General features: G+C 40.0%; 1 long non-coding RNA gene across 1 annotated transcript; it reads left to right on the top strand.

Annotated features, from left to right (window-relative positions):
• Positions 1–26,127: 26,127 nt before the first annotated feature.
• Positions 26,128–37,753, top strand: LOC132652256 (uncharacterized). The gene is made up of 4 exons (XR_009589726.1): positions 26,128–26,276; positions 26,928–27,004; positions 36,294–36,394; positions 37,554–37,753. It is a non-coding gene; the product is annotated as an uncharacterized LOC132652256 (long non-coding RNA).
• Positions 37,754–72,089: the final 34,336 nt, after the last annotated feature.

Genomic DNA, 72,089 nt, shown 5'->3' on the forward strand with positions numbered 1-72,089 from the left:
CAACAATGGTGTCATTTTAAATCGTACCATTGTGCCTAACACAGCTGATCATGTAGAATAGCAAAGGTAAAAACCTCTGGCTGATAAAACCTTCAGCTATTGATTCTTTGAATAGTTTTATTTGATTCTAATCTACTCAGCAATTAAAAACAAGGAAAACCATGAAATTTGCAGGCAAATAGTGGGATCTAGAAAAGATCATCCTGAGTGAGGTATCCCAGAGCAGAAAGACACACACGGTATATACTCACTTATAAGTGGATATTAGACATATAATATAGGATAAACATAATAAAATCTGTACACCTAAAGAAGCTAAGCAAGAAGGAGGACCCTGGGTAAGATGACCAATCCTCATTCAGAAAGACAAACAGGATGGACATTGGAAGAAGGAGAAAACAAGAAACAACAGGAGCCTACCATAGAGGGCCTCTGAAAGACTCTACCCAGCAGTATATCAAAGCAGATGCTGAGACTCATAACCAAACTTTGAGCAGAATTCAGGGAATCTTGGGAAAGAAGGGGGAGATTGACCTAGAGAGGACAGGAGCTCCACAAGGAAAGCAACTGAACCAAAAAATCTGGGCACAGGGTTTATTTGTGAGACTGATATGCCAACCAAGGACCATTTATGGATATAACCTAGAACCCCTGCTCAGATGTAGCACATGGCAACTCAGTATCCAAGTGGGTTCCCTAGTAAGGGAATAGGGTCTGTCTCTGACATGAACTCAGTGGCCTGCCCTATGATCACCTCCCCCAAAAGGGGGAACACCCTTGCCAGGCCACAGAGGAGGACAATGCAGCCACTCCTGATGAAACCTGCTATGCTAGGGTCAAAGGGAAGGGGAGGAGGACCACCCCTATCAGAGGATTTGAAGAGGGGCATGGGAGGAGATGAGGGAGGGAGGGTGAGATTGAGAGGGAATGAAGGAGGGTGCTACAGCTGGGATACAAATAATAAACTGTAATTAATAAAAAAATTAAATTAAAAAGGAGAAAAAAGCTTCAGCTAAATTATTACAAAATGAAATTATTATAATGGCCTCCAATATGTGAAAAGAAGCCCAAATAATACATACACAAGCACTTGCATGCCTGCACACTCATGTATGTGTAGATAGATTCAGTGACAGGAGCCAGGAGAGGGGGGAAGCAAATGACCAGGTCCTGCAGAGGAGATAAGGAGTCGGAGAAGGAGGAATGAGTCAGGCGTGATGGTTGGGGGAATCTTGCAGCCTGACTGACTGGCAGTCAGAGTGTTTCTTTATTTATACAAAACTCAATAGGCAGGGATAGATTCATGTTGTTCTAAAACATAGATCATATCACTTTTGCCCCTGGACACATGTTTTAACTTCCTCTTGGTTATAAGTTTATTCATCATTGATAAACCCTGATAGAACAGGGTTATCTTTTATAAACCCTTGTGTAGGGCAGAGATCATTTCAGCCAATCTAACTTTGTTGCTGTATTTTTTCTTCTAGGGTATACCATATGTGGCCCCAATTTTATATATCATGTAATAACTTGAACATACAGTAGGAAGAAGCTTTTAACCTGATTTGGTGCCCCCTCACCTAATCCACCAATCTTGTTTATCGAATTTATTATTTTGAATTTATTCGTTCTAATTATCTTGTTCCTGAGCAAGTACAGGAGCAGATGATCCAAGAGTATCTTGGAGGCAGGACATCATAAGGACATCTCTGGTGTCCAGGGCATAAGGAAATGCTTCAAGTAAGGCCAGATAAGAATATCTCCCTAAAAATAGGAGAGTTAATATGCTCAGGACTTTCACGGGGAAGCTTAGAAGCAATACTTCTGGGAGAAGGCTTAAACAATTCATAAGAAATTCCCCTTCAATTAAATATCCCCAAGTCATGGAGTGCGCAAATATTAAAGCACCCCAAGCATGCAACATGTGGAGATAAAGACCAAAAGTGAAAGATGGCAGGGCAGCCATTGCATCATGTGACTCACCTTTGTGGATCTTTGTCAAACAGCTGTGTTGACTTTATGACTTTTGCTGTTCCCATTAGATATGGCTGTGCCAGATTGGGTCATCGATATCAAAATGATGCTGTATGACAACTAAAAGGAATCATGCAACATTTCCAGATATGGAATATGTTGACTTTACTTGTCTTTCATTTGTTTGAGAGGCAAGATGTTGCACAGTCAGGTGCTTGGTGTAGCTGTGGAGTGGACATTAGAATCAGGGCCCTTACTCTCAGTGTGATGATTTCTGTTGGGTCTAATTTGGGATGTCTTACCATTGTCAGCATTGTCTCAAGGACACTGGAATTATGATTCTCTTATAAAAACTTCAGCTGAGAAGCTCAGAGGAGGTTTGGCTATTAAAGGCTAAGACCACGATAAAAGAAATGAAATGAGGACAAAAGACCAGCTAGACTGGGGAGACAGAGACAAAGGCATATAAAAGAAAATAAAGCATAATGAGGGCTCTTATGGTGTGGCTGATAAATGTGCTCCAAGATGTAGCTGTTGGAGGCTGTTCAGCAGTCTCCAGAGACCTTTGGAAAGTGACTGGCTCAAGGGAGCTCTGACTTCATCAGTGGATTAGTTTATGGATGAATTCACAGATCAACATGTCACGGGAAGCTGTCAGAATCTTTGAAAGACAGGGCCTAGGTGGAAGAAATAGATGGTGAGGTTGCATCTCTGAAGGGGATTTTAGGATACCTTCCCTTCCATCTCTGTTTCCTTCCTGACGACCACAATGTGAGCAGTTTCCATGGTGACATCTTTCTAGAGCTATGAATGTTATGCTCTGTCGTGAGCCTACAGCAGTGATGGCCACTGGATAAAACCCCAGAACCTCTGAGTCAAAAGCGTTGATTCTCAGGACTCAACAACACAAAGCTTGCTAACTCAAGCATAAGTTCTACAATGTACTCTGGTATATGCTAGGAATCCTGCTGTCTGACACTTAACAATCACTTGAATTCATTCATGTAGCTTTCATCCCCAATTTTCCAAGGAAGAAACTTATGGCAAAAGAAATTAGGTTACTTGTCTGGCTATGGAGGACAGAGCAAGTTAGATAGCCTTTCCCTGTGGCCTGTTCCAGCGTAAGCCATTGTTTGTCCTTTTCTCCCCTGGGAACAGTATTTGTATCTAGATTTTGTCTTTCATTTATGCTGAGTGTAAGACTGAAAGTTTCATGTGGTCAATGCTTTTGACAAATGATTGTTAGGACACACATGCATTACCTGGGCCAAAGGCATGGAAGAGCACATAATTTAAGATTATCGCTGTACATTAGTTTAAGCTGTAAGCATTTATGACAAGGGAAATGCAAGGCAAGTAGGGTAAATTGTTACATTGTTCACTTAACAGCAGGTTAGACTGAGGCTGAGTGCGGAGTGGGAAAGCAGAAGTCTTCAGTGACCTCAGTGTACATTGTTCACTGTGGCTGTGAGATCCTGCTGAAGTTCTGGTCTTGCAGGCTGTGAGAGATATGGTCGTAATATTGCATGGTCACACTTTCGAATAGGGGTATTTATTTTCTAAGCAAAGAGAAATATCAAAAGACAGTTTGAAAATGAGAACTGACATGCTATGTTTTAGGGCAAGATTTAAGGAGATGAAATGTAAAAAAATAAAATAAAATAAAAAAATAAAAGCTGGAATCAGACTGATGACATGGGTCAGCAGGTAAAAGTGTTTTCCCTCAAGCCCGGACACCTGAGTTCAATCCCTGGAACCCAGAAAGAAGAGAGAAACAAAGGACTCCCTCAAGTTGTCTTCTGACCACCATGAGCTCACGATGGCATGTATAACACCCCACATACACACAAAATAAATAAACAAAAAAAATAAACAAACCTATAAATAAATAAATAAACTGTTGGACTTTCATCTTGAGTCTACTCTTTTTGAAGATAGAATTAATCCATTTCAGGAGTCTTTTGGGACTCTAAAGATAACATTAAGTCTGTTAATTAACAAATAGAACTTTTTTTTCAATGTTTAAGACCATGACATGTCTACTTTTCCTTTTGTCTTTTTCAGTAAAGTTTATGGTTTATATGTCTTGATGCCTCACTTTAAAACTTATTCTTAGGAACTGAGGAGATAGGTCAGTGGGGAAAATGCTCACTATGAGAATAATAAGAGCCAAATTCAGATTCCAAGCACTCAAGCCTGGTGATGTTTGTAATCAATCCAAGTTCTATGGGTTTGCTGTGACAAAAGGTCCTAAAGACAACCCCACCCAAATGCTTACTTCAAATATTTGGTTTTGTGATTCATAAGAAACACAGTTAATGGAGTTCCAGATTTCTGACGGCATTGCTTCAATTTGCCAGCTCTTGCAACACACACATATCTTTAAGCATTAAACTAGTTCATGCAAATTCTATGACAGAAGATAGAATAACTGTATTTTAAAGCTATAATCTTATTTTTTTATGTGACTCTTGGAGATTTGCATTAAGGAGATAGGCAGAGCAAATGTCTGGCATTGATGACAGCTATGTCTATCTGTCCCCAGACATGTCTGATTTCTATGTATATTCAGCTGGAAGTGCAGAACAAGGCTGGGAAAGGTTGCTGAGAGGACTAACCCCCTGTTACTTCCGGATTCTAAGGCCGTGCAGTGTCTGTAACCTGTTAAATCATGGTTACTGGCTAACAGATTACAGTTTACCTAACTGGTTTGTGGGTAGATTTAACCTCACTTAAGCATACCATTGACTTTTTTTCTGAAAAGTCAATGAGAACTCTAGGTTTTCAGATATACCACCATTCCTGCATTTCTGAAACAAAGCCATCTACGCTCCACAGAATTAATAATTTGATCGCCTCTGCCTGGCGAGGTAGCCTAACTAGGCCACAGAGAAAGAGAATCCAGAAGTTCTGATGAGACCTGATAGGCTAGGATCAGATAGTAGGGGAGGAGGCCCTCCCCTATCTATGGACTAAGAGAAGGATATAGGGGGAAAGAGGGAGGTAGGGTGGGACCAGGAGGAGATGATGGAGAGGGCTATAGCCAAGATACAAAATTACTAAATTGTAATAAATAATAATAATAATAAAGAAAAAATAAAAAAAATGTGAATATTATGGACAGCAAGCCAATAATTTGAATATTACAGAAAGTGAATAGTGGTTATTATATTGATGACTGTTCGCATTTGCTTTGGGTTTGTTTGTTTGCTGGTTTGTGTTAGAGCCTTGCTGTACAGCTCAGGCTGGCCTCTAACCCATCATCCTCCCGCCTCACTTTCTTGAGCGCTGAGACTGTGGAGTGCGTTAGCTCCTGTCTTACTTTGTTTTCTGTTGTTTGTACTCAGCACCGTGGCCAAAACCAGTCTGGAGAGAAAGGTGTGCTTGGCTTATCCATCCCGTTATTGTTCATCATTTGGGGCAGTTGGAGCAGAAATGAAGCAGAGGCCATGGAAGAGTGTCGCTTCCTGAATCGCTCCCCGTGGCTTGCTCAGTTTGTACCAAAGCAACCCAAGAACATCAGCCCACGGTGACACTACCCGCGATTGGAGGGACCCTCCTACATCTATCGCTGATCAGGAAAAATGCCCGGCAGGTCTGCCTACAAGCTGCATATTTGGAGGCATTTCCTAAATTGGAGTTACCAGTTTCCACACGACTTTAGCTGTGTCAGGGTGACAAAAAAAATAATAAGCACAGCGCTGCACGCCTAATTTACAAGTACTTTTTAAAAAGATATAAAGCTGCAAAATTTTTGTCTTTTATGGTTAGGCTTGGAATTAATTTTATATCTGATTTTTTTTTTAATTTTAAAACATTTTACCTGTCTCTACACAAGGCATTTTATACAAATTCTGTTTTAGAGAAGGTTAAATAAGTGCATTTAGTAAGTGTTATTAAACCAGACAAAATTACACCAGTTTTCTCGAGATTTTTTTTTTTAAATTTGTTCCAGATACAATGTTGTAAAATGATTCGAGTACTGTATTTTAACTATGGTGTGATGATTGTACATATGTCTTCCAGGGCTGACAGGGTGATAATTCAACACATGACTACAATGTGTCAGGACCAAATCAGGGTCATCAGCAGTTTGGTGCCTTTGTGTCTCTGGATAGTCTTTCTTTTAGCTCTTTGTGAAATATTTAATGGATTCTGCTAAATCATACACAGACGGCCGTGCCAGAGACTGTTAGAAGCAGTTCCTGCTCCCCACAATCCGCCCCATCAGTTCTACCCTCTACACTCTGTAGCCACCAGTGACCACCACTCTATCCGTCAGAACACTTTTAATTTCTTTGGAGGAATTTCTCATGTTTTAATAATTAATTGAGAGATTTGTATTTTGTTACAAAATGAGCTATCTTCAAAATGTATGAAAATTTACCAACATATTGATCATTATAATAGAAATTATTTTAATTGCCTCCAGACAACTTACCACATTACTCATTGCTGCCTTTATGTCAAATTATTAATTATTTATCATTTTACTCATTGCTATAGTTTTATGCATTGGGCCATCTTTTTCTTGTGAGAGTTTCTCAGGACTAGGTTCGATTCTCTTTTTCAGTTAATTGTCGCTAGATTTATAATCACTGGTACTTTTCAAATTTTCGTTAATTCATGTTAATTTCCATTCTCTCACTTTCATTACCTTTTACTCTTATATTTTCAGAAGAATTGCTAAAGGATTAGCTTTATTGCTTTAAAAATAATAATCAGAAATTTAAAGCTAGGTGTGGAATTTTAAACTTCATTTAGTCACATCATGTACATTTTTATGATTTATTCTTGCTTTTTCTTGTCTGTCTTTTCATTTGACCTCAGAATACAGCATGTTTCTAAAATAATTTCATCTTGAATGAATTAAACTTTGCATAATTGTAAGTAAACTCTGGAAGTATTTTTCATATTGTGTTGCAGAAATGCACACTTATTATTAAAACTATTGGAATGAATAGTTTACAGTTTCTCATAAAGTCAGAATATGTTTGAAGGGTACAGTGTTAGAAACAAATATGCTTACATTAATGTGCCTGCTGTTTGAACAGAACATGAAACCGCATGCAGGTTTTGAAGTGCAGCCAGCCACTGCTAAAGCCTGGCAGGACCTTGCTTTGTGAAGGGAAACTCCTCTGCATTTGGTCACCGTTTTCGAGTCTTTGGACCAATTTATGTAAATGTAATAGCTACAGTAATGAAGGGGAAAATGTTGTGTGTTGGCCCTGGCAGAAAGCAAATGTTTCAAGACAGTCACAATACTTTTATTTTAAAAAAAAAGTTCTGAAAAACTTTATGCTGTACATTTTGATCATATTCTTGTCCCTCCCCCAACTTCTCCCACATTAGTCACAGTACTCAACCTTTAAAACTTATGTGCGCTAAAATTTCTTAATAAATAATTCATTCTTCTTAATCTCTCTACATCCTAAGAGTTTATATATGTTCCCTAAAATATGAGCCTTATGTTTTCCTTTTATCAATGCAAATTAAACTCTCTCATTTTGGGGAAAGTACTTTTTACTTTTTTTCTGTCAATGGCAGTATTGCTGCCCATAGCTATCTCTGTGGTTACTTATCCTTTCTCTTTGAAATATTTATGCTATCCTGGGCTGCAAGAAGATGTTGCTGGTAAGAAGATTTAGGAATGGAATGTGGTCTTCTATCAGGAAATTTTTTATTCAACTATAATTACTACAACATAATGTGTTTGGCTATGGTTTTGTGAATGTATATTTCTCTTTTACCTTTCCTGTTCTCCATATGGAGTATCTCTGATTTCCACAAGTATTTTGAGAGTTATAATTTCTTGTAGATTACCTTCATCCCTAAAGAAGTTCCTGTACATAGTATTTATAAGGAACAAAATAATGGTGTTCACTCAGATGCTGCAGTAGAAGACAGAGAAAAACTTAATTATCACGGTGAATAAAGAACAGACAATTCTCACCTGCATCATTGCTGTGGATCAGAATTCCAGGATGTTTTCAGCCGATGTCAAGATGCATTTCCCTACTGCAGGGAACCACTATTTTAAAGTAGTGAGATCATGTTTCTTAACATTCCAACATTCTGCTTTTCCAAGAAGCTTCAGAAACTTTAAGGCTGTAACTGCTTTCGTCCTCCTTTTCTCCCTCCCCCTCCTTTATTTCCTTCCTTCCTTTTTTTTTGAACTATAATCTTCTGTTTCAGTTCATATATGCTGATGTTTGTTTTCACTTTGTGTAATTCCAGCCACCATCATAGAAGTATCTAATTCCCTACAGAACTCCAATTCTTTTGGATGGAAAATGTTTCAGAAATCAAGGTATTGCTACTGAGGTATACACCAATAGTAAGCTAAACACATGTCCACTTTTTGTGTCCACTGGAGTAAAACAAGATAGAGAAGATCAATTACTAGATACCGATTTACTGGTTTATTTGGTGATTTACTTTGAACACTGCTTGTGCTGTTTATTGCCAAGTATGATTTCATTTTGCTACCTGGAACAGAAGGACCTGCAGAAATAGCTAAAACATTATAGGTTGTTCCCTTAGTGATATGAACACAAAAGCTTACAATCCTCCTAAGCCCCACCCTGTGGTCTGTGATACATGCCTTTGAAAAACCAAAGCCCCAAGCTAATTGCCACAAGTGCTTCTCGGAAATCCAGCTTGTTTGTTTTCTGGTCTAAAATGAGAATGGAAACTACACAAGACAGAAGTCCTTCAGGAGCAGCACTGGTCCATCAGTGAAAAACACCCTCTCTCTCCTTTTTTAAATTTAAATTTTTATTCTTTACATTACATCCTGACCTCAGTTCCCCAGTTTCTTCTACTTCCCCAGTCTTTCCAGTTCCCACCCCCTTCCCTAGATCTACTCCTTCTCCATCCCCCAAAAAAAAGAAAGAAAGAAAAGAAAAGAAAAAAAGCAGTCCTCTCAGGGATATCAACTGAACATGGCATAACAAGTTACAATAGGACTAGGCACAACCCCTCATATCAAGGTTGGATGGAGCAACCCAGTAGGAGAGAAAGGATCCCAAATGCAGGCAAAGGAGTCGAGAGCACTCCCCCACTCCTGCTGTTAGGGGTCCCACAAGAACACCAAGATATGCAACTAAAACAAATATGTAGAGGACCCAGGTCAGACCCACACAGGGTCCACGTTTGTTGCTTCAGTCTCTGTAAGCCCCTATGAGCCTTGTTTAATTGATTCCGGGGTCATGGCATCAGTGTAGGATGTTTTCAAGGAAGATTCCTGCAACAACATGACCAGGTAAATCATTTAATATTCTATCTGTTGCTGGGCTGTCATCTTCCATTTCAGCAGCTATAAAAACCAGTTTGCTTGGCTATTAAATTCTAACACACGTATACAGTAGGGTTATGGTTATTCACCTACACCCTGTGGGAATCAACCATTAATCAAAGAGCAGTGCTTGTGTACATATTATTTGGTTTTTAATCTTTGAGGCTCTACTTATTTACAAAGTTACTTAAGAATGTTTCCCCTCTTCCTTCACTTAGATTGTTTCATTCACTTATAACATAACTAGATGGTTTTGTCATGATTTATAGTTCACCTCAGAATGTTCTGTTGCTCTAAACTATCTATCCATCCATCTATCTACTATCGATCTATCTATCTATCTATCCATCCATCCATCCATCCATCTATCTATCTATCTATCTATCTATCTATCTATCTATCTATCTATCTATCTCTATTTTTAAGACATAGTCTCTCCGTGTAGCTCTGTCTGTCCTCAAGTTCACTCTGTAGACCAGTCTGGTCTTGAACTCACACACTATTTCTATTCAAAGGTTTGTAGCTTCTGACAAATACATATTACAGCATCAAATGGCTTAATTTTGCTACCCTAAAATATGTACTTTAGTCAGGGATTCCATCTTTCCTCCCTTTCCATAACTGTAGTAAACCACTGGCCATTTTACTGTCACTATGTTACGTTATACAAAATATCTACATTATTCAAATAGTGTAACATATAGATAGACATTTAGAATCTTTCATTTATAAATACAGATTTAAGAATCTTCAGTCTTTTGTAGCTTGAAGATTATTTTATCTTAATTGGTGAATAATAATCCCTTATCTCTATAACTGTTAAGATTAAGGATGCTAATACCTTTGGGCCTTTCAGTCTTTAATAGTTTTGAATAAAGCCTGCAGAAGCATTCCTGTTAAGATCATGAACCTCTGCTTTAAAATTCTATTCATAAATATTTAAAGTTATTGATTACCTGATTATGTTTTTGCTCTTATGGTTAACTTTATAAGAAACTGCCAAGTTGGCTACCAAAGCAACCATAACTTTTTGTCTCCATTAGCAGAGAATGAGTTTGCAGGGAATTCAAATCAACCTTCAAGAGTCGAGTTTTACTGAGCTACCACGGGCTACATCTGAGCAGAGGTTTGTAGTTTCCCTTAGTACGGGGAACAGGGACTATTTCTGACATGAACTCAACGGCTGGCTCTTTGACCTCCCCACCTCCCAAGAGAGGAGCATCCCTGCTAGGCCACAGAGGAGGACTTTGCAGCCAGTCCTGAAGATAACTGATAAAACAGGGTCAGATGAAAGGGGAGAAGGTCCTCCCCAATCAGTGGACTTAGAAAGGGGCAGGAAGGAGATGAGGGTGGAATGAGGGAGCGGGATATAACTGGGATACAGAGTTAATAAAATGTAACTAATAATAAAAATTTAAAAAAAAGTATAAAAAAATCCAAAGCTAACAAGAGAAGGGCAGTATGATCAGAGTGGAGGGTGGAAAAGAGAAGAAAATGAGGGAAAGTTGACAAATCAGAAGCACGAAAGAGCACACAAAAAACCTGACAAAAGAAGCACAGCAACTGGAAGAGAAATACAACATAGAACCTAACAACCTCCTGTCCCAGATGATAATGTGGACGGAGCTTGGTAATGCACGCACGCGCCACCAACTGGGCGCCATGACGCCCATCTCGATGGTCCTACTGTTTACTTTGGAAGTCATTGCCCTTTTGCCTTTATTCCTAGGGGAATCTTATCTAATACAGCATCCTTAATATTTTCAATATGTTTTGAGCTGTGCTCTCTAGTTTAACTGCACACAGCTCAAGCATCTGTGTTAGCAACGCCTCCTGAGGGACAGCAGGGTGACGTAGTGAGGTCTGGGCTTTAATGCTGTGGAGGTATGCCTGTTCGTTTTACATTCGTGTGCATCTTTAAAAAAAAAAAAAAAAAAACAAAGCCTGCATGCTGGTGTATCTTTCCTGTGAATTGCAAGCAATCAAAAAGTGTTAAAAATGTTATGTTGGTGTGCAGGTAATTCAACTGGCCTGCCCTCAGGACTATAGAGTCCTGACAATGTGCTTCATCACCGCCTGCATCCTATGTCATCACCTGCACCAGGTACTCAGGATATAACCCACCTGGCACCCCGCCTGCTCTCTCTCTCTCTCTGGGGTGGTTCTGTTCTTTCTTCCCTCCCTGCTTTCCCACCATAAACTTTCTTCTTTATTCCAAATATGTTGTGGAGGATCCTTACTCAATAGTATAATAAATATTTCAACTGTAGTTTATACTTTTTAACAAATACTTCAAATGTACACATAATTATTGGAAATGAGGATGTATATGTACACTAAAATATGTATATGTACACTAAAATTACATAATTAATTATAACTAGTGTGGAATTTTAAAGAAACACTTTCAGCTAATAAACCAACCGGTAAGCTTATTTCTTAAAAAAAAAAAAAAAAAAAAAAAGTCGGGTTTTCTCTAAAATATGTGGTGGCATCTCATTTATTTTCCTTAACTGACTAATTAAGTTTTATTTGCTTTATTACAAAACTGACAAAACTATCACACAACAAAACGAACCAGAACAAAGTCTATGCCATGTTCCCTGAGCCTTAGGAATAGATATTTTGTAGATGTATTGGGACTGGGTTCCACAACTCCGCATTTTGCTTGGCTGTAGTTTTCTTGTTTTTTGGGCTCTGTTGGTTGTAGAGAGAAGTTTACTTGATGAGCAGTAAGGATTACAGTTATATGTGGGTGTGAGGACAAATGTTTAGAATCTAATTAGGGATTATGTTGGTTTTAGTAAACAGTTGTAGATTCTCTTCCAAGATCCATGGCATTGGAATGTACACTTTTGCTATTGAATGTATTTTATGTACTTACTGCCAAAACAAGCAACAAAACAAGGCTGATATACATTTTGAATAACATTTTAGCATACAAACTCAATATACAACAATCAGTAGCTTTATAAAAACACCAAAAAAAAAAGCTTGGTGAAAAAGAAATTAGGAAAACTATTCTATTCATAAGAGCAAAAAAAAAAAAAAAATAGTGCCTAGGAATAAAGCTAACAAAATCAGTGAAAGATTCCACACCAGCAACTTAATATTGCAAAAAGAATACTGAAGATGATACCATATAATAGAATTTCCATGGTCTTGAACTGGCAGAATTAACATTATAGAAACGGCTGTATTGTCACAAGTAATCTACAAATTCAATGTAATCACCACCAAGTCAAAATCTGATTGTGAGCCTAGCCTTTAAGGGCTCTTCACAGAGCTGCTGGGGGAAAAAAAAATTAAAACTGTGTATAGAAACACAAGAGACCACAAATAGATAAAACAGCTTCAAGCAGATAGAACAGTGTTGAAAGCACCATAAAATCTACTTTCAAATTATACAACAGTGTCCTAGTGACAAAGACAGCATAGTTCTATCAAACTGGAAGACTTCTATCCAAATAAAATAGAGGAGAAGAGCCGGAAACAAACTCACACAGATAAAGCCACTTAGTATTTAACACATCAAAAACATAGGAACTCTAAAAAAGTGGTTCTCAACCTTCCTAATGCTTTGACCCTTTAATACAGTTCCTTGTGTTGTGTGACCCACAAACATAAAATTGTTTTCATCGCTGCTTTGTAACTGTAATTTTGCTGCTGTTATGAATTGTAATGTAAGTATCCGATATGCAGGATATCAGATATTAACCCCTGATATGCAACCTCTGTGGAAGGGTTGTTGAACCCTCACATGGATTGTGACCCACAGTTGAGAATCACTGCTCTAAACGACTGTGGAAGGTCTTCTTACCAAAGTACCTTCGCATGCTAGCTAAGAGCTGAGTTCTGTAGCATGTCTCTCTTCTGTGGCTGAGGCAGAGGAGAGGCATTACATTCTCTAGACGTCTGTCTTATGTCCAAGTTCTTTGACCACACTTTGCATGCTCACACTCTTGTACTTACCCTTATCTGCTCTTTCAGTGTTTGCTTTTCACCCACTCAGTTCTTTTCTCCCTGAATTGTCTGTCGTGGACAGAGAACAGTGGTGTTTACCTGTTCAATGGGACAGTGAAAGGGGCTGTAGACTGAGTGGAAGAAGAGGCATAACAGCATTGGTGGCAAAAGGATGTCCATTCGCAAGCAAAGTTCACTGCTGGTGCCTCTCATGGAGGCAGTTCACTGGTACAGAATTCAGAAGCTGATGTCAGATGGCTAGTGGCACCTGTGGCTCTAATGGGCCGTAACAACTACAGTAGCAGTGACAAGTATCTGGGTCCATTCATTGTACTTTGCTAATGTGGAGAGCAAGTGCTGGGGTGTTGGAGGTATTGTCTTAGTGCAATGATAAAGCAGCCTTTATCCTTTTTCTTTCCTCTCATATTCATCTGCTCGCTCAGACCGAGTTTAGCATCTGCCATTTTATCTGCAACAATAATATTTCTTTTCTTTTCCTTTTTCTTTTCTTTTCAATACCTGAGGACTCTGTTGTATTTTCAAGTCAAGAGTAACTCAGGTCTAACCTACAGCCTCTATCAGCATCTAAAGGCAGACAAGTAAATGGACCCCTTTATATCTTCTTTATTTGCTTACTGTCAACAGCAAGAAAGTGATTCAGATGCATTTTTACATTATTACTTCAAATTGCTGTGATTTCTTTGTTGAGATACTCAATACTCTCAGAGTGGATTTCCAGTCATTATTCTCTCATTTTGAACAGCTTTAACTTTTATTATTTTCTGTCATTTCTCCTGAATTATAGCACAGTTTATTAAAACTGACCTCTGTACTCTAACTCAAGATTTCTGAATTCTATTTACTGATGGGATCTTTTTTTAAAATTTATTTTTATTAATTACACTTTATTTACTTTGTATCCTCCTGTAGTTCCCTCCCCCCTCCCCTCCCAGTCCCTCCCTTTCTCTCCTTTCTTCACTCATGCCCCTCCCCAAGTCCACTGGTAGGGGAGGTCTTCTTTTCCTTCCTTCTGATCCTAGTTTGTTAGGTCTTATCAGGAGTGGCTGCATTGTCTTCCTCAGTGGCCTGGTAAGGCTGCTCCCAGCTCTGGGGGAGGTGATCAAAGAGCAGGCCAATCAGTTCATGTCAGAAGCAGTCCCTGTTCCCATTACTATGGAACCCACTTGGAGACTGAACTGTCATGGGCTACATCTGTACAGGGGTTCTAAGTTATCTCCACGCATGCTACTTGGTTGGAGTATCAATCTTACTGATGGGATCTTAAGGTCAGGCATAGTAACTGCCTGGCTTTCCTCATATTGTCCACTTCTGTTTGTGTTTAACTTCTTAGTACATCTCTACTTTTGTAATGGTTCCACGTTACCAGCTATCAAAACCGTGGCTTATTCATAAAAATGTTTTCTCCTCAAAGTCTTTAAAATAGATGTAGTATTTATAACAGTCAGGCTCTGTGGACTTCTCCCTGCTCATAAGTGGTGATGGTAAAGGAAAATAATAACTGTGGATACTAAAGCCCTTAAGCATAGACACCCTTGCAGCGTTCCCTTTTCTGAGCAAAGCATCAGCATAGTCTGCCTACTTCATCTAATGAGGCCTTAGGAGTTACAGTCTCTGATACTACTTAACGTTGAAGAACTTGGGGGTGGGCCAACACTATCTCACTGCTGCAGGATAACATTGCCACATAGAAATAGATGTCCTCTCTTCAGCAAAACCAAAGCTGGGATTTCTGATTGACAGGCAAGGATGCGGGGTGGGAATTTTTATGTTCTTTAATCTTCAGGCAAGCACTTATTTACTTACCCTTGAGTGAAATCAATATGCTAGTCTCTTTCATAGTCTAATTCCCATTTCTTTTTATGCTCTTTTAATTAGTGAAATGTTTTCCCACAGCTCAACAATATGTTGACTGTTAAGCTTTGGTTTTATCTTTTATAACCATTGATCATCATTTCCTGAGTCTGCCTAGGTGCCCCCTTGGGAACTAAATTCCTGAAATCTAGCCAAATTCTATCATGTAATGACGAGAAGTATTTAAGTAGAAACAGCATTATTTTTTCTTTTTACAAATATGTCATAATAATGTTAAGTACAGAAGAAAAAAATTTACAGGGACCTTGAGAGACAGCTCAGTAATTAAGAGTTTTTACCATTCTCTCAAAGGACCAGAATTAGATTCCCAGCACCTCCAAGAAGCAGTTTACAATATGCTGTTACTCCAGTTCCAGGGGATACAGTGCCCTCTTCTGGCCTCCACTGGCACCACAGGTACATACACAAACTCCTACACAGAGCACCCACACATGTGCATAATTCACAAATAACAACTCTTTTCTTCTTGACAGACCAGGGCAGCTCACATATAAGCTCACAGCTGTTGTGATCCCATGCACAACACCTATGCAAGTCAAAACCATACCAAACCCCAGCATGGAGGGGGAGTTAGGCATGAGGTTCTACCCACCATGCCAGGAGTTATTGCTAGTTCTTAGCTGCTGGGAAAGGAAAGGTAGGTGCTCTATAGAAGGACAGTCCCTAAAAGGTCAACCGTGTTTCAGTAGAAGGCCACATATTTGAGACTTCTGGTCAGCACAAATTGGCCTTGATTGGAAAACAAAGCAAAAAATACAAAGTTTGATAGGAAGAAAAGGGACGGTGGATCTGGGAAGACTAGGTGGATGAGTGAATATTATCTAAAAACACTGTACAAAATTATCAAAGAACTAAAAACCACAATTTTATTTGAATAGAAAAAGTCATCTAAAAATCACACATCTTAGACAGCCATAGCCCGAGTATGTCTATAATAATTTTCTCTGGTAAATTAAATTCACAATATAGACTATTAATGAGCCATGGTGTCTGACATCTCCATATCTATCCAATGCTGAACAAGCATGTTCTCGGAAGTCTGAAACACAGTTGAAGATACATGAGCAGAAACTGAATGATCAACAGTAACTTAGAAATTATAAAGTGAGAAATAAAATGCATGTCTCTATACTTTTCCTCTAATTCACAAAGATTAGCACATAATTTAAAATGATTTTAATCAATGTTATGGACTCTGGAGGTATAATTTTCATATAAAAATGTCGCCATCTGAAGTGCAGCTTGATAAAGTGGGCAGTGCATAGGCTCACACAACCATCAGCATTATCGAACTTAGTAATACTCCAGTTATGCTCCAGAAGTTCTATAATCATCCTTGACACGCAATCAAAGCCATCCCCTGGAAACCACTGGTGTGCCTCATTCATGATAATTTGGCCTTTCATAGAATGCCATATAAATAGAATCATATGAAATATGCACTTTTGTGCCTGCCTTCTTTCATGTGGTATGCCACCTGGACTTATCCATGATTGTGTATCGCTGTTTATTCTTTAGTGATGAAAATTCCCTGCATGGAGAGCTGACATTGTGTTCTTCTGTTCAGACATTCTTGGGCCTATGTGTCCTATTCAGTTATGAGTAATGTTGCTGTTGACATTTGCACAAGATTGTTTAGAAGATGCAAGTTTTCATAGTCCTTGGGTAATGTAATTACTGGATAATGTGACACGTTTATTTTTAGCTTTTTGACTTTCCATTAGTCTCTCTCTGTGTGTAGGACACCACACCACATGTGTGGAGATCTGAGGACAGTTTGTGGGTGTCATTTTCCCTTCCTCCACGTGGGTTCTGGGGATAGAACTCAGGCTGTCAGGCTTGGTGAGGCCTGCCCTTACTTATTGAGCCATCTCTCTGGCCGTATTTTTTACTTTTCAAGTAACTTCCAACATGTTTCCTGAAGCTGCTGTATATTTTAAAATTCCATAATGGCACATGAGGCCTATTTGTTCATATTGTTATATTGCTCTCCATATTGTCAACCTCAAGAAATAGCTATTCTAAATGTAAAGGACACATTTAAAGACAAATGCTACATCCGGTGTCTCTCCAGGACTGCAAGCATCCCTGAGTGTATCAGATTTATTCAGTTTTTCAGTCAGCCAGGCATTCATTCGACATTGAGTATCTGGTCCTTAATAAACATTTTGTATCTCATTTTCAAAATTTTCCTGTTACCTAAGTGCTGGGGCCCTCACTGTCCTTCCTCTGGTTCCAGCTGTCTCTCCTACACCTTCCTCCACTCCCAGCCACCACCACTTCCTGGGCTGAGTCTGTCCACAGTATCCTTGCCTGCCCATCCCCACCAGATCTGTCCAACTACATTAGCAGCATCAGTTCATCTTGTCCAAACTGTGTAACTATATGGTTTTCTGTGCCAGCCCTTGCTCTGAATAATGACACAGAGACTTGTATTTATTTATTATAAGCTTTAGGTACAATATCTGGGCAGATTCTGAGCTATTCTCACCTGACAATACTGGCCTGGTCTATGTCCCACCCATGGCCCATTACCTGATTTTCTCTCTCTCTCTCTCTCTCTCTCTCTCTCTCTCTCTCTCTCTCTCTCGCTCTCTCTCTCTCTCTCTCTCTCTCTCTCTCTCTCTCTCTCCAGAAGTCCTGCCTTTTCCTCTCCTGCCCAGCTAGTGGCTGATGAACTCTTTATTTAACCAATCTGAAAGTGATAGAGAACAATGTTTACAGAATATTAAGTCAGGAGATGCTTCATAATAATTGCAATACCGAAGTCCAACCAGATTTCTGGGTACAGAAATCAGTATTTAAATACACAGAGTACACAACATTCTCCAACAAAACTGCTGAGGGAGAAGGACAAGTTACTATGCCACCTGAGATGTCAAAGGTCCCTGATGGGCTTCCTGGCTGGTGAATCGAAGACATTTCTAGAAAATTTGATTTAACAAATGTTTGAAGAAATCTAATTTTCTCTACCTCTTATTACATACATAGTGCTAACATGAAGTCCTTTTTCTGAACTATATGCGGAAAGGGTCACAGAAACAAAGCTATTATTATTATTATTATTATTATTATTATTATTTTGAGACAGGTTTTCTTTGTGTAGTCTTGGCTGTCCTAAACTCTCTTTGTAGACCAGGCTGACATCAATCTCAGAGGTCCACCTGCCTCTGCAACCCACGTGTTGGGATTACAGACATGTGCCATTACCACTGTCCAACTGGAACAAAGCTACTTCTAATCCCTGAAGTTATACCTAGGTTTATGGCAGTAACTTATATTTTATACCCAGTATAGCAAAATACTATTTTTCTACATTAGATGAGTTTACACACCAACACAAAAATCTCCTTGTTAACTCCTGTTAACTGTAGCTTTTCTGCAACCCAGTTTCTCTCTATCATATAAAGCTTGGATTTTAGCTATGATGCGTGAGTCAAGGGAAGAATAGTCACACTGAAGCCTCAGTTATTCTGGAATAAAGCTCTTTAAGTTGTAGCCTACCTGTACTCTTAAGGTTTTATTTCTATTTTCTTTCTTTCTTTCTTTCTTTCTTTCTTTCTTTCTTTCTTTCTTTCTTTCTTTCCTTTTCTTTCCTTTTCTTTTCTTTCTAGTTTATACTAGTGGTGGTCTGGGCAGAAAGTGTTCGCTCCCCCCTTTTTGCCACTGTAGAAAGAGCATCCTTTGTCCGTTTTTGTAAGTTGACTTTAGTAGCTACTTTTATCTCAGTATAAACACAATATTCAACAGGTCCAACTTAATGGAGGGAAGGTGTATTTTGGCTCACGAGTTTCCAGGGTTTCATCCCTCACAGTTGGGGAGGCAGGGTAGAACCACCTAGTTCATGGGTGTGGGTCATTGTGGTGTCCACCATTCACAGCATGGTGTATCAGGAAACAGAGGCAGGATAGGCTCTTAAGGGCTGAGGATAAACTTCAAATTCTTGCCCCTAAAAACCCACTGCTACGAGCTAGACCTCACCACTTGTAAGTTCTATAAGATCACAAGACAGTATCTCTCTTCGGGAAAAATACACATAACACATGAGCCTGTGGGTCATTTTTGAGGTTTAAAACATATATTAAGAAGAGCTGCACACACACACACACACACACACACACACACACACACACGCTGATGCTAACTGCTCCTTTTGTGTCTGCCTGAACCAGACTGTGGAGGTCTTGGCAGGGAATATGACTTAGGCTATATCCATATAGAAACTGAGAGTTTTCAGGAAATAATCCAGTTTTAAAGCACACTTAGTCAAGAGAAGTAAAAAGGTAAGTCACAGTAAGACTGGGCTGCATCTGACCTGAGACAACAGTAAAGAAGAATGTGAAGATTAAGAACAATGAATAATTTACTTGTCTGTGGAAGAATCCCATGTTATGTTAAAGATAATGATAGTCCATTACTCTCTGTCTTCAGTTAGGATTGTAATATGAAAGAAAATGGTCAAAAGTAAAATTAACAATAAGGGTAAGTTTTCTTTATTGAATATTTGAGTAAGCCATAGGGAAAATTATTACATTTTTTTTTTATTAAATTTCCTTTAGCACGTTCAGAGTAGAAAAACTACTGCTGGCTTGGAATGCTGAAATCAAATTAAGACAGACCCAAAAATTATTCAATACTGTTTCTAGACATGAGAGACACTGAATGGTTTGGCTAGAATTGTGGTAAGAGTCTAGCGGCTTTTTTTTTTCTTTTTCTTTTTGAGTCTAGCTGCTTTTAAGCACACAAGGCTCTGCTTTATAGGCTCACTAATGATGTCCCGTCCTCTCCCAGTAAAGCTCTAGTGTTCAATGGATTAGTACAGGACAGTTTTTGTATTAGAAGTTTTTTAACTATCAAGAATATAAGAGTGTGCTGCAGAGGCAGAATAAAGGCTTCAAGCGGAGGAAAAAAAGTTGAATTTTTCTTATCCGTGCTTACATTATTATCTGTCAAATACCTCTTGTTTGCTTTAGCTGTTGTGTTCTGTGTTTTTCATAAAAAAAGTTCTGCCCTGAGATAAATGAGTCTCCATGTAAAGCGCCCAAATGAGCAAATTGTCATGTACTTCATGTATTATTAGAAGGATAAATATTTCATACATCTCTAGCTTTTTTATAAAAAAAAAGAAAATTTTACATACAACATAAAATTATCTCTGATGAGAAATGCAAGGAAGCCTAAAAAGAGGCCATTCTAAGCGCACACCGTGAGAAACCTTACTTTCCTATCTTCAAGGTCGAAACTTTATGCCTTTTGAAGTGTTTTTATTTAGTTGTTCACAATAATTCTGCTATTGCCCTCATCACATAGATGGTTTCAGAGAAATTAGGAAAGATAATTGCTGAGTAAGAATGCCTGGAAAGAGTCTATCGCATGTATCAAACACAGAGTTTGTACTCAGGGATTTTTTTTAAAGGCAATTCAAATGCTTCTTCCATCTTCCATGCTGATAGAATCTAGCAGTCAGAAGAAGGGAAATATTCAGAAACATTAATGAGAGGCATTTGTCTTCTTAATCACATAAGTAGAAGGAATGACTCAGGCAAGGGTTAAGCTCCAATTAAATGCCCACAGTGTGAGAGGCCATGGAGAAGATTCACAACCTTTTAATTTGTTTCTTCATCCATACCCGCCTACCTTCTTTATAACCACCTAATTTTTTTTTCTGTTTCCCTTTTTCTCTCCACGCACGTTTTATCTTCTACTGTGTCATGAAATTACCAGAATCAGAATTTACATCTCTTTTCGGATGTGACTCTGACAGAGTACTTACTTACCGATGCTGAGTTGCATTCCACAGTTCTCGGTAAAGGTTTGATAAATGAATTAATTGTGCAATCTTGTTCTTGCTATTTATGTACCCAGTGGTAATAGTTCTTTGGCTTGTGAATGGGTATCAGATGAATGAAAGTGCAAAATTTAGAGTTTGGCACCTTTTAAAATTTATTCTTCCACAAATTTATGCATACAAAAAAACATATACATGTATACATATAATATGTTTTGATTATATTCACCCTACTGTCTTCTCTACATCCCCTCCCATTCTAACTAAGTCTCTTTTTCCCAACAATCCTCCAGCTATTTTCATGTCTGTGTATATGTGTGACTCACTGCATTTGATTAAAGTTGCTTGCATGACTGTGGGTGGGCTTTTTCCTACCCTTGAGTAAGGACAGCTTACCAGAGGCTATATTGAGAAACATGACTCTTCTTCCTTTCTTCCTGTTTTGAGTTCCTCTCTCACCCGTGCTAGAATGTTGGCAGACCCCATCTTTCACAGGTCTTATGTGCAATGACCACTACTGCTGTCCCTGAGCCCATAGGTACAAAATCCCTGTCTTGTCAAGAAGACTGTATTCCACAGCACTTCTTCCCATCTTCCTGCTCTTATAGTCTTCTACCCCTCTTCATCAATGTTCTTTGAGAGATACCAATTCTTAAGGCCAACCACTCAATAATCATTTATTTTCATCACTTTGACTTAGTATGAGTTTCTGAATTCACTGCAGCCCACTGCAAAATGAAGAGTCTCTCACCAAGACTGAGAGAAGCCCTGATCTACAGGCATGAATATAACTACGTAGAGGAAAGTCGGCAGGTGTATCCACAGCAGAACATCAGCAGGGTTTCCCTCAGGGCCTATGAATTCTCCAGCCTTGGGGATATGAACAGACTTACGGTTCCAGACATGCATTTTCTCCAAGGCAGTGGATTCAAACGTGGTGAGAAGGCAGTTGTTAGCAACAGTCTGTCAGTGCTTCCCAGGGGAGCACCAGGGCTGGTGTGCAGCATCTCCAACGCTAACGTAACAGAGACAAGTGACACCTCAGCCGTATTCTAGAGAAGAAACAATAATAAATAAGAATTGTAGATGAGAAAAAGATTATTGGTCTCATTGGGAGTTTTTCCCCCCTAAGTTGGAGAGAACCAGTATATCTGTATTAGCAGCAGGATGAAGTTTGTCTAGGAAAAGTAGAAAAGACATCTAGTGGACTTTGACTAACTGTCCAAGAAGGGAGCCCAAGATTATGTAAGTAATTCTAACAGTAGGACCTTGGGGAATACTTTCACTTTGGACTTCCTCACTCATCAGATGGACATGAAACAACACAAGACTCTAAACAGATTGGCATGGAAATATGAAATATCTCTCTTTGACAGAAACAAATGAAGATCATTAGCTGTTGCTTTAGCCATGTTGAGAGAGTATTAAAACAGCCAGCAGGAAGGCAAACAAACAAAACTGCCAAGCCAACAGAAAATATTGCAAGTATTTGAGGAAAAGAGGGCTCCTTTCCTAGCCCACTGCGTAATTGTTCTTGGCATAATTTTGACTCTGTGTGAGGCCCAGCAACACTGGGTGATAATGATGAGGCTGCTGGGAGTCACATATAGGTAGCTGATATGTTTTGCTCATGACATTGGTGAGAGAATGCAGGAGTTGGGAAAGAAAGAGGCAAACTGGAGAAAAAAAAACAAACATGAATATTTAAGGAGAGAGAAGGGCCCAGAATATCAACAGGAGGTCTGACTCCTGGTGACAATGACAAAAACCCTCTGAGCTAGGGATTTCTACCACATGCTTATAATTTGCTATATGATGTGGGGTTGTAGTCCAACTCTATTAATGTCAACCCTTTTTGTTTGCTACATATGACCTTGAGGTTACGAATATTTGAGACCTAGTAAAAGTTGAGCATTCAGTTTAAGATGAGGAAATGGTGTAGAAAAAAAAAAGTGTACAGGAAAGGAAAGGTAAGTGAGAAATTTTTAGAGAGGAATGGAGGAAAGGATGACCTTCTCAGCACTCCTGACCTGAGAGAGCTTAAGGCTCTTTTATCTTCTACTTTGATGCTATGGCAATTTGAAAAATTTTATTCAATGCTTTATGGACAACGTGACCTGGAGCAATAAAGAACTTGGATAACCAACCGCTTCCACAGAGGGATCACCAGAAACTCAGAAAAGTATTCATTTATTTATTCTCTGAAGTTGTATTTACTGTCTGAAGTACAACTTAGATATGAGGGATGCAGTCGTGGGCAAAATCATCTATTCTTCCCTCCTGTGGGAATTCTACTGAATTAACCACCGTAATAGGACAGTTGGAAAAGAGAGCAAAGGAAGGGGCAGCTGATCTACAGAAGAGATAGATGAAAATGTAATTATCATGAGTATGTTATTATTTGATTTCCTTCAACTGGGCCATAATAGACTCTTGAATTGTAGGAACGTCAGTTGTTTTAGTGTTCTATTTATGTGAAGAGAAACCATGGTCAAGCCAACTCTTATAAAAGAAAGCCTTTAACTGATGGCTTGATTACCGATTCAGAGGTTTAGTCATCATGGCAGGGAAATGGCAGCACTCATGGCACTGGAGAAGTCTCTGGGCACTACATACCCGATCTGCTAGTCTCGAGAGTGGTACTGGGCCTGGTGTAGGCTTTTGAAACATCAAAGCTTACCCCCAGTGACACACTTCCTCCAACAAGGCCAAATCTCCTAATCCTTCTCAAATATTGCCACTTCTTAATGGCTAAGCTTTCAAATATATGAGACTTAGTATACATTGTTATTCAAACCACCACACCAATCAATCAAGTAGCTCTTCACCTTCTCAGATTATTTTCATTCCAGTAGAAAAAGAGGTGGGGGGAGAAAAGAAAAACAAAGTAAATATGTTCTTAGAGCACATTTTGCTAGCTTATTTTCAATCCAGGCGGGTGGTCTGGACCCTGGATGGGTTAACCTGTGTGCCATGAATGTGTGTGTGTGTTTGTACATGCAAACACTAAAATAGCGTTTCATATGGGGAAACATAAAATAGGAAGCATTAGAAGGTTATAATAAGCCAACAGAATAAGGGAAGCCAAGCAGAGTAAAATGGGGCTGTAAGAAAACTGTTCAGTAACCTCTTATTTGGTAACCCAATTGAAAACATAAAAGAGAGTTTTAAGGTAGATGTCTTGCCAGGCCAGATAATACTGGTCCTAGAAGTAATAGATCGCTAAACAAAAACTCCTGTGCCAACTGTGGGTTACTTCCATAGTATTTGTTGGTCAGAGATGACCCCCCAAATGCAGACTTTTGCCATTCCTCCTGTTAACCCATCAGAGCTAGTTGATAAGATCCTGTTGCTGTGCACTCACCCTATATGTTGGATTTGAAATGTAGAGAAATCGATCTAGGAGTGGGCTGGAAGATTCCTTTCTGCTGGCTCACTTGCTCTCATGGTGCCAGATAACACTAATCTGGCTGCTACTGTGTAGAGACAGTGATGGTCTAACCCAACAGTGAACTCTTTGAACTATAATACTGCTTGCTAGGAAGATGTGTTCATTGTTGCAATAGTGGTATGACTGCTACAGGGATAACTAGCTACTCTCTAACTGGTCTTGGCACTTGCTATATATCCAGGAATCCATGTGTAGTCCTGAAAGCCTGCTCCAAAACTCATGACCAAACGTAGCATAGACTCTGGGAAACATGACATCAAAACTACCTCCTAAATATGTGTCTCTGTACCCACAGGAAGAGGTTACTCTCACCTTCAGTCAGAGAAGACTCTCTTGCATTGAATGGAGGTCAATGCAAAGACCCATGGCTGTACAAGATATTGAAAGTAAAAGGTAGTTGGAGGTTTAACCCTAAAGATGACATTTATAACGTTCTCATAAGGCTAAGGGAGCATTGGGAAAAGGAGATTGAGTGAATGTAGGAACTAAAGGAGAGGAAGAAGGGCTGTGAAATGCCATTTTCTAAACATGACACAGACAAGGCAGTCATGAACTTGCAGCATCTCTCTATGCTAGCACATGGAAGTCTGGTCCCCTTAACCGTCAGTACAAAGGGGCAGGGGATTCATGGGGCACTCCCACTTATTGCTGATCTACTGGTAACTAACAGATATTGGACAAGGGGAAGGTATGGTATCCAACTGTGTGCCCAGCAGTGAGCCTCCCACCCAGGGTCTTATGGTTAATTCCAACCCTAGTTAAACTCTGTGGCACACTACAAACCCTGACTAATAAATATAGGATAGAAATGTGTAGGGAGGTGGGGTGCTGTTAGGGGTGGGAAGAAAACAGAATGAGTTCGGGGGTGACCAGAATACATAGTGTACATCTATTGAAATTGTAAAGAACAAAAATTACTAGTGAAATAGAAAAAAAAAAAACAATTACAATAATGTACTTTGCCCCTAGAAAATGTTAATACTGTTTCACCAAATTGTTTGTGGTTCATACAAAACCCTTTATTACAAGACCTTGTTTTTATAAATTCACAATATACCTATAATTTTCTTCAGTTCGGTTTTTCCTCATTGAATTCGTCACATGGTAGGATAATAAGAGCTAGTATTTATTAGCTTTGTGTCAATTGCCTGGTTCCTGGTCACATGATTTAGTCTCACCAACAAATCTAAGAGGTCGGTATAATTTAATTTTCTTTTTCTTTTTTTTTTTAATAGACGAGTAAGCTTTGGCCTGCAGGGTTTGTTATTTTTCAAGGTTAAATGGCTCAGCAGAGGGCATCATACATGGCGAGAATTAAAGGACAGAACGAAATCTCCACAGACACAACAGAGAGAATGCACTCATTGCTTCCTGGATGCCAGAAGGGTGCTGTGTGGTGCTTATTTGGACTTCCACAGAGTCCAACCATGGCACAAACAATGAGTCATCAGAGCCAAAATCTAAAGCCGCCCTGACGGTGACCAAGACACTTAAGCTCTAAACAGTGTTTGCATTCATGATTGCAGAATGCCATCGTCCACAAATGTAACAATCGCTCCCAGAATCGTGGGAAGCACAGCGCACACTGACATCAAGAGCAAGCCTCAGGTGTCGGGTTCAGAGTCTCAGTGAGAGTTTGCTGAATCACACTTAAGCAATACAGAAACAGTTAAAACTTGAGTCTTACAACATATTGACACATTGGTATAGTCTGGGATTCTGCGGTCTCTTTAAGTAAACTCATTAGTTCAGTAAGTCTTCTACCAGCACTTCCAGACTGGCTCATCACTGTGATCACTCTTCTGTGATCTTCAAGTGAAGCTGCCTGCACAAAGCCACCACTGAGCCAAGCTATCTTCAGAGGTGCGCACATCACAGCAATTAGCACCACCTTTGCACCTGGAATTCAGGTAGGTGGTTGTTAAGATTTTATATCTGTAGATCCAGAGAGAAGTGTAGCTAGAGGAAGATTTTCCATAGAGAGCTGCTGGTTTTAGCCTCCATTCAAGCAGAGTTTGACCCTGAGAAACATTTAATCAACGGAACTTCTGGGCCAGTGAGTGAGTCAACACAGATTCAAAAGGCCCTCTTTTCATGAATATTTTTATTCCCTCACCACAAACATGGAAATAACAGAGCTAAACGTGTAAGGTGATTTAGATCCACATTTCTGTGATGGCATTTGAAGTTCTGATAGTGGTACCAGCAGAGCAGCCATGGGAAAGCTGCCTGTGAAAAGCAATTCAAAGCTTTATGAGAGTCAACATCAGAGTTTAAACCATTTTGTAGAAGAAAGAATTCACAAATAAGAACTATTAAGCACAAAGGACATTAAAATTTTAATTGGCTTTTTTTCTAATATGACCTTTTCTTTTTTTCAATACCAATACCCTTTGATTCACTGATGTCTAGGACATGACTTTGGGGCTATGTCACAACTAAGGCCACTTAACAATGTTTCCTTGGGAGCCTATTCTATGTCACACTCTAGAGAAATGAAAAGACACGTGCAAAGGGAGATCCATAGTACCGACATCCTTGTCCCTGACTTCATCCTGCAGAAGAATACCAGGACTAGTAGGAACAAAGAGGACCCTGGGACATACCTAACACTGCTGGTCGGCACTAGATCCTGCCCGTAAGTCTGCGTCTCATCACTATTTGCAAGTACCTCAGTGCCTCCCACAGGCTGGTGAGCCCATTTGTTGCTCTCTGTACATTCTCCTTATCCGAAGCTTGCTTTGTTGATTTCTTACACAAGAGCTGGAAAAAAAAATAGTTCACGATTTTAACCCAATTATTTAAGCTATCACACCTTTATTCCCATCTTCTATGGAGTAAAGTATATAACATAAATTTATAGAAACTTAAATTAGATTATGTTTACAAGCAGCTCCCCGCACATTGTAAGCACTCCATCAACAACAGACATTTTGTCATTCTTACAGCCGCCGACTAAGGAGGGCCCTGCCCATCACGTAAGTGTCCTGTTAGAGTGAATTAGGTACATCCGGTCTGTGCTTTGTTCCTACTTTTCTGATAAAAACAAATTACTCAGAAGAAATAACCACTTACAACTGAGCTAACAGCTGGTGAGCTAAGATATTTGGAACTCAGCTGATTTTGTTGAGTACAGGTGAGTCATCACTGGCAGAGGGTAGCATTCACAAATCTCAAAGAAGAGTAGGTGAAAATCCCCACTGATGAGGCCCACCCTCTTCATTGTGAAGGACACAGGACAGTGGCAGGAAAATATACAGGGCAAACCTCACTTTTTATAGGAGGGGATTTGTTATGGCTTTGGGGCCATGCATGTACTATATACTTCAGTGTGTGTGTGTGGGGGGGGAGGTCTGCTTTAGCTCAGTGCATGTGCTGTGGCTGAGTATATGTCCTGTAGTTCAGGGTGTGTGCTGAAGCTCAGTGTGTAGTTCAGTGTGTATTCAGTGTGTGCACTGTAGCAATGTCAAAGCCATGTGCGAGATGCTGCTCTAAGGAGTTCCTTTGTGTTCATTCATATAATCTCAGTGTTTTAAGATGAAGTTATCCACTTCTCATGTCATTCTATAGACAAGGAAACAGGCAGTGAGACGGTCAGAAACTTTGAAAAATTCATAAGGCAATATCCAGACTTGCAGCCTAGGCACTCTGGTCCCCTTCATGTTAGTGGCACTTCTGCAAACTCATCCACCAACCACTACTGCTAAAAAGAGAAAGATTTCCTAAAGAAAGCACATTCGACCACTTGTCAGGCTCCTGTTTTTTTCCCACAATGATATGTTTCAGGAAGCCATGCTTGCATGTCATTCTGAAGAGAGAGAATGCATTATTTAGGTGAAGATCAAGGTGTAGAAGAAATGTTTTCAATGTAAACAAAGGCCCTACAACTGTATTTTCTGGAAGTCCCGAGATTCCGGTGAGGATGGACAGGAGAGACGCAGGCTGTAGAAATGCTTTAGTTTGTGTATGAGACTTGTGGTCATGTATAAAAAGGGGGAATGTGGGAGAACAACTTTTGGTTGTGTCAATCAACGGAAGGTGTTCAGAGCTGACTAGGGGTGGAAGGGCCAGGGTGTTGGGGAGGGAAGGGAAGGTAATGAGTTCTGGAGTTGTTCAGCTGGATATAAGTGGCTGAGGATAGGGAGGCATCAAAGAATGACTTCCAGAACTCCAGCATGTGCTATTGGCCGGCTGTAGCCACCATTCACAATCCCACCTCTGGCAGTATTTCTGCTGCTCATCCTTAAGCAATTTTAGGCTCCTATGAAAACGAGAAAAGAGCAGTTGTGTGTGGGGGGGAGGTAATCAAAGTGCACTGGGACAGCACTTTTGAAATATTTGTCTACTGGACTTCTGAGTAAAACACAGATGTTGCAAGAAGTCATAGTTCTTACATGTGACTCTAGAGTAAGACTGTTGTGTGAGGACTAAGTCCAGAACTACATCCCCCAATACAAATACACCTTTTCTCATCCATCTTCAAATATTTGGACTATTGCAGTATGTGCAATACTGTGCCATTCATTGACCTCTGTTCCAGGCTGTTGGTGGTCTGGATGATAGTTGACAGTTTTGCCAATCCAAGGGCAATATGCTTTTTTCCCCAAAATACATTTTGTTTCATTCCTACAGAAATGCTTATTTTTAAAAGAAATGTGAGTTTTAAATTCAGTTTAAGTTAAATTTAATTTTAAATTCAGTTTAATTTTTCCCATCTGGTTGGGTTCCATATGTTTAGGACAGTTTTTATGTTTTAGAAATCCGCATCATAAAGAGAAATAACTAACTCAGGAAATTTATCATAGTTACTTCTAAGCAACCCTAGTCACTTATGCAAACATATCTGATGAATGTTGGCTTAGCTTTTGACTTCAGCTTGAAATACACAAATGACTGTAGTAAAGAAAGTTTAGAACTCATTTACAACTTACTCCATGAATATTCAAGGAATACCTATTCCTCGCCGTGCATCCAGAGATTGTATCTGAGGGAGCTGTGCTCCAAGGGTCAGCAGTGATTGTGCATTTTCCAGGGTGGGCCCAAAGTTAGTTGTGGCTGTTCCACCTTATCTCAGAGATAGCCTGAAGGGAAGTGACCTCTTTGGGAACCAAGGAAGAGAGTCTGATCAAGCTTATTACATCTCCACATTGGATTTTTGAAACATCATTCTCAAAAACAAACAAACAAACAAAAACATCCTGGTAGAGTTCCACAAGGAATGAAATTTTAAGTAAGTTTGGGCTAAGGTTTTGAGTTCTGCTTCAATAGGTATAAAAAATAGATTCATTTCAGCTCAATCTGCTTTAGTAATTTTTTTGTCAAAATAGTTTAAGTAACTGAGCAGGGAAACGAGCAGTTGGGCCTCTTGTGTGGCTTTCAGACAAGGCAGACAGAGACTGTTTTTGTTCCTAGGATGGGCTTTATTAGGAACCTTATTAGGAAATTCAAGATCTCCAATGGGAGATTTTAAACCAGATTAAGCTAATAATTTCTTCAACTTGGTGTATACCCAATAGGCTGAAGAAGGCAGTAGGGAATGTTAGCTTGATCAGGTGGCACATGTCAAAACTGGTGGACAAAATTAAAAGGTAGAACATATTTTAACACAGCAGTGGTACCCTGATGGAGCCCAGAAGGTTTTAGGTTTATGGTGAAGTTTAGCACCAATGGGGCTGTTTGCAATTAAAGCTTCACATGTGACTTCTTGTCCCTGTGTCCTTAGATGTCTCTAGAAGGAACAACGAACCCACCTGTGTGTCTAGAGACTCTTGTAGTGACCGTATGTGTGGACAGTATGTGGCTTTCAGAGAAGGAGGTGCTGGATTCCAGGTGTACTCCAGAGGTCACAGCCCAACAGCTCATGACTCATAGTTTGCTCTATAGAGAGGTGTGTGTTAAATTCTAGATAATTTAGTAGAGAAAAACCTTGGCCCTCTAACATCTTCTGAAAACCCAGGAAACCTGGAAACCCTGATCCTGAGTCCCAGGTAGTAATTACAGTTGACTGTATCTGAACCCACCTGTGCCACCTTGTCAGGCTGTTACGTCCCCAGTCACCACTACATATCCAGTGCTTGTTAACACTCAGCTGTTGTTTTACAATATCTTATTAATTCTTTCAGAATGTTATACAATGCATGTTGGTCATATTTACCCCTCATTCCTCCCCTTCACTCTTCCTACATCTATCTGTAACTTCTCCACCCTCCGAAATTTGTGTTCTCCTTCCTTTTCTTTGTAAATAACCCACCAAGTCCAATTTGATCGGTCCATATACTTATAGGTGTGGAGTCACCCATCTGAGCATGGTCATCATGGGGAGCCAAGCCACACCCTAATTGAGAACTGGTTCTGCCTCCATCAAAAGCTATGGACTGTCAGTAGCTCCTCAGCAAGGGGTGGGGCTCTTGGGACACCGCCCTTATCCTTGCTGGAGTGTTGACTAGCTTGATCTTGTGCAAGATTCTAAAAAAATGCTTGTCTTACATCTGTATTTGTACAGAAGTAGGACACTAAAGAATGGGAAACTAGACAAAGAGGATCATAATCCACACCTGAGATTATTTTTAGTTTCCCATGAAAAATGATTCTACCTCCCTAATATCTTTTTGGTTTAGTTAATGTGAGAAGGCGATAGAGCAGGAAAGTGGAGAAATGCAGGTGCTCTCATTAGACAGGGTGGTTTAAGTGCCAGCCCTGCTGATAATAAGTGAAAACCTAAGAAAAATCACAACTGCTGCTGCATATTGTCCGCATCCTTAAAAACAGCCCTCGTAAAATAGCACACAGGGTAATTCTGAGAGCTGAACAAGAGACTCTTAGCACATAATGTCTATTCAATAAATGGCACCTTCTATATCTCTATGATCAAAGGAATTTATATTCTGTCTCTAGATTTTAATCAAAACATGCCCATAAAATGAGGAAACTTGGATGGAGGTGGACTTCACTATGTAACATTCTCTAGGAAATAAGAAATAAAATTACTCCATGAAAGATAAATTATAAAATCAAAATAACGGGTCAGTAGCTTGGCTGCAAGGCACCAGCTGGAACAGCTCTTGGTTTGCCTCATTGCCACGATGGCTCCAAAGAAGCTGCAGACAGTCCTAATTAACAGACATAGCTGCAATCCCTTAGGACTATTTATGAACAATGACATGTAAATCCTGTGTAATTTTTACACCGTAAAATATTATTTTGAATTTTTAATCGTATTTTTACATTAAGCATGGCCTTAGTTTGTAAGCAATGCAGAACGCGAGAGCAGCCTAGAGAATTCTGGTCTGCAGAGATGGAATTAACATAAGGGTTTATATTTAAATAATCAGAACTGTCTAAAACTGAGTGAAGCACATTGAGAGCTGCTGTGGCAGGCTTTGGCAGAGTGAATCCTGTCCGTTGCCAGCTGACTCCTGCCCCTCTGGGAAGATGAGCCCCATCTGGAAATCAGTGTGATAGGCTAACATGACCCGAGATAAATCAACAGTAACTGTGTCCAGCGCTCCAGCTCACCAAAGCCTCCTAATGATCTTTTGACTTTCTTGCAAAGCTGGCTATAAAGAGTGAATGTCCTGGTCAGGATGACACAAAATTCTATTTTGTTTGACAGCAATTTCTTACTGTAAATTGATAAATTGTGATTCTGACTTACTCATCAGTTCTTTTGTAATGTATTTCGTTATTTATTTATTTACTTGTATTTAGCCTGAATCAGCACTTCCAAATTTAATTAACTTTGATGTGTGTGTGTGTGTGTGTGTGTGTGTGTGTATTAGCCTATAGAGCTGAAGACCCCGTTCCTAACATTAGTTAATAGTTGAAGGTAATTTCATGTTGAAAGGGCCTTTCTGTGTGGCCAGGAACTTTCCGTAGTGGAAGCCTTACATTTATGCTCAGTTATTTGTTCCCCATAAAAGTTTCAAAACCTTTTCAGAAAGAGGTGGAGAGATTCCTGGAGTTGTTACAGTAACATGTCAACAGGAAGTAGCACCTGCTCAGCTTGTGTTAGCTAGCAGGATAATCATGATTATTCACACTTCCCATCACTGTATCCTTGTATCTTCAAATCAACAGACTGTAATTTACATGCCATGAATTTCTAGAATCAAGAGATTTACAATAGGCTGTCTCCAACTCTCGAACTAATTTAAAATCACTCTGAAGTAATGCCTCTTTCATATCTGTCTTTCCAATTGCAATCAATATCACCTTACGAAAAAAGGAAGGAGAACCCCAAATGTAGTTATGTCTAGGATCTTTAGATAGAAAATGACTTTGCAGTGTTCTCTCCAGTTCCAAATCACAATGTAAAATGTTCTTTCTGACCTATGCCTCCATATCTGGGTATTTAAAAGAAATAGGATGGCAGAAAAGTATTTCTTATATTGGGGTTCAGTTCTTCCTATCTCTACATTTATTTCCCTCTAGGACCTTGTCCTAGTTGGTGGTGTGAATTGGGGTAAGCTAATAAGCATCTGTGGCACTGAGATGGATGTTTTGCAGCCAGAAACAGAGAAGGGACAAGATCAGATTGTTCCCCAGGGAGAATCTCAGAAGTAAGACAAATTATGCCTCAAGAAAAAAAGAAGATGGGTCAGGCCCTAACACTAGAGTCACAGCAGGTAAAGAAGAATTTAAATGAGACTAGGAAGAGAATTCAGAGCAGATGGTAGCTTGTTATCAGAAATTCTAATATCCAAACCAGCTAGGTTATCACTGTCAAAAGTGGCTGTCCCTTCCAGCAACTGGTCAGTGTCTCAGGTCAGTGAGACCTGAATGTCAGAGATCTCCTCAGTAGGACCAGACACAGAGTTGAGGCAGTGCTTGAAGAATAAATTCAGATGCTTCCTGGGTACCAAAGAGACCAGCCCCAGCAGCAATTCCAGAGGAACCAAGGCTAGATACAGAAGAGGATCATGGGACCAAAAGCTTAGGAACAGGGATCAGGAGCACAGGTGAAGATCAAAGTTCAAATGGTGGGAATCCATCCACGTAATGAGGGAACACAGTGGCATAGGGTGTCCCTGGAAATATCCGTTCAAAAGTAAGCAAAGTTTAATTTTTCCTTTAGGGATTGGCACATAGAACTGATTTGCATATTGTGATACATGATGATTCTTCTCATGTCCGTGGCCTGCTGTGGTGGTTTTGTGGCAAGGCATGGCCTGTGTGAATCTTCCGAGCCTTACTGTTCTTCATCAAAGCGGGGGACTGTGGGAAGGAAGCCAGGTAACAGAAAAAATGGCCACACCCAGGTACTCAAGAACTACCCTGTGCTCCCTGCTGTTCTCTTTATGCTTCATAGAGGATGAAGACCTGTGTGTAACTAGCTATAAAGTCTGTTTCTGGACAGAGTGGGCTCTCCCAATGGCCCTAATGCATTAACAGTGTTTAAAAACCCTGACCACACTAGAGACTAAAAGAAAAACTCTTATAAATTGACACTCACCACTAACCCATGCACTGTTCTTCCTCATAGAGCATTCCCCAAATGTGACCCTTCTTTCCTATTGTGCTCCTGCTAACACCTGCCCTTTTGAAAGGAGCTTTCATCCTCTGGTATCACCTTCATTGCATTCCATTTCTTTTGTTGGGCCTGACTTTAATATATATAGAGCCAATAAATCTAAACTTAATAGAAAATCTAGATAGAGATGGGTATGGTGGTGCACCCCTGCAATCCCAGCACTCAGGGAGGCAGAGGCAGGTGGATCTCTGTGAGTTCAAGGCCAGCCTCGTCTACACAGTGAGTCCAGGACAGCCAAAGCTACACAGAAAAACCCTGTTTTGAGAACAAACAAACAAGCAAACCAACAAAAATCAAGAACAAAAAAAAAAAAAAAAAAAAAAAAGAAAAGAAAAAAAATCTAGAGATACTTCAGAACTTCCACTTTTAGCAAGTTTCCAAGTCACCTTTATATTGACCCTGCTAATCTTGTGGTCCAATATGAGAACCACCTCAGAAAACTCACAGTCACATTACAGAAGAGTCTAGAGTCAGGAGCTTCAGCTTACAAGTTGTGTGGCTTTGGACATTCTGGACCTTTGGCCTGTCTGCAAATGGGATACCTCTTCATGAAATTATTCTAGGTTTCAGTGAGATGCTGTAGAAACAAGCAAGGCAGAGTAGCCTGCATATTTGGGTGATAGAGCTAATTTTCTGTCTTTTGGCTTTTGTGGCATTTTTATCCTTGACAAAAACAGTTGATGGATTATGCCATGTACAACAGAGGGTCTGAGAGTCCCTGTGCTCAGCCTGTTTAGAAGGCTAGCTCCTTGCTGCTTCATCTGCTTACAATTTTGTCTTCCACAAAAGGTCCATGAAAGTGCTCCTCTTGATTTATTTTCCCTTGGTTTTCAATAATAATTATAATCGCCAGACTAATAACAGTTCTGGTTTTGGTAAAGAGTACAGTCTATGGGGTACTTCACATGTGTTACAGTATTCAAATTTAACAACGAGCCTGCAGCAAAGGTACCATTATCCATCATTTCCAAGATGGAAAAATTGAGGGGCAGAGAGGTTAAATAAGTTTCTCAAGTTCCCCAAACTGTAATGAACAGCTGTTGTGCTAGTCATTTGTATAAAAAATTGAGCCATGGGAGAAAGAGCTGTAGGGAAAGTGGTTATGTTCAGTCACTTACCGTGCAACACACACACGCACACACACACACACACACACACACACACACACACATTCTTTCCTTTTTATCACTGTTAAAAGTAGTTAGAATGAAAATCAAAACATGGCAATAAACTTAAATGTAATGGATAAAGACACTGTTATAAAAATAATTCCAAAGCAGAACATGTGGATCATAGGGGATGAAGAGAAAAGCCTAATCAGAAGAGCCTAATCAGGCCGCTCTGCATTGGCCTCTGGATCTTGAGTACTTTTCCCTCTGTCAGAATATTCTTTTTTACCTACTATTTTTTTTTTCAGTGTTGAAAACCCCCAAGCAAATGTGACTTCTATCAAACCTTTCTCAGGGACCTAGTTGAGAGATTAAATGTTTCTTTTTTGTGCTTGCGGGGTCAGTGTGATCATTGGGAGTTTGACATAGATAAATTTACTGCTTTTTTCTGTTCCTGGCATTAGCAGAGTTTTCTTTTAGAACTTTGTCTGGGGGAGATGGGCACTCATTCAGTTCTAAAACTGATGGAGTGTTTTGGGGTTGGCATCAGTAATTCAGTTCTGTTAGCCTCTACCATATTTGAGTCTGGAAGGGCTGATCATCTAATTCAGGTCAAAAGAATGAAGGAAAGCATTTCAGCATGGGCTTTTAGATGTGATCTGGGAAACCAACTCAAGTGTTAGGGTCCCTCCTTAGGAAGTAACCTCTCAGAATTCCTCCAGACATTCAACATCAGTGCCTTTAGCTTCAAACAGAAGCACAGACCACTGAGACTCAAAATGTGTCACTCAGTCACCACTGAATATTAGATAAATCTAAAACCTGGAATAACCTCAGAATCCAGGAAAGTCAAAAGGGAATGTGGTCAGGGAAGAGAGAAGGAGCCCCAGAGAAGAGGACAGTAGAGCACAGGGGCTGTGAAGGCAGAAATAGGAAAATGAGGGAATTTGACTGCTAAGGGGAAAGGGAGGGCAGCAGAGAGGGACTGGGAAGGAAGTGGGATGATAACAACAGGAGGTTTAGGGAAACATTTTATGTTTATTTAAAACACATAGCATGTGTGTGCGTGCGTGCGTGCGTGCGTGCGTGCGTGTGCATGCGTGTAGAACGTAAGACAGACAGAGAGAGAGAGTGGACGAATACCATATGGGGTAGCAATGCTCCCCACAGGAGCTGAAAACTACCTAACAAATGCCCCAGTGCCAGGCATGGAAATCTCCATTTGAGTTGTTTGTCGGGGAAATTGAAGATACTCCTCAGCTAGTGTAGGCTATTGCTTTTACCTTTAGTTGCTCCAGAACCTGAAGATAAGAGCCTGTGTCTGACATGGAGGAAATGACTCGGAATGGACCTGGACGCCTCTTTCTGAAGGCTTCGACAATATCTGAAGGTACTGTGTAAGCTGCTATGTGAGAGAAAAGAAACCAACAGCCCTACCCTACAGTTGCACCCACAACCATAACAGATGGTAAGGTGTTTCAAAGTGTGCAGTCAGGGCATTTAGAGCTTAGGTCTGACCAATAGTTGTCTAATAGATCGTAAGAGGAAGAAATTTATGCCTGGTGCTGTAAACCAGCCCAACTACCCATGTCTGGCAAGGTCATGGACCTAGAGGAGAACCTACTCCTGCCACCTTCCCTAAACCAGTGTAATTTCTAACTGCATTTCTAAACACTTAGCAGTATACACACAGATGGGTTAACTGCTCACCCCCTCATCACACAACAACAGATAAAACAAAAGCTTTTTGCAGCAGATAAAAAGTGCTCTGGGTTAGCTTGTGTAAATTTGACACAAACCAGAGTCACCTGGAAGAGGGAACCTCAGCTGAGGAACTGCTGTCACCAGATTTTCCCATGGGCATGGCTGTGAACTCTGTGAGAGGACTCAGCCCACTCTGGACAGCGCCACCTCTGGACAGGCGCTTCAGTGTATGTAAAAAAGGTGACCTAGCAACCCACAGAGAGCAAGAGACTGCAGCTTTGTTTCATGGTCTCTGCTTCAGTTCCTAAGTCCATTTTCTCGCCTTAAGTTCCTGTCTTCGCTTCCTTTGATGAGAGACTATAATGTGTAAGCCAAATAAACACTAACCCCCTCCCCATTTAGTTCTAGTTATGGTATTTGTCACAGAGATAGAGACAAAAATAGGACAGAGATTATTACAGATCTCAATTTCTCAAACTCCAGGCTGCTGTGTACCCAATGCCAACTGCTGCATCTACAAACAATACAACCCCAATACCTAAGGTCCAGGGAAAACACATCATAGAAGATAGAGTAGATTGGTTGCAGAAGCTGGAGCACCAGGGCATCTGCTGTGAGATGATGTTTTCTCTATATGACAGGGAAACTGCCTCCACGAGATCATAAACACTTGATGACCTGAACAAGACCTAAACATGACGGCAGTTGACTTACCGATGTGGATAGAGAAAAATCTCACAAGGCCCTACCCTAATTACATTCTAAATCTTATCCTTATTGCCCCAGGAAAGTGTATCATTCATCCCTCATCAGAAAAGCTTTTTCTTTTTCTTTTTTTTCAACAGGCAAAAACTGTAAAGAAAAACTAGATGAAATTACCAGCTTCCTGGAAATGGAAAACCAGTCTTCTCTGGGGAGGAGCCTCTGATAGGTTGTGAAGTCACAAATTGTAGTCCTAGAACACTAAATGGATTCATCAGGCTGCATATGTGTGCATGTGTGTGTGCATGCATGTACACATCTATAATAATACTAATTAAAGAACAAGAGGTTATAAATTCAAGAGGGAGGGAGGGAATGATGGAGGAAGGAAGGAAGGAAAGGAATTGGAGAAGAATGAGGGAGAGGTATAAATGGCATAAATACAGCTCTCATAGTGAAATTATTAAAATGTTACAAATTAAATTTAAAAAGGCTTAGAATTTTCCTTGTGTACCTCTCTTCTTCCTCCAGTCTTACTACTACCCAAATCCACCCTCTATTAATCTGTACTATATTCACACAACACACACACACACACACACACACACACATCTTGTCCCAATATCTGCCGTGCTAAGTCCACTCAATGCTGGACTTCCCTATTTTATTGGCTGACATTTTCCACCAAAGCCAAGTCAAGCATAGAGTTCTCACAGGTAAATCTTGTGATATGACTCTTCCCCATTCTTCCTGTGCATGAAGGTGACCTTCCTTGCTTGTCAATAGGAAAGTCTCTACCATCTACCATGATAAAATTCAGTGATTTCAGACAGAAGTGCTGCCTAAGGAGAAATTCAATCTAAAAAGTATCTAGTTAAGGAAGCTGTAACCAGATGCACCTGAATATATAATAGAATATATTTGAAAGTTCCCTTTGAATTTGAGATTTGTGTATGCCATGAGACTACTATGGTAGCTGTTTTTCATTCTCTTAAGCTACAATGCAAAGAATGGTGGAAATTGGTGGGAGTGGAAGGTTTTTACATCAAAAGAGAATGGAATAATAAATATTTTAAGAAATGAGCAAAATGCCCTCCAGGGTGAACCATCATTTCTATTTCAGCAATTGTTATCTATCATCCTTGTGGGGAATTCCTCCATCCCCTGTCCTTACTGCCTTTGTTATTTTGATTTCAAGTAATAATGGTAGTTTGTTACTTGATTTAAGATCACCACTCAATCCTTTATGAAGACATTGGCAGATGGGCACAGTCTTATTTTCCATGTTTTTTATTTCCAGTGATGTGTCAGAGTGTCTGTGTGGATGACCCAATCAGTCTTCTATCTCCTCAATTCTTTTATATCCACCAGACACAAAAATTCCCACACTGCACGTCAGTCATATGATTACATTGTTAAGACCACCTCCTTTCCCCCCAGTCCATGCTTTCACCCTGCCCACCACTTTGTTTCATCTCTCACATGTACAGTAAGGTACATCTAGACTGATTAATCTTGAAATATACCAACAGTTGTCCAAGGCTAGTTGTGTGGCTCTGCTATGCCCTTGGCCTCTCAGGTTCCTCTCAGCACCTGCATCCCTGTCGTTTCTGTAGGTCCTACCCAAACAGAGAACCTGATTGGGATAGCTCTTCTTTTCTCTCAAATCAGTTGTAGATTTCTGCATTTTATGTTCAGAGTCTGTCTGGATTTTAAAGCCCTTGTTTCCTGGTTTGTCTGATTTTTGGACTATGTATGTCACAGTGCAGGGCACAGTGAATGCCATGTGTAATGGTGGCCAGCAGACTCTCACACTAAGAGTTGAATTCAGCTTCAGCACTTATGTCTGTGAGCAAGATTTTAAGACTCTTTGTACCTTTGTTCCATGCCAACATGATCACACACAGCATGTAGGGGTCAATATGAAGATTGGGGTGAAGAGCATTTGGTGTCGTATAATTGCTATTCATTGTCCCAGTATTACTAATAAGTATTATTGGTGAGATTACTATTAGTTGAATCAAAAATGTTGCATGAATGTATGTATTTAAATTACTGAGTGAGCACAACATCAAGAACCATGCATTTGACATCGAGTATGCTATAGATTAAGGAGTGCGTTCTTACAACTTAATGGAGCTAATGGCATTATACCAAGGAAAAGTTGGCCAGAGAAACAGAAATAATGTCTCAAACATACAAAGCTCCAAAGTCATAGAACCAGAGAAGGAAGCTGTTTTTCTCCAGGCCCAGCACTGTTTGCAGTAATCCACTGTCCATGGGGGACTGCCAGGCTGTGCAACAGAACAGCAGGACTCTTCTAAGATGACAGATTCCTGTGGTGCTCTGCAGCCTGGACTTCTGTGGATCTGGTGTAGGGTTTTAAAGCGGGTGCTTTCATTAGAACTTGGGTGTCTTTGAGAAGGTGATATAGAGAGCATTGCCCTTCCTGCCCCTGCTGTGTGGTTTAGACTTTACCTGTTGCTAGGTTGAGTCAGGTCAGGGAAGCAGAGAGGGTAATGAACCATCACTGCAAGCGTGGTCCTCTTATAGGTATTTCCCTCTCATAGCCATGACCTTGATTGTTGATGGGTGGGCGTGTGGCTTCATCGTATCAAGAGTGTCTGGAAAATACCACCATTACACTACAGTGCTGAAAGGCGGTAGTTTCACATTTTTTTTTTTTATTAAATCTGCACATACATCTAAAATCAACTTCCAGGAAGACTTAAAAGAAATGACTTTCATTAAATTGTGTGTGTGTGTTTGGGGGTTGGGGAGAAAGGGTCTGACACTTCTTTATTTTCCTTACTAGACTTTGAAGCAAGGTTTGCATAGAAAAAGCTTAGGAGACTCAATCCTAAAGAGAAAGTCTTCATATGCCACAGGGAAATGTTTGTAGAAGGTTCTGTGCTCAACTAAATAGAGGAACAGGTGGAATCATAAATAGTTCTGTAATTGAACAATCCTTGTAAGAGTTCTGACCAGGAAAAATGATTGACATCTTGAAGTCATGAGCAGCTTTTAGAGCTTGCAATTATGTACCTCGATTTCCTTTAGTTGTCATGCAGAGCTACCACTGTGTGCAGCCAAATAATAACAGGTTGGCCATCTCTCAGTAAGAATTTGGAAATGTTCAGGGAACATTGACGTATAATTCCCAATGATCATTTCAGCTTCCTTCTTCATTTCTGAGTTTTATTTTATGGCTAGAAAAAGAAAGATCCAGTTGTTATACTTGCTATATAAAATGCAGGTACCATGCAATGAGATGCAGTTAAAGTCCTGAAAGTATATAATGTACATAGAATCTTTGGAGAAGAGTCGGGCTAGATGTGAAATAATAAACATCCTGAAATGGATTCAGCAACTGTCTCCATATAAAGAAAGCAAAAACAATGCTCAAATCTCTACTGCCAGCAGGGTGCTTAAGCTCATTCTAATAGAGGGGCTGATGTAGGCAGCAACCTCAGATCCCATTTATTTGCATAAGTCACTTACCGTGTGCTGAAGAAACAAAAACTCTCAAGGCCTAGTGATTTAAAAGAACAAAAGTTCTCCTTCTTCACATCCATGACTAATGCAGGTTGGTGTTGGTGCTCAGACATAAATGCAGGCAAAACACCAATGCAAATAAAATAAAAATAAATAACCCCTTAGAAAACGTCTAGACAGTGTCTCCATCTTGAAATATATTTCTATGAGCAATTCAGTAGAGGGAGATATCATGGTACATCTCCTACTAACTCAACAACCTCCTTGCCAGAAAAATCATATCACTGTTAAGCACATTTGGTTACACCTTCATTCAAATGCAAACAAATCATCCTCACATCTGGAGGAGGAGGAGGAGGAAGAGAAGCAGAAGAGGAAGAGGGGGTAAGGGGAGGAGGAGGAGGAGAAGAAGAGCCTGATGTTTATGAATCAAGGAAGGATTCCACACAGGGCAGGCTAGGAATTCTAGAAGGCAGCTTTAACCTAGGAGAAAGAAGGAAGTTGTAGCCCACTTAGGGGAGGAAGAGCAGCCTTCCTTTGAGAAATTGCCTGAAGCTGCTGACAATTTAGTCACAGATATTGCTTCAGAGTGATGCCTGAGGCCCTACAGTCTGCTCACAGAGTGCTGTTGAAGTAAGAGGAGGAGGGGCATGGTGACCATGAGTGATGGTGTAAAAGAATGGTGTCGAGAAGCAATAACTGAGGCAAGAAAGAAAAGAAAAAAGACTTAAAAATGGGATTGTGGTGCTCTGCTTTTTTTTTTTTTTTAAGACAAAAATTTTGTGATATAGCTCAGGCTACCTTTAGACTTGCAACACTCCTACCTCAGTATCCGGACTGATTCCTTTATAACAGTGAACACTGACATTTATTGCAATGCATGGGTCAATGTGACTACATCTTCATGCCCCAGTATCGAATGGCAGAAACCGGGAATGGAAGATGGGTGTGGCCTTAACATGTGGAGGCCTCACAGCAAAACAGAGGGTGCACATTTTATTTTAAATTCAACAAGGAGCTAAATGGCTTTAAATCCTTTCATGTTTCTAATACAGCAATCTCATTTCTGTTTGAAGAATACAGTTGGTGAAAGTGGAAAGGGCATAGAAAGTAATCATGATACTATAGCCATGGTCAGCCTGGAGGTGATAATGACTATTCTGGGTGAGAAGTACATTCTAGTCCCATTCTAAGCAAAGGAGAGGAAGCAAAGTCGATCTCCAAGTTTCTGTCTTGAGTCAAACTAGTGATGTCATTTTTTTTTAACAGGGAAAGAGTGGAAAAAAATACACATCTTAGGGAAAACTTAAAGTCCAACTTTGGGCACCTGAAGTATGTGGCAGTTAAGATAAACTCAAGCAGGAATAAAGAGGTGACAAGCAAATACCCAGGAGGCTCACATGATTGGAAGCCAGGAGCACAGGTGAAGTTGGCCTCAAGGTTTCTATTTGTTTTCTTATGGCATGTGAATTTGCTGAATGACACCAGTGTAGTCCTTGTAGGGTGGGTAAGTCCAGGCTCTGAGTTCCTTAGCTTGACTTTCTAATCGATTTCCACCTTCATCGTAAGGAGCGTTCTTCTGAGGCAGGCTGTGCTATTGTGTTCAGTTCATCAGTGTGGAACCTGGAGCACAAAATAGTCTTACCCAGACACTGGACTGTTCACTGCAGCGTAATTCCAGAGCACACCATCAAACTCTGGGTTATGCTGCCTGATGCCTGATGACGCAATCCACCATTTTATGTTCCTGCCTCATGGGGTCACCCATTAGAACAGAAAGATGAGTAAAGTAAAATGTATAACGGAAATAAGTCAGAGAGCAAACATCAGGACTAAACGCCAAGTCATCCTGACAAAATACCACTAAGAGCCTCAAGACGTGAAGGTGGTTACCAGTTCTCTGTGTTCATTAGGAATGAAAAACCCGTTCTGCGATGTGATGAGGCTCAGAGGTCTGCTCATGTTAGGAGCATGTTAATGAGAGAACCTAGCCCAAACCCTAACTCAAAGCCTATGATGTTGGGCATGTCACCCACTGTTTTGAAACTTAGCTTCTTCGCCTGTACAAGAATATAATAGTTGTGTTCTTCACTCAAACTTATGATAAGCTTGAAATCAATAACACTGCAACCACTGCCTTGAAACATAGACACTACACTCTAGCAAATCATTACCTACAGTGTCAAATGGGTCTGGTATTCATTTTAGCTAAAAGATAATGGGACCTGAATAGAAAATAGTTCAGGTTATGTACAAAAATGGCCAGACAATTACTGGGTCATACAAACTGCCTGAGCCACTTCCTCTTTGAAAGAATATTAAGTTTTTGTCTCACATTTACAAGAGTTGGTTTCGTTAAGCCTCTAGCATCCGTTTCTGTGCTAATCCCATTTTGTCTAATTAACATAAAATTCAACCCATATCTACAGGCAACAGAATTCACCACTCAAGACTACTCTGGATTGTAGATAGGGTGTAGTGAAAACAGAGTTTACTGGGCCTGATCCAGTCCTGTCAGCCCAAGACTTAATCACAGGAAAAAAAGAGATGTGTACATGAGCAGCTGAGCTACGACAATTAAGAGAATTTTCCTTCTGAGGCTATTGGTCCTGCAAAGGAAATGTATCAACCACTACTGTAAGGAAACGTATCAACCGCTACCGTAGAGGGAATTTAGGACAATTTGCTCTCAAGGGGCTCAATTATTTCTAAATATATTTTCAAATAAATGAGACTTTTTAAAACCATTTATCACCATAGCAACTATGCTGGCAGGGTTTGGGGGGGGGGGGCTTCAGCTTCTACCAACTGTGAAATGTGCTTGCTACTTGCAAGTCTTTAGGGGGAAAAAGCACTATATTAAATAAGGGGGAAAACGGATTCATGAAGCCATGGGAAATCAATAAAGGAATCACGAGAAAGTCTGTAAAGATGTACAACTTCATTCTGGGTTAAATTCTAATCAACAAAAATAATTTGTTAGATATACTGTCAGCCTGGCTATTTCATAAGTGAAATATAAATGTTCTCTAATCATTCAAATAAATGTGCCTAGTACCTCCGAGGCTGTGGTCTGGATAAATGGAAAGCCAGGGGTGCTGATCTTGGCTCTGATGTCAATTAGCACTCTGCTGGAAACATTCAATTTCTTCCCTTCCTGTGTGATGTCACCTTAAATAAGAGAGTTTAACACTGTTTATGGGTGTGCACGCTTTCTCCTGTTTGTGTGGCTACAGGTTGTGTACTCATTCATTAGTACACTAGGAAGTGAGTCAGGCGGTCAGACTCACAGACCACATGCACATATTGCCCTGTGGCCTCCTGCTTTGCAGAGGCTCAGAATACAAAGCAGAAGGCTGAGCAGTAAGAGGCAATTCTGAAGGAGCAAATTGTACGGGTGGGCACTTCTCACGCACCTCCTCTAATCTCTGTGAGTCTGTAGATTAGAATTAGAATCCCTGTGGTGGAGTTACAACAAGAGAAAGTTGAATGCAGCTGTTCCGAAGTCCATCCCTAGCAAGCAGTGAGCCCTGGCTCTGACCCCCCCATTTCTTGGTCACAGCCAGGACTTCTCAAGCTGCTGCCCTCTCTAAATCACCAGGTTCAAAAGTACAACACAGTGAGAAGAGGCATGGTCAGAGAGTGAGGAACTGAGCTCTAAGACTGTCACCTGGTAGCTAGTCATCCTTAGATGTGTCTGTTCCAGGTCTTCAACATCCTTACCTCAAAGAATTGATTTATATGCAATGGCCACATCTGGAGGAAGTAAGGTGCTCAGAGAGAAGGCGATAAAAAGGGTAGTTTGGAGAGGGATGTTTCAAATTTGTCATCACCATGGGTATCCCCTGGTACTCCTGTGGAGGTAGCTACCTACGCAGGGCAGCATCTGTCCCTTGAAAATGAAGGTCAGAAACTGGACTAAACCACAACAGGAAGCTACGGCAACAGTTACTTTCGAAGTAGCAAGGTGCTTTCAGCTTTCTCTTGACCTTTGCAGGTGAGTTACTGTCAATAAAGCCAGTATTCAACCCTGAAGGGAGCAAAAGCTATTGAAAAAGTAAAATTTGCTCAAAGGCTTTAACGCTAATTTACAATATTTTCTTTATAAGTTATCACATACTACATAGATAGAAAAATATATTCTCACTGATATCACATGATCATCTTATATTTTTGTACACACAAGCATCAGAACAGACATAGACATTAGCTGTCTCCTTATAGCTTCTTAACTAAGCTTCGGAATGCCATTAAATACAATGACTAGACTTCTATTAGACTGGAGGAGTAGACATTAGCATTGTATTCCTTAGAGCAAGTACAGGAGAAGATCTCTGTTCTAAAAAGGATTTTTTTTGTGCAAAGTCACAAACCTACCCTGAGCCAGGGGAGTCTAAAGTCTCATTGTTTTGTTCCTAGTAGTATGACTTTAATAAATAACTTCATAATTCTGAATTTCAATTTTTGTCTTTTCCTGTGAACTCAGTGAGGGAAATTTTTAGCAGAATATTCAAGGAGCTAAAGGAAATGATAAAACCAGGATTTGGAAGTGAGAAACATGGGAAGAAGCCCTGAGATTCTGAGCCAGATGAAGCTCCAACACCGAACATTGATGGTGTTAGGAGGTATCCATAAATTGGCAGGAGCTCCAGATGGGTGGGCAGGAGCTGAGGCAGTCAAGGATTGGCAAGCCTGATGTTTTGACTGTCATCAGTGACCAAAGCACAAATGGGGGAGAACGGAAAGCAAACAGTCCTCAGATTCAATGAAAAATAAAAGCATTTGAAACAGTCGCAGAGTCTCCCATTCCTCTCCAGCACGTTGTCCCCTGCACCTCATATGACCGTGCCTGGGACGTGGGAGCAGTGCAGAGCCTAGAACACGAACCCAGCTAGTGGTCAGCCACGTGCACATGCAAGAAAGGAGCCTGAAGAAGGGGCTCTGCACGGTCATGCCTCCCTTCTTCCTTTACGGTAGGGCTTTAACATTGCATAGATAATAATTTCTCACCCAAACTATTTCCAGACACAACCACATTCTTTTTGAACAAAGCACGTACTTGCGTTTTTAACTCTAGCTTATGAAATAACTCTAAATTTACAGGAAAGTTACAAATTTAAGAAAATTTATTCTCATATACAGTTGACTCAGATTTAGTGGCAAGAGCATGTAAAGAAGATGCACGTGCCTCGATCCACCCACGTGGTTGTCGCCTTGATGGATTTTGAGAAGTGCCGAGGAGAGTAGCGAAGCTCGCCTCCGGGTGCGTCTGTGAGAGAGTTCACATGGGGCTTACGTAACGGGGGAGACCTGCCCTGAGTGTGGATGACATCATCCTCTGGGCCAGCATTAGAAATCAGGGAAGAAGAGATAGACGGATGTAGTCAGCGTTCTCCTCCCTGCTTGCTGGACAACTCGATGTGAGCACATCTGTCCCAGCGTCCATCCCCTCAAGGATGGACTGCAACCACTAGACAAAATAAAGCAGCCCTCTCTTAAGCAGCCTTCATGATTTGTTTCAGCAATATGAAAGTGTGACTGATGTGCTTAAAATTTTGCAGAGCTGAGGGGAATGTGTGTGTGTTTGTGTGTGTGTGTGTGTGTGTGTGTGTGTGTGTGATGTGAAGTTACATAAATTTTTTTGTGTATATAAGATTTTTATGAAATATTTGAAAGTCAGGGACAAAAATCAAATCCCTCAGCCTTGAATTACATACCTTGCCCTGAACCAGTGATTCAGAGCTTTGGATTTGGAATGGAATCACGTGGAAGATTTCAGAAATCTTGTTGTCTTGCTCCCATGTCCAGATTTTCTAGCATATTCACTCTGGAAGGTTCTCCATGTGGTGTTAAATCTGGGGATCACTGCCTTAGGAATGAAGTTCTCAAGGCCCCTCAAATGTTTCCAATGTTCTCCAGTGAATTCTCCAACTGTACCTGCGGCTTGAGGATCGCAGCTGAGCATCTGGGAGATTGGGACCACATTTAATTGAAAGGGCAAGTTGGGGTTGCTCTGGCCTTCCCCAGACATCTGGCAATTGCATACCAGACAAGGCATACTTTCTTGTTGTCAATAGTGCCCACCCAATGACGCAGTACCCATATAGTCTGTACCTAGCTCACTCTGAAGGTAACTAAAGGGCATTTTTTTCTTCTTTAGGCCCTGGGACGCTCAGAGAAAATTGGGTATGGTATACTTAGATTATTCTGCCTCGTGTACATCTTATCTACTGTCTATGGAGGAGCAACACAGCTTAGGATCTCGATATCACTAAGGACCTTTTCACCACTCTCTGAGTTGTGAGAAGATCTCATGTGCTTTCCATGCATAGGGAAGTGAGACCAGCATATTGGCCCGTGCCACTGTGTAGAGACATAGAAACTGGCAAGCTTTTAGACTACGAACCATATTCTCTGCTACAGCAACTCATTTTTCCATTTTAGTACAAAAGACATATGGATATGGGGATGAATGACCTTGAATGTGTTTATACCAGGTAGCAGGCCAGATGCAGCCTAAGGGCCATAGCTTGCTGGCCTTCGTTCGTGTTAATGTGATAAAGTAGAATTGAGAGAAAATAATACAGGCTCACACACCTGGGAAATTAAAATTCAGGCCCCGACTGGAGTACTTTCTAGTTTGTGACCTTGCTCAAATTATTGGAGCTCTTTATGCCTCACATTGCAAGATGTATAAAGAAAAACCTCTCAGAAAGGCTGAAATACCTCCAGAAGTTAGGAAGCCTGCCTGAGGTGGGGAAGGCATTGGAAACGTCAGCTTGTTCTTTTTCCTCTGTTCTCTGGGGACAAGCTCAGTGAATCCCCTAGGGCACCACAGCACAAACAGGCGAAAATTGTTGTACTTCAGACAGCAGTCTAAACTGGCTTTGGTCAGATTGCAAGGAGGCCTGGCTGTCCTCAACCTATTCAGTTAAACAATGATATCAAACTGTGAAAACCCAGGCTCACGGCAGCAGAAGTCCATTGGCTTCCTTGTTCAGTCCTGTCTATTCATTGTCTCCTTCTCTACAGCTCATTCCTCTGAGAGATGAAAGGTATCTGGCCCAGACAGCCTCTTGATCTAAGCTTGGGTCTATCTAACTCAACTTTCTTGATGGTGAGAAGAAAATAGCAAGGGAAATGATTTGACTTAAGATTTTGCAGTTTGGGCTAGAGGAAAGAGGTAGTTTGGGTTAAAAAAAAAGTGAGATTCTCAAATACTTTTAACAGGATTATTCAAGAGCTGAGACTGATAAACAGCCTGCTGAGCTTGGGCTGATTGGGAATGGTGACAGCAGTTAGGGAGGACACGGAGACGCCACTGACATGAGTACCTACTCAGAACTAATTATAAAAGCAAGCCTGTGCAGAGACTGATCGGCACTTCTGCTAACCAACTTCGAAGTCAGCACGAAAATATAATTATCTTATTTGTCATGAAAGTAGGAGCAGAGAGCTGATGGATGAACACATATGCAGATTTACAAAAATACAGTTCGGATAATGCAAGGAGAATGAGACACAGCGCCACATTGTCTTACCAGCAGAGCAGGCCACTCCCATTGCTGTTGTTTGAATGAGTTATGCCTCCCTTCACTCTCCCCAAAGCCTCATAGGTAGGGAGCCCAGTCCATTTTAAAGTGATGGATTAAAAGACAGGACTTAGTGGGAGCTCCTCAGCTCAACTGCAAAAATGCGTTAATAAGGACAGCCTTAGTCAGGGTTCCTATTACAGTGGTAAACACTATAACCAAAAGCAACTTGGGGAAGAAAGGGTTTATGTCATCTTACATTTCCAGGTCATAGTCTATCACGGCACTGACTGGTTTAGTGTCAGCATGACATAAGCTAGAATCATCAGAGCCTCTGTTGAGGAAATACCTCCATGAGGTCCATCTGTAAGGCAATTTCTCAGATAGTGATCAATGGGGGAGGACCCAGTCCATTGTGGGTGGGGCCATCCCTGGACTGGTGGTCCTGGGTGGGTCCTATAAGAAAGGAAGTTGAACAAGGCATAGAATCAAGCCAGTAAGCAGCACTCTTTATGTCCTCAGCTACAGCCTCCAGGTTCCAGCCCAGCTTGACTTCCTATCCTGACTTTCTCCACTGATAGACTATGATCTGTAGGTATAAGCTAAATAAACCCAGTCCTCCCCAACTTGCTTTTTAGGTCATGGTGTGTTTGTTGCAGCAACAGAAGCTCTAACTAAGACAATCACTAAGGGTGGTCAAGGCAGGAACCCGAAGCAGGAATCTCAAAACAGGAATTGAAGCAGAAGCCATGGAAATGTGCTGCTTAATGGCCTACCCAGTTTGCTTTCTTAGGACCATTTTCCCTAGGGTGGCATCACCCACAGTTGGTTGGGCCTTCCTATGTCGGTTATTAATCAAGGAAACGCCCTATAGGCGTGCCTGCAGGCAATGCCTTGCACGCGTCTTCTCTTCTGAGCTCCCTCTTCCAGATAACTCTAACCTGTGTCAAGCTGACATGAAAATCAAGCAGCACAGGGATGAAGACGTTTCTCGTGAACCCTTGCTAATTTTCATCAGAAAATTATTAGAAGAGTATGACCCTGTCTTTACCGTTTGCCTCTCTCTGCCGTCGTATATATGAACACCTGCTGAAGCCATTTCCACGTAGCTGAGAAGATCCTCACCCCAAATGAGCCAGTGTCAACACCATGCCCTTGAACACACGTTGAACACACAACACACACACACACTACCCATAGTGGCAAAAGGTTGACTAATGTATCCAAAGAGAATCCTGCAATAATATCTCATGTAAGGGGCCATTTGGTTACAGAGAGCTAACAATTTTACGGGCCAACAGTAGTGTAATGAGTCCTGGCAGTTGCACTTGAATAAAAATTTAGTTTTCTTTCTTATGCTCTGATCTCTAACTCATTCCTATTACAGAGACCAGAAAAATGTAATATAGCTCCTGGAGTCTTGTAAAGGTAATATTACAGTCTGGAAACATGTCAAACATAAACTGGCTGAGCTAACAGGACAGTAAACACCACATTTTTTTTCTGTTAAGAAGGGGCAGGACTAGTGGAGAATTAATGGTACAAATCATAGCAGAATTCTGAGCTAAAAGGAATGTGGAATAGAGGCAAGAGTTAAGAAACCTTTGACCTTGTGTGCTACTAATTTTTATGTTAACTAGACACAGAGTAGAGTCATTTTGAAAGAAAGAACATTAATTGAGAAAATGGCCCAAACAAGATCGACCTTTGAACAAGCCTGTGGGCAATTGTCTTGATTAGTGATTAAGGTGGGAGGGTCCATCCCATTGAGTAGCTGCAGCACTGGATGGGTGGCCATGGCAGTGATTAAAATCATGAGGAGCAAGCCAGTAAGCAGTACTCCTCCATGGCCTCTGCTTGGGTTCCTGTCTTGCCCTTGCTCCTCTAAGATGACTATATGCTGTAGAATGTACTTTCTACTCTAGTTGCTTTTGGTCATGGTGTTTTATTACAATAGAAACCCTAACTAAGACATCTTGATTCAGGAGATGTACTAGGGTTGAAGGTCTTGGACTTGTTTTGAATGCTTGCTTTACTATCATATAGAACCGGAGTGACAGGAGAGGTCTCTATCAGCTGCCACTATGGTCCATGGAACACGAAGAGTTGGCGGTAGAGCTGTGACACTTCCTTGATATTTCTCTACTTGAGAATAAAACAAAAAACTATCCTGCAAAATGATTCTGCAGCTCAAAGGAATGGGAATAGAGCTAAGGAATTGGACAGATTTCTGCCTCTGTAATGAACGTTTTCAGTGAGATTCCAGAAGTTACAGAATGCTTTTAGAAACTATTACTCAACAGTAGGAAAACACATTCAGAAAATAAATGTGACTGCAAGTTAAAAAATAAAAATAAAAGCAGTATTCAAGCCATGACTAAAAAGTTGGATAATGAAAAGTGCTGAGAAGGTGATAAAAATCTGCGCCGAAAGTTCTGGGCCAGCACTTAGAGGGAAGTAGATGAAAAAGAATATAGCCATAAATAAAATGACAACAGACTGAAAACCATCCCAGAGACACAGCATGCAAGATCTATGGGTAGCAGAAAGGAGAGAGACAAACACAAAGGAAAGCAAAGCAAAGCAAAGCAAGAAGGAACTCAGCAAACATTGCCCAGATTGAAGAGAAATTTGAATTCTTTTCTATGAAAATGTACTTTCAACAGGTCGGATATCAGAAAATAGCAATAACAAAAGTTAGTCCTTTGAAGCAGAAAAGTTTACCTAGAGAGGAAAAAACAAAAACAAAAACCTCTCTCAGATTCAAACCTTTGTTCTTTAATATACTGAGTGCAATGAAAATAGAACTTCTCTAAGATTGTTGGAGATACACTACTGTACATCTTGAGGGGAAAGAATTCTTTACTGAGCTGAGCAAAACATTGATAAAATTGATTTTTAAAAAAGCACAATGATAAAATTCAAGGCCAGGTGGATGGCTCACCTTCTACCAGTCCTGATAACCAATATGATTCCCAGAATCCATATTGTAAAAGCAGTTGTTGTCTAACAGATTGTCCGCTGGCCTTCACACACATGCCTGGACACACCAATGAACCACACACACACACACACACACACACACACACACACACACACACACTTCTAATTCATGCCTTCTTTTAGGACCTTTTATATAAAATAGAGCCACCTACAACATAATGTTTAAATACTGCTAATAATTCATGTGATCATTAGTAAAGGCAATCTGGACTAAAAGTCCAAAATTATCTTAATTATAGCTACTTGAAGTGAAAGGAAGCTGGGCATGGTAACACACACCTTGAATTCCAGCACTCTTTAGGCAGAGGCTGGTGGTTTGCTCTGATTTTAAGGGCAGCCTGATTTAGATAGCAAGTTTTAGTACAGCCAGGGCTGCAGAGTAAGAGCCTGTTTTAAACAAAACAACAAAAACAAAAATGAAAGGATAACGCACATGCACAATCTTTACCTGCAGCTGGCAGAGTGGGCAACAGTGGGTATTATGTTACATAAGGTTTTCCTAGAGGAAGAGATGTGGTGGTGGTGGTGGTGGTAGTAGGTGGTAATGGGGATGGTTATGGTGGTGGTGGTGGTGGTGGTGGTGGTGGTGGTGGTGGTGGTGTGTGTGTGTGTGTGTGTGTGTGCTATAAAGGAGATTTAGCAGAATAGCTTACAATCAATAGAAGCTGGTAGTTCAACAATGGCTGTCTCCTGGCTATAGAGGCCGAGATCTATTAACACCAATTGAGGAAGCAGAACCCCTCAGTAATATTAATCTGGCACTGAAGGCCGGAAAGACTTTCAGAGCACTACTGGCATTTTTTCTTCTTAGAACTTGGAGAGACTGGATTCTGCATTCTGAAATTCGTGTTTAGATGCACTCAACCAGAAACAAAGGCAGGCAAGCAAGTAGCCTTGCTTTTCCTTTAACCTGTTTATGTCTGGCCTGACACAAGAAGGTGCCATCCACTCTTAGGAAGGATCTTTCTTCACCAGATAATCCTCTCTGGAAATGCCCTCACAGACCTGCCCACAGGTGCATCTCTTGGTTGATTCCAGGTCTAATAAAGGGGCCATTGAAGGTGAATCATCCAAGATGGCATTCTGAATCATGGAAGGAGGCTAAGAGGGCTTCATGTTCTTGATTTATTTGTGACTTGATGGAGACACATGAAAGTGGTAATTCTATTATATTTAATAAATATATTTTAACAGGCTACCAAGAGAAACTTTTGGTATAAGATAAATGCTGAAAATCAGGAAATTGAAACCTTGAAAGAATCAAAATAAAAATGAAGAAAAGTAAATTAAGAAATGTGTATATATGCATATCTATGTATGTAGATTTTGTATGTATACTATATATACTATATATTATATATCTACATGTATGTATACTCTATATACACCATATATCTACATACATATATATGTACATACATATATCTACATACATAGATATGCATATATATGCTTCATTAGAAATAAAAGTAGGATGATTTCACTCTGTTGTTTTTCCTGGTTCTTCTTTCTCCAGCCTGCCATCATGTGTTACAGAATGTGTAAGAGAGTGCACTCGGTAGCATGGATAGAGATAAATGGCCCTGTACGAAGCCTCCTTCTTCCTGTCAACAGTTTTTCTAGCTTATCTCCTATCAGTCCCAAAGTTTCAAATCCTATTTATATCCTTTGAGTCCCAAACTTTTATTTCTAACTACAATCTTTTTCTGTACTGTTAACTCATACATTTACCTACTAACCCTCTGCTTGTCTTTGGATGTCTAACAGGCATCTTAATCTTATGTGGATACAAGAGGCTTTTCCTCTGCTTTTGACCAAATAACTCAACACCTTTCAGCAGCCTCTACTCTTGAAAGCAGAGAAGCAAAGCCCAGGATGTTCTGTGATTCATGAATTTGTGGGATGAAGAAAGGAGCAAGGCATGGCAGAGACCCAGAGACACAAATTATCAGAAACTTTAAGTTCTCACTCCCAAGCCACTGAGTGTACTCATCTCTCAACCTCCTTGATTTTTCTTCCTCACCTTGCTACTGTGATACGAGTGAGCAATGTCTCTCATAGGTTCATGTGTTTGATCACGTGGTCTCTAGTTGGGGGTGCTGTTTAAGGAGGTTATGGAGCCCCTGCTGGAGGATTTACACTACTGGGAGTGGAGTCTATAGCCTCCCACTTCTTCTTCTCCCTCTCTACTCTGTGCAGTTGAGCTATTTATGGCTCAGCTTCCTGCTCCTGATGCCTTTCCCACCATTTTGGATTTCTAGTAGAAATTATTTCCTCTGGTATAAATTACTTCTGGTCATGGCCTTTTATCACAGCCACAAAAAATCATTAATGCACTCAGATATTCCATATTAGTGTTCTGTTTTTGCTTCTTTCATGATCAGCCGAGTAAGAACCCACCTCTCCTTCACTGTGGAGAAGGTGAGAACCCCAAGTGATGACTTTTATCAAGACGGCCACCTGTCAGATCCAGCAAAGTGAAGTTTGGGGAGAAATATAACTTTCAACCTGCTATTTTAAAATGAAAGTGTTTAGGTAAAAATTTACATAGTAAACTCCAATACCAGCTAAAAAATGTAAAGTGTAGGTGGCTGGAGTCTATTTCTTTGTCTAGAGTAGACTGTGTGTTCTAGAAACCAATATAACAAACAGCATAATTCTTAGATTCTATTATCCCACTAACTGAGCTTTGAGGCACTAGAAAGGAAGCAAGTAAAATGTCTACACACACTGTACTTGTTTTGTATGAAGACAAAGCATATATAAATGACATTTTTCAGGAGTACAACAGCATACCTGGAGTGAAATCAAATCAATAAACACAGATGTCTTCAGCCCCTCCAGGCAAGAGTTCCTCAAAGTGGTCTTATTGTATTTTCTAGATGTTTGTTGAGCTGGGCATAATGGTGCCCACTTTTATCCTAGGAAGAGGCAGGGCCAGGGGCAGGGGCAGAGAGGCAGGGAGGCAAAGAGACAGAGAGGCATAGAGGCAGGCTGATTTTGGTGAGCTCCAGCTCAGCATTAATACAGAGTTGTGGGACAAACAAAAGCTACACAGTCTCAAAATATGACCCTGTCTCAAAAATATTGCAAATTACTATACTGTATTTAAATTTTCAGCCATACATAATACAATGGTTGAACAATATCTAATATGCTTTCAAAATCAATTTATGTTCTGTGAGTATTTCAGGTAATATCAGTAATATCCACATCCACTATTAAATTCACATTTAACTTATGCAGCAGTTTATCATGTTTCATCCAAAGAACAGGTAAATATTTACCCAGTAGAAAAATAAACTTTCCCTTTTAGAAATAGATTGTTATGTTTGAAACCCAAAAATTTCCCCAAAGGCCATACATGAACTTGACATTTTGTGCTGTCTATCAGGAGATTGAGGAACTTAGAACAGGCTGAGCCAAAAGGACATCCTCAAGTCACTGAGAACCTTGCTCTGAAGGGAACAATAAATGACTGGCCTCTTCTTTCTTTCTCATGTTTCCTGACCACAAAGTGAGGCAATTTTCATGCTCTGCAATCTCCCGCCCCCTTCTCTGACACAGCCCAAAGCAAAGGGGTCATTTGATTTTAGACGGAATCTTTCAGAACTGTGAGCCCAAGTCACTTTCTTGTCTTTATAATTTGACTGTCTCAGGTATTTGTTACATTGCTAGGAAGCTATTTTTTTTAATAGTTTGGGGAACAGTTTTCCTCAGTAATAAACTATATCCACATACTACTCACGTGAAAATGAAGGTGCGATCACCCAAGGTGAGCATAAAACTGATCCCTTTATTCAGAAAACATTTTAATGTCCTTTCTGCCTTTAAGCATTCTATTTACTTCTGTAGCTCAGAAATCCTAGCACTGTCCATCAGAAGTAAGTGCACACTGAAAAATATGTACCTCCTGGATGACAGAACATCCTTTGGCCTACATTTAAAGATCTGCTTCTATCTATTGTGGTCAGACAATCAATGCTCTTATATTGCTAACTTTGGAATCTCAAGAATGGCACAGCTAGGAACAACAAGAAACGAAAAGGAATAATCGTTACAGTGTCAGAAGAGAGTGCTGAGAAGAAATACAAGATGACTAAAGAGATTGCTCAGTGGTTAAGAGCAAATATTGTTCTTGCAGAGAACCCAAGTTCAATTCCCCAGCATGCCCATGAGGCAGATCACAACTGCCTGTAACTCTAGCTCCAGGGAATTGCTACCCCTTAGACATCTTCCTACATCGACACATATGCACACATGTACATCCATACACACAAGTAAGTAATAATTTAAATTTAAAAGGAAAACAGTTTTACAAGAAGGAAATAAAAGATGAATAAGTGTTATATGCGATTCTACAGCGGAACAATCTTGTGTCACTCAGTCACCTAGTGTGGAGCAAAGTCTCCTGCTTCAAAGTCATCGTTTTGCTGTATAAATTATGTACCTTCAAAAGATGTCCATAACTTAATCTTCAGAACTATGAATGGTACCTTCCAGGGGGAGAGCTCTTAGAGATAGGATTATACCAAATGTTTGAGATGCGAGGATCCTCTCGGATAATATTGGGACTTAATATAATCCCAAGAGTTCTTAGTTTGATACAAGCCAGAAAACCCAATCAGAGAAGGAGATGTCAGGGTAGAGGCTTTAACTGGAAAGAAAATTCTCAGTCAAGAAATCTAGACTGCCTCTTACTCCCAGAAGATATGGAAAAGCATGGATCCTGGAGGCCTCAGAAGACATTCAACCCTACTGAAATACCTCTTAGGACTCTGAGTTCCAGTACCCTGTGACATGTCACAAGACTGATGGCATGGGACAAGGGCAGAACCTTTATGTGCCTCCCCAAGATGTCATGGACACATGTTTCTAACCAAAATCATATCCATACCCAGATCTTTATAAGGGAAGCGTAATGGCAGCAATCAGAGGAAGCAAAAAGAAACAGGCAGAATAGTGTAGCTATGGGTAGAAAGGAAGGCTGATATTTCATCCATAGGAAGTAATCAGCTTCCAGGCTGCATGTGAACCTATGCTCAAAGTCCTTGATGCATGAGGCACTACCCCTCCCTCTAGTTCTCAAATTCAAAGTTGTGGATTCCAAAATGATGACAAAGACCTGGAAACAGGTCTCAGTGCCCTGACACAACAGGGACCTGTCTTGGACATTCTTAGATGTGGTCAGACAGGCATCACCCTCTGCCTCTATTGCTAATCACCATTACGACTTAGACTTTATTGTTAGTTATGCTTTACCAAGGGCGCTTAAATATGCTGAAAAACTGACTGATTTTACTAGGATTTGTATTTAAAATTTTTATTTTATATTTTTGTTTTTTGAGGTAGGGTTTCTCTGCGTAGCCTTTAGCTGTCCTGAAACTCAGTTTGTCGATCAGGCTGGCTTTGAACTCACACAGATCTTCTTGCCTCTGCCTCCTGAGTGCTGGAATTAAAGCCATGTGCTACCATTCTCAGCTTACAAGGATTTTTATAAAAGAATAAATAAATATATTTACCTTTTAAATATTTAGACAAGAGAGATTAAATTAAATAACTTACATTTTCAATAGTCCCATAAACAGAAGTTGCAGTTGTATTTTATAAATTCATTTTTTTAATTATCTTGGATAACAGTTTAACTGATTCAAAAAATGATATGAGTTTGAAGATTTGTGATATTAAATATCAAAAATATCCAGATTCATATAATATATTAAATTCATAAGTATATCAGATAATTTTAGATAATTATAAACAGAATAAAGACAGATTTGGAATAAATGATTAATAAATTTAGTCCTATAAAATGTATGTTTCATCACAAAAAAGCATAAACAAAGAAAATAAAAAATAAGCAAAAACTAAGAATAAATTTTTTAGATATATCAGAAACAAAACAGTTTTTTAATAAATAGTTTTTACAAAATAATGAGAAAAGGCTTCAGGTCAAATTAGCAAAGAATCTGATAAACTACGGATTACAGAAATGCACATAGAAATGTTTCTTCACCGTTTTCTTACAACTATTCAAGATAAATTAAATGGAAATAAAATGTTTTTAGAGTGGATGTCAGACTCACAGTTCTATTGATCTTCTTTTAGGACTACAAGCATATACCACCAAGTCTGACTCAAATTAAACCTTGACAAGAAAAAAATCGCCTGTAGAAGTATACAAATCCAAGAGTATAATGGCCAATCTCTGTGCAGAAGATCTCTACATAACTTATCTTTAAATGTTCTGCTATCAGTGAATTAGAGCCTAGCTCCTTGCTTCTTTCCAAATGGAAAGAGTGTGGGAAAGGGAGGAAAGGTATATAGAAAGAAGAAACCTTACAGTAGAGAACCCTCACAATTGCTACTGCCACCAGGCTACTACATCAACACGGAAAAATCACTTTGGCAGTTGGCTATGCCTGGGTTGTTAGGAGTGGCACTTTCCTCTGTGATTCCCCTTAAACATAGATTCCAAGTCTAATTAGAAAAACTTTAGAGAGCTCCATTTCAAAACTGTAGAAATTATTTGACTAGCATTCCTCCAAACATCACAATTCCAAAAGCAAGAGAAAACAAGTATCCTAGTTTGCTTTCCTATTGCTGCATTAAACATCGTGACCAAAAGCAACTTGAGGAGCAAAGGGTTTATTTGGCTTACATCAAAGAAAGCCAAGGCAGGAGCTGAAGCAGAATCCACAAAGGACCATCACTTACTGGCTTGCTCCAGGCTCATTGTCAGCAGGCCTACTTATATATCCCAGACTCCTTTGCCTATGGGTGGTACTGCCCACAGTGGGCTGAGCTTCCTACATCAATTTGCAGTCAAGAAAATGCTCTCAGCATCATGTTTACAGGCTAATCTGATGGAGGAAATTCTTCAACTGACTTATCTTCGTCCCAGGCTTGTTAAGATGCCCGACACAATAGTCACAACAAGGCAAGTGTGAGGGATTCTCTCTTTCAAAAAGACCCTGACAAAACATGAATATGAGGGTATTAGGAAGAGAACTTTGGAGGGAGGTGATTAGGGCAAGACTGTAGAGCCCACATGAATGGCATTAGTAGCCTTATAAAAGAGACCCTTTTTGCTTGTTTGTTTGTTTTTGTGTTTGTTTGTTTTTGTTTTTACCTTGTGAGGAGGGTACAGCTGAAAGAAAGCCATCCACATATCAGGAAGAAAACTCATCATGCATTCATGACATTTTGAGGGACTTCCTTGTTTCCAGAAATATGATAAATAATGTTTGCATTTTAAATCTCTCAGCCTGTGATAATCTGCCACAGCAGCCTGGAATGACTAACATGCTGCCTATATTTTCTGCTCACTTTTTGTGACTCTAAAATTGTAACAAAAAATTAAAATCTATTTAAAAATTTCCCAAGCATCAGCAAGTGGGTGGAAAAAAGTAGTTCAGAGAGCAAGAATTCTGTGTGAGATATATTCATGCCACTAATCTCAGTTTGCTCAATTGTAGACCCTTCCCTGTGGCCACTGTGTTAACATCGGTATTTGGCTTTATCTGTCTACTAATCATATTCATGAAAGCTTCTTCCATCACCCATGGGACTACTGTGGTAATACAAAAGAATGCATTCTGACAGAACATTCAATAGGAAAGAATTGTGATTTGGGTAATTATTTAGCAAACCTTAGGGGAGTTTCACTGGGAACAAGGAGATTTGGGAAAAAGGGGGAGGGTGCGGGGGGGGATCAATGTTTTTGTGCAATGTCTGACATCCCCCTATACACATTTACTCATCTCCAAGAAGTGGTTGTCACACTTGAAATTCTCCGCAGTGACAGAGAAGCCTTCTCACAGGAAGGCATTGTCCTCTGCTGAACACTGAAGGAACATTCGATGATTCATTTTTGGAGCCCCTTAGTCTTTTTCTCTTGAGATGGACAATGTAACCTCACTTGGTATAAAGATGCAAAGAAAATACATAACAAACAAACACAGACTGTTAGAAGTAAGAGGAGAGAGAAAAATCAAGGTGCACTAGAAAAGACGGGATTTTTTTTTTTTTTTTTTTATGATCAGGAGAATAAGATGTGTGAACAAATAACACCTGTTATAAAATGTTTGGCTTCATGAGAATTCTTGTTACTACTGAAATGATACACAGTGACAGTGAGATTTGGAATACTTTAAAACACACTTTAACCATATCCATCCATCTATCTATCTATTATCTATCTATCTATCTATCTATCTATCTATCTATCTATCTATCTATCTATCTATCCTATTGGGGAAAGGGGCAGGCATGCAGAAATTAAAGGACCATGTTCAACTTCCAGGAATTGGTTCTCTCCTTGTACCACATGGTTCCCAGATACTGAACTCAGATTATCACTCCAGAGCACGTCTTTACCCACTGAGACATCTTGTCAACTCCTGAATACTTTCAAAAATGTGCAAATTATTTTCTAATTATTTTTTTCACTAGGACTTGCAGTTATTTAAAATAAATTTAATAATCAGTTTTGAATGCTGTAAATGTGAAATCAGAACTATTCTCAGTGGTTGTTGTTCAGCTTTATTCATGAATTGCAAGCCAGCCTTCATCCTGAGGCACACAGCCACTTCCTACAAATCCCTATACTTACCTCAAGCCAGCCAAAGATTTGTTGAATCCCAATACCTGGTCCTCACATCTATAGAACGTCCTGTGTCAGTTACATTCTGTTGTCTGAGGCCTCTTGGGCCAGTTGCCTGTAACAAGTTTTCTCTGGCTATGTGGACAGGTGTTGGGTCTTAGGGACATGTAGGGCATCTGGATGGCCTATGGCAATCAAAGGCAGAGCTTTGAGGAGTTGGGAATAATGGATCCAGGAGTAAGAGGTGGAAGATCCATATAGCCTATGAATTTTTTCCTAAGCTCTATCCTATTCTGTTCTAGAGCCAGAAACACGGTATTTTGATTACTAAAACTTTGTAAGTGATTCTGAAAAGGTAGTTGATGCCTCTAACTAAGCTGTGTGCTTTTTGTTCAAGATTGCTTTAGGAATTTGGAAAATGTTTTAGTTTCTTGCAGGTATTTAGCTTTGTCTTTGTTTTGTTTTGTTTTATCAAAACATTGTCAAAATTTGACAGGTATTTTATAATCTGCAGGCAAATTTTGTATGTACAGTTTATAGGTTTTAGTTCTTCCAAACTAAGAGCAAAATATCTTTCCATTTACTTACGTTTCTTCAGTTTCTTACCCCAGTGTTTTGCACTTGTCAGTTCTCCTAACAATTCATTCAGCTATGAGTTTATTATCATTACTGGTGTCTCATGCAACATAATCCCAGCATCTAGGAAATGAGGCATGAGGATAATGGATTTAAAGCCAGCTGGGCTACACAGTTAGACTCTGTGTCAAAAGAAACAGCAAAATAAGAACACTGTGATGGCTGATCCTGGCTATCAACTTGACCACATCTGGACTCACCTAAAAATGAAGATGCTGTGAAGGATTTTCTTCATCAGATTACCTGACTTGAGAAGGCCCATCATGAATCTGGGCCACATCTTCTCCCAGCGTTTCACGGAAAAGACCAGAAAAGAAGGAAACTCTTGCCTTTGCCTTGCTTGCTCTCACTCTTCACGGCCAGGTGAACACTTTTCTGGCATTACAGTCAACATCTTCAGGATTCCAATGCAGAATGAAGGCCTGCGGTTCTGACCAAACACTCTGGGATTCAGCACCAGACTCAAACTGCTGAGACATCTAGCCTTGTGGACTGAACCAGATTCTTGCCCTTTTTGTCGTGAGGCGGCCATTGAGAGACTAATAAATCATGTACATACACATTCAATCAGTTTTGTTCCTTTAGAGAACCCTGACTAATACAAATTCTTTAACCTAGATTTTTGCAGTGCAAATTTATATGTAGTAGCCTCCTACCCACTTTTCTAGCACCGTGTTTGGCAACACGCTGATTCCCTGGCTTTGTGTACAAGATGTCACATTCATGCTTTATTTTCTTTTAGCTTAATGAGTATCTCAAGTGCATTTTATAGCAATATTCTCAGCAGCACAGCTACCACATGTATCTCTGTTTCTGTTTCTATGAAGTCGTTAAATTGACTATACTATTTATTAATTACTGTCTCTTCCCTTGAATTTATTTTGTTACCAGTTTTTAATGTCTTGGTTTTAAAACTTCATTTATTTATTATTATTTACAAAACCAATTCTGTTATATGAGAACTTATTATGTTGGTACATAGTGTCATTCACTTAAAAACAGCTAGATTAAAGTGTTGGATTAATTGTATCATGGCCAGTTAATGCCTACATATTTTTTACTTTGGAAAAACTACTTGGCTTAAACTGTGAATCTGTAATGGGACTAAAGTTTGGATATTTAAAATAATGTGTGTTTACATGTAGACAGCAGTTTTGCTTAAAAGAAAAAAATTCTGGAGGGACCTGCGCCATTTCTGCAAACACAGAGAGCAGCAAGGATCAGGGAGCAGCAAGTAGGATGCCCCCATCTATTGGCTTGCTACAGCCCACCAGCAAGAGTGGTGAGGTCTGCCCCACAGTGTCTCTGCAACACTTCCCCTGTGCGGCCAACACCCCAGTTCCCAGGCCTGCATCATCTCCCTGGAACCATCCCATCTGTGGTCAGAGAGATCAGCACTGGGGAGATTAACACTAATCAGCAAGCAACAACACAGATCAGGGAGTAGCAGACCAGACGGATCAGTGAGCAGCAGAAAAAACAGAGGACTGAGGCCATCTGGGACCGAGATCTACCTACAGCCCCAGAGGCCTACTACCATCAGAGACCAACAGGCCTGCTAACACTAACATCTACCAGATGTCTAGAGGTTAGCCTCAGAACACAAGCAACACAACTCAAGGCCATACGACACCACCAAACCCCAGCTATCCTACCACAACAAGCCCTGAGGATACTATCACAGCAGAAGCACAAGAAAACAATCCTAATTCTGAGGTTATGAAAATGATTGAGGCCTTAAAAGAAGAAAATAAATCCTTCAAAGAAATGCAGGAAAATACAATCAAACAGGTGAAGGAACTGAATAAATCCCTTAAAGAAATCCAGGAAACTAATATCAAATGAAAGAAGGAAATGAAAAAAAACTGTCCAAAACCCAAAATTGAGGCAATACACAAAACACAATCTGAGGCAATCCTTGAGATGAAAAACCTAGGGAAGAGAACAGGAACTACAGACAACAGCATCAATAACAGAATAAGAGAGATAGAAGAGAGAATCTCAGGTGTAGAAGATATGACTGAAGAAATCAATATGTCAGTCAAAGAAAACGTTAATTCTAAAATGTTCCTGACACAAGACATTCAAGAAATCTGGAACAATATGAAAAGACCAAACCTAAGAATAATAGTAATAGAAGAAGAAGACTCCAAGCTCCAAGGGCCAGAAAATATTTTCAACAAAATCATAGAAGAAAACTTTCCTAACCTAAAGAAAGAGGTGCTTATTAGCACACAAGAAGCCTACAGAACTAGATTGGATCAGAAAAGAAAATCTTCCCTTCACATAATAATAAAAACACTAAATGTACAGAACAAAGAAAGAATATGTAAAGCTACAAGGAAAAAAGGCCAACTAACATATAAAGGCAGACCTATCAGAATTATACCAGAAACTCTAAAAGCAAGAAGGGCTTGAGCAGATATCTTACAGACACTAAGAGACCACAGATGTCAGCCCCAAATACTATAACCAGCAAAATTTATAATCACCACAGATAGAGAAAACAAGATATTCCACATCAAAAGAAAATTTAAATAATACCTATCCACAATCCCATTGCTACAGAAGATAGGGGAAACACCAACCCCAGGAGGCAACTCATACTCAGGAAAACACAGGAAATAAATAATCTGTCAAAACAAAACCAAAAGAGGAGAGGTACACAAACACACTCTACCACCACAAACATCAAAATACAGGAATCTACAAACCACTGGTCATTAATATCACTCAATATCAATGGCCTCAAATCTCCAATAAAAAGACACAGTCTAACAGAATGGATGTGTAAACTGTACCCATCATTCTGTTGCATTCAAGAAATACAGCTCAGCAACAATGATAGACATGAACTCAGAATAAATAGCTGGAAAAAGGATTTCCAAGGAAATGGACACAAGAAAAAAGCTGGAATAGCTATTTTAATATCTAATAAAATAGACTTTGAACAAAAACTAATTAAAAAAGGGGGGGAAGAACGACCAAGATGACATATGAACATATATGCCCCAAATGCAAGTGTAGCTACATTCATAAAAGAAACATTACTAGAGCTTAAATCACACATTGAACACCACACAATAATAGTAGGAAAGTTCAAGACACCTCTCTCACCAATAGACAAGACATCAAGTCAGAAACAAAACAGAGAAATAACAAAAGTAACCTATGTTAGGAATCAATTGGACCTAACAGATAGCTACAGAACATTCCATACAAACACAAAAGAATATACCTTCTTCTTAGCAACTCATGTACCTTCTCCAAAATTGAGTACATACTCACAAAGCAAGCCTCAACAAATATAAGAAAATTGAAATGACACCTTGTATTCTATCAGACCACCATGGATTAATGCTAGACTTTAACAACAACAGAAACAACAGGATGCCTACAAACTCATGGAAACTGAACAGCTCCATACAGAATGACCTCTGGGTGAGGGATAAAATAAAGAAATTAAAGAATTTCTAGAATTCAATGATAATGAAGGTACAACATACTCAAACTTATGGGACACAATGAAAGCAGTGCTAAGCACTAAGTGCCTTCATAAAGAAAGTGGAGAGAACTCATACTAGCAACACTCAAATTCTCTAGAGAAAAGGACACAAACACAGCCAAGAGAAGTCAGCCATGGAAGGAAATAATCAAACCCAGGGCTGAAGATAATAACCTAGAAACTAAGAGAGTAATACAAAGAATCAGCAAAACCAAGACCTAGTTCTTAGAGAAAATCACCAAGATAGACAAATCCTTAGCCAAACTAAGAGACAGAGGGAGAAGATCCAAATTAATAAAATGAAATGAAAAGAGGGATATAACAATGACACTGAGGAAATCCGAGGAATGATTAAATCGTACTTCAAAATCATGTATGCCACAAATATAAATGAAAAATCTAAATGAAATGAATGATTACCTTTTACTAAATTTATTTATTTATTTATTAGTTTATTCATTTTGTATCCCAGCTATAGCCCCTTCCCTAATCCCTTTCCAATCCTACCTTCCCTCTCTCATCTCCTCCTAAGTCCACTGATAAGGGAGGTTCTCCTCCCCTTCCATCTGACCCTAGCCTATCAGATCTCATCAGGACTGTGTGCATTGTCTTCCTTTGTGGCCTGGTAAGGCTGCTCCCCACTCAGGGGGAGGTGATGAAAGAGCCAGCCACTGAGTTCATGTCGGAGACAGTCCCTGTTCTCATTACTAGGGAACCCACTTGGAGAATGAGCTGCCGTTGGCTACATCTGTGCAGGGGTTCTAGGTTATCTCCATGCACAGTCCTTGGTTGGAGTAGCAGCCTCAGAAAAGACCCCTGGGCCCAGATTCTTTTTTGTTCTAGTACTTTTAGGTGTGCTGTTAAGTTGCTTGTATGAGATGTCTCAAACTTCTTTCTGGAGGCACTGAGTGCTTTGAACTTTGCTCTTAGAACTGCTTTCATTGGGTCCCATGTCTTTGGGTAAGTTGTGCCTTTATTTTCATTGCATTTTAGGAAGTCACTAATTTCTTTTTTTTATTTCTTCCCTGATCCAGTTGTCATTGAGTGGAGAGTTATTTAGTTTCCGTGCATGTGTAGGCTTTTTGTTATTTCTGTTGTTGTTGAAGTCTAGTTTTAGGCCATAGTGGTCTGACAGGATACAAGTTATTATTTCAATTTTCTTGTATCTGTTGAGGCTTGCTTTGTGCCTGACTATATGGTCAATTTTTGAGTAGCTGAAAAGAAGGTATACTCTTTTGAGTTTGAGTGAAAAGTTCTGTAGACATCTATTAGGTCCATTTGATTTAGGACCTCTATAAGTGCCATTATTTCCCTATTTAGTTTCTGTCTAGGTGATTTGTCCCTTGGTGAGAGTGGAGTGTTGAAGTCTCCCAGTATTAAGGTGTTGGGATCGATGTATAATTTAAGCTTTAATAATGTTTCATTTACAAATGCAGGTGCTCTTGTATTTGGGGCATAGATGTTCAAGATTGTGATGTCCTGATGGTAGATTTTTTTCTTTGATGAGAATAAAATGTCCATTATCTTTTTTGATTAATTTTGGTTCAAAGTCTATTTTATTAGATATTAGGATAGCTACCCTAGCTTGTTTTCTGGGTCCTTTTGTTTTAATGACATTTTTCCAGCCATTTACTCTGAGGTAATGTTTATCTTTGTTGCAGATGTCTGTTTCTTGGATGCAGCAGAAGGTTGAATCCTGTTTCAGCAGCCATTTTGCTAGTTTGTTATTGGAGAGTTGAGTCTGTTGATGTTGATAGATAATACTGACCAATGAATGTTAGTTCTTTTTATTGTGGAGTTGGTGGTGTTACTGTGTTTCAAGGCTTGTTTTCTTTTAATTTTTAGTTGTGATGTTATCTATATACTGTGTTTTCTTGGGTGTAGTTGATTTTGTTGGATTGAAATTTTCCTTCTAGTATCTTCTGTAGGGCTGGGTTGCTGTAGATATTAAGTTTAGTTTTGTCATGGAAAATTTTCTTTTCTCCATCTATGTTGATTGAAAGCTTTGCTGAGTATAGTAGTCTGCATTGGCATCTGTGGTCTCTTAGAATCTGCATGACATCTGTCCAGGCCCTTTTGGCTTTCATAGTTTTTGTTGAGAAGACTGGTGTGATTCTGATAGGTCTACCTTTATATGTTACCTGGCCTTTTCCCTTGCTGCTTTTACATTTTTTTTCTTTGTTCTGTAGATTTAGTGTTTTTACTATTATGTGATATGAGGAGTTTCTTTTCTGGTCTAGTCTGTTTGGTGTTCTGTAGGCCTCTTGTATGTCAATGGGAGCATTTTTTTTTTCTATGATTTTCTTGAAAATATTTTCTGGACCTTGGAGCCTGGAATCTTCTTTTTTGCCTATTCCTATTGTTCTTAAATTTCATCTTTTTATGGCATCCTTGATTTCTTGGATGTTTTGTGCTTGGAACTTTTTCAATTTTACTTTTTCTTTGAGAGATGTATCAATCTCTGCAATTGTATCTTCAGCACCCAAGATTCTATCTTCCATCTCTTCTACTCTGTTGGTGATGCTTACCTTTGTGGTTCCTGATCTTTTCTGTAAGTTCTCCATCTCCAGGGTTTTCTGTTTGTGTTTTCTTTATTGATTCTAATTCTGTTTTCATATCTTGCACCATTTTCTTCATCTGTTTGAGTGTGGATTAATGTCTTTTCATAATGGCCTATATTTTTTTGTTCATTTCCTCTCTATATGCCTCTACCTGTGCCTCTATTTATTTGGCTGTATTTGCCTGTATTTCTTTGAAAGCTTTGTTTGGTTCCTCTTTATGTGCCTCTACTAACTGGATAAGCATAGATTTGAGATAATTTTCCTATGTTTCCAATGAATTAGCTTGTCTATTGATTTTTGGAGTTGCTGGTGAAGCTACAATGTCCTGATTTTTGTTGGATGTGTTCTTACACTGACCTCTAGCCATCTGTTTATCAGTAACCTTCACTGTTTGTTCCTGGGGTAGGTACTTCAAACTAGGTCTGTCTGTCTCCGGTGTCTGGAATATTCTTCAGAAATATGAGAGAGGCCCACTGGTTTGAGAGTGGGTGTTGGTCTTTCACTTGTAGCTAAAAGAAGAAGGTTGCAGGCTCATGTGCGCAAGTGTGGGCATGCGTATGGAAGTGTGCCTTGAAGGACAGGGTGCTAGAGCATACAGATAACTGGAAGGGTGGAGCCTAAGTGCAGGCAGGGGTGCTGGCACTGTTTGCACGTGCAATGCGCATGTGCAGGTGCCCTGAATACCTCAGTGGCCTGCAGGCCTGTCATACTGTCCTCATGGTGTTCAGATCTGTCTGGGCTCCAGGAATTGTTTGCCTGTACTCCACTGGTAGACCCACAGAACAGGGGCTTCAATGTTGAGAATGTTGTCCCATGGATCCCTATGTTGCTCACAGTAGGTGTGTGGCTGGGAGGGATCTGATGTCTGGATGCTAGTATAGAGAAACCCTGGATCTGGGGCTCTGCATGTACTCACTTGAAGGCACACTCACTCACTCACAGGCCTAATCTGAAAGCCCAGGGGTTTCCCCCTCTTCTCTACTCTAAGATTTGGGCCTGCAGGGAAAAATGAGAGTGTAGGAGATTGGTCAGCTCAGTAGTGTCCACTGTTTGGCCACCAGGCAGGGAGGGCTGTGCTTGGGGGAGCCACCTCTGCTGTCTCAGTCACAGAACACAGTGGCTCCTGCTTAGGCGAGCCTCTTCCCACTGCAGTGGCAGATTAGGAAGCCCGTACAGCAGCCCACCACAGCCCCAGACCTGGGAGGCCCTCTACTATCTCAGTCATCAAGTGTGGAGGCTCGGGATTGGGGCAGTGTCTACTGTTGGCCACCTCCAATAAGCAAGGAGGCCCATGATTAGGAAAGGGGAAGTACAGGGGGGTTGAATATTCACCATTCTTGTCCCAGGAGATGTCCACAAATGACCTGGATCCAAACTGTCCCAGCTCAAGGGTTGTCCCCTCTCACTCAGGAAGCCTCAGTGTCGATGTTCTGGCTTCAGTTGCCCTTCTACTCACCAATTTCAGAGTTTCAGATCCTGTGCCCCTCAAATGGTTGCTGTCATCTTGGACTCCCCAGATGATTTTCTTGATGGATATCAATTACCAAAGTTAAATCAAGACCAGGTTAACAATTTAAGTAAACCTATAACCCCTAAGGAAATAGAAACAGCCATCAAAAGCCTCCCAGCAGAAAAAAGTCCTGGGCCGGATGGTTTAGCAAAGAATTCTACCAGACTTTCAAAGAAGAACTAATACCAATATTCATCAAACTTTTCCACAAAACAGAAACAGAAGGAACATTGCCAAACTCATTCTATGAGGTCACAGTCAACATGATACCTAAACCACACAAAGACCCAACAAAGAAAGAGAATTGCAAACCAGTTTCTCTTATAATCAGTGATGCAAAAATGCTCAATAAAATATTTGCAAACAGAATCTAGGAACACATCAAAATATCATCTAAAATGATCAAGTAGGCTTCATCCCAGAAATGCAGGAATGGTTCAACATAAACAAACAAACAAACAAAAAACAACACACACACACACACACACGATAATCTCATTAGATGCTGTAAAGGTCTTTGACGAAATCCAACATCCATTCATGTTTAAAGTCTTGGAGAGATTAGAGATAAAACATACTTACTTAAACATAATTAAGGCAACATACAGCAGGCCAAGAGCCAACATCAAGTTAAATGGAGAGAAACATAAAGGGATCTCAATAAAGTCAGGGACAAGACAAGGCTGCCCACTCTCAACATACATCTTCAGCATAGTAGTTGAAGTTCTAGCTAGAGCAGTAAGACAAGTAAAGGAGCTCAAGGGGATACAAATTGGAAGGGATGAAAACAAAGTATCACTGTTTGCAGATGATATGTTAGTATATAAAAAAGACACAGACTTCTACCAGAGAATTCCTATGGCTGCTAAACCCCTTCAGCAAAGTATCTGGATACAAAGTTAACTCAAAAAGTCACTACTCCACTTTTGACAAAAGGATTAAGGAAACAACATCTTTCACAATAGCCACAAATAATATAAATTATCTTGGTGTAACTCTAACCAAGCAAGTGAAATACTTGTATGACAAGAACTTCAAATCTTTGAAGAAAGAAATTTAAGATTTTAGAAAATGGAAAGATCTCCCATGATCATGGATAGGTAGGGTTAGCATAGTAAAAATGGCCATCCTACCAAAATCCATCTACAGATTCAATGCAATTCCCATCAAAAGTCCAACACAATTCTTTACAGACCTAGAAAGAGGAACAATTAACTTCATATGGAAAAATGAGAGACACAGGATAGCAAAAAAACAATTCTGTACAATAAAAGAACTTCTGGCAATATCAACATCCCTGATTCCAAGCTATACTACAGATCATTAGTAATAAAAATTACATGATATTGGCATAGAAACAGGCAGGTTGATCAATAAAACTGAATTGAAAACCCAGAAATAAACCCACACTCTTACGGGCATAATTGATTTTTGATAAAGAAGCCAAAATCATACAAGGGGGAAAAGAACTCATCTTCAACAAATGGTGATGGTCTAACTGAATGTCTGCGTGTAGAAAAATGCAAATAGATCAGTATTATCACCTTGCACCAAACTCAGATCCAAGTGGATCAAAGACCTTGACATAAAACCAGAGACTCTAAATCTATTAGAAGACAAAAATGGGAAAGAGTGTGGAACTCATTCACATTGGAGAGATCTTTCTGAACAGAACAGCACAGCACAGGCTTTGAGATCTGCAATTAATAAATGGGATCTCATGAAACTGAGAAGCTTCTGTAAGTCAAAGGACACTGTCAATACAACAAAATGGCAGCCTACAGATTTAGAAAAGATCTTCAATCACCCTACATTAGACAGAGGGCTAATATCCAAAATATCCAAAGAATTTAAGAAATTAAACATCAACAAATCAAATTTAGATCAAACAATCCAATACATAGCTACACCAAGAAATCACAACTGAGGAATCTGGAATTATTGAGAAGCACTTAAAGAAATTCCCAATGTCCTTAGCCATCAGAGAAATGCAAGTCAAAACAATGCTAATCTTACACCAGTCTGAATGGCTAAGATAAAACAAACAAACAAACAAAAAAACACCTAAAGTGACATCACTTGCTGGCAAGGATGTGGAGAAGGGAACACTCCTCCATTGCTGGTGTGAATGCACACTTGTACAATCTCTCTGGAAATCAAATGGTGCTTTCTCAGAAAATTGGGAATAGTTCTACCTCAAGACCAAGCTATTCAGCTCCAGGGCATATATTTAAAAGATGTTCCACCACTCAATGAAGATGTTTGCTCAACTATGTTTATAGTGTTTATAGCAGCTTTTTTTTTTTTTTTTTTTTTTTGTAATATCCAGAATCTGAAAACTGCCTAGATGTCTCTCAACAGAAAAATGGATAAGGAAATTGTGGCACATTTGCACAATGGAATACTACTCGGCTATTAAAAAATAGGGAAATCATGAAATTTGCAGGCAAATGAATGGAACTAGAAAAGATCATCCTGACTGAGGTAACCCAGAACCATAATGACACACATGGTAGGTACTCACTTATAAGTGGATATTAGACCCATATTACAGGGTAGTATATTATAATCCACAGGCCCAAAGAAACTAAGTAACAAGGGGGGCCCAAGGGAGGGTGTTGGACTGTCACTTAGAATAGACAGCAAAAGTAGATAAAGAGAGGGAACTATTCAGGAGATGGAATGAGGAGGAAAAAGATCATGGGGAACAGATGTGGAGAGAACAAGGGTAGGAGGTGCAAGGGCTGGGAACAAGAAGGGAAACTGAGTGGGGTATGTTTTTTGACAAACTGGAGGCCTCTGAGAAGGTGAGCTCCTGGAAGGATATGTGTGTGACTCTAGCTGAGACTCCTAAAGGGGAGACATGGAGACCGAAGTTATTACCTCCTAGCCAGGCAGGACTAGTAGAAGGAGGGGAACAACAAACCACCAACAAATTCTTTTGTCCAAAATTTACCCTGTCTACAAAGAGTGTAGGGATAAAGCGGGAACAGAGATCCACGGATTGTCCAACCAATGATTGGCCCAACCTGAGACCCACCCCAAGGTAGAGAGCCAGTCCCTGACACTAGTGATGATGTTCTGTCTGCTTGCAGACAGGAGCCTAACCTGCCTTTCATCTGGGAGGTTCCACCCAGCAGCGGACTAAAACAGATTATGAGATTGCCCCAAACAGGGCGGAGTTCCAGAGATCTTGTGGAAGTGTTGGGGGAAGATGAAAGGACCTGGAGGGAACAGGAACCTTATAAGAGCAACAGAGACAGCTAAGCCAGCCCATGGGGCCTTAAAGAGACTGAGACCTACAGAACATGCATTGTCAGGACCTCGGTCCTCTGCGCATGTGTGGCTGAAGGGTGGCTTGGTTTTCATGTGGGTCGTCTGACAAGTGGAGGGGGTGGGAGCTGTTTCTAACATGAACTCTATTGCCTGCTCTTGGATTACTTTCCCCTGATAGGGCCTCCTTGCCTGGCCCCAGTGGATGAGGATATGCTCAGTCCTGATGTGACTAGATGTACTGGGGAAAGTTGATATGGGTGGAGGAAAGGCAGAGGGGAATGGGGGAAAGAGAAGGGTGAGGACTGGGAGGAGAGAAGGGAGGAACACTCTTGAGATGTAAAGTAAACAAACTTAAATAAAAACAAAATTTATTTTTTTTGTGTGTGTTTTTTTTGTTTTGTTTTGTTTTTTGTTTTTTGTTTCTTTTTTTTTTCTTTTATTTTATTTTTATCAGTTACATTTTATTAACTCTGTATCCCAGCCGTGTCCCGATCCCTCAGTCCCTCCCAGTCCCTCCCTCCCTCCCTCCCTCCCTCCCTCATCTCCACCGTGCCCC

The sequence above is a fragment of the Meriones unguiculatus genome, chromosome 1, assembly GCF_030254825.1.
Source record: "Meriones unguiculatus strain TT.TT164.6M chromosome 1, Bangor_MerUng_6.1, whole genome shotgun sequence".
Lineage (NCBI taxonomy): Eukaryota > Metazoa > Chordata > Mammalia > Rodentia > Muridae > Meriones > Meriones unguiculatus.